At 41.4% G+C, this 64,795-nt stretch overlaps 1 protein-coding gene and 1 long non-coding RNA gene across 13 annotated transcripts; one reads left to right on the forward strand and one right to left on the reverse strand.

Moving 5' to 3' along the window:
- Positions 1-7,193: 7,193 nt before the first annotated feature.
- Positions 7,194-9,178, reverse strand: LOC119023117. The gene is made up of 3 exons (XR_005076166.1): positions 9,018-9,178; positions 8,745-8,786; positions 7,194-7,745 (listed from the first exon to the last, which is right to left on the reverse strand). It is a non-coding gene; the product is annotated as an uncharacterized LOC119023117 (long non-coding RNA).
- A 187-nt stretch (positions 9,179-9,365) lies between these two features.
- On the forward strand, positions 9,366-34,906 carry wu:fa11c10 (protein FAM110B). Of its 12 annotated transcripts, none has more exons than XM_037104989.1 (5): positions 9,366-9,661; positions 15,367-15,487; positions 30,088-30,206; positions 31,198-31,614; positions 31,952-34,906. In XM_037104989.1, the coding sequence occupies exon 5, from the start codon at positions 31,962-31,964 to the stop codon at positions 33,363-33,365; it is 1,404 nt and encodes a 467-aa protein (XP_036960884.1). In that variant the 5' UTR covers positions 9,366-9,661; positions 15,367-15,487; positions 30,088-30,206; positions 31,198-31,614; positions 31,952-31,961; the 3' UTR covers positions 33,366-34,906. The 12 variants fall into 12 exon arrangements, with proteins under 12 accessions (XP_036960884.1, XP_036960879.1, XP_036960883.1 ...); XM_037104984.1 differs by lacking the exon at positions 30,088-30,206 and adding an exon at positions 10,946-11,004 and having other exon boundaries at positions 9,366-9,657; XM_037104988.1 differs by lacking the exon at positions 30,088-30,206 and adding an exon at positions 22,275-22,345 and having other exon boundaries at positions 9,366-9,657.
- The last annotated feature ends 29,889 nt before the right edge of the window (positions 34,907-64,795 follow it).

Consider the following 64,795-nt stretch of genomic DNA (forward strand, 5'->3'; position numbering starts at 1 on the left):
GTAATTACCAACATTAACCTATGCAGGACTGGTACAAGCAGCGAACAAAGGAGAATGAGGGTCAGACCAATAATCCTGTCAACTGAAATGAATCATTTAAGAGAGACATGTCAGCAAAGTTAAAATAAAAACCTTACGCTTTCTCTCACCCATGTTACTAGCTATATTTTCTTCCATGTCAACATTTTTCTATTTTATCATCTTCTCTTTAGACCCGTTGACTTGCATGTGGCACCCTAATGGTGTCCGTCCTGTCCCTGAGGGAACCTGCTGCCTAAGTGTGGTAAATCACCATCTGTCTCAGCTCTGTGATCACCTGACCTGAAATTGTCAACCTTGACCTTTACCCTCCACCCCACTCGTGCCTGCTGGCCTGTTACCCTGCACACACACACACACACACACACACGCAAACCCTTACAACATATTGAACTGTTGAAAGCCCTTTTCTCATTTTATCTACCTGTGTGTCTTCTCTTTAGGCTTTGCTTTTCTTTATTTACATTTAACTTTTTGAGGTTAACTGAATCTTAAAGTTTCAAGATCCAGATACACTTAAGGTAAATAGAGTTTAAATAAGCAAAGCATTGCATTTAAGAAAACTTAATAGCAACATTGCTTTCCAGACTCATTGTACATTTGGCTGCAGCTGTTGCCTGACAGAATGACACAGAATGACAGTGGAAATATAGTTTGACCTTTTTTATTAATTTCTGAAAAAGAAAAAAAAAATGTAATTCAATTTTAAATTTTAAGAAAAGCTTGTGGACACATTATTATTTTTCAAGTGTAATGAATATTGTTCATTTGACAGATAAGCCTACAAATATGGTTTTATCCAAGTAGCTGCGTATTTCTCCTCAGTCCTCAGGGGAGCTGCATAATGGTGCATAAAATATTTCTACACTAAAAGTAGTCCAAAAATGAATTTAAAAAATAGCTGAATGGAAAATCATCTCAAAATGATGTTATCTGTACATACACAGATGCATTTCTTCTTCTTCAGTGACCTTTTGCCTTTAAATTCAGAATTTTGTAATTTTGTTGTCACTGAATCTTGGTGTCTCTTGAGCACATTGAGCAGCAACTGACGTGCTCTGAGCCTGTGGAGGTGAGGAGATGAGAAAGTACTGACAGCTGCTCATTCTGAACACAGACAGAACAGACATTCATGAAACATGACACATCGTTCAGCACAAATGAAACACCACAGATGAAGTAGCCCATGTATAAAGACTTTAGACAGAAAATTTTCTTCTTTTCAGTCTTTCGGTTTTAGCCAAGTTAGCAGGTGAGCTTGTTTAAAGGGGCACTATGCAGTTCTGGAAAACAAATTTACAGTTTTAATGAAGTGGTAATGCAAGCTTAGAAATATGTATTTGATGACTGTATTTCTTTAAACAAGCTGTCTTGAAAAGGGAATAATGTCCCCAGAACAGCATTTGAAGATACAGAAATACAGTAACTTGTATGTCTTGTAAAAATTAACAAAGTTAAACAGTATGAGACTGTTTTGTCATTTGAGGACGGTTTGTTAAAATGAATAAAATGTAATCATGAAGACTTTTCTGTTCTGGTTAAAATGTCTTCCCCGAAACTGCATAATGCATCTTAAGGTTTAGATATCCTTGATTATATGGACTTTATCAATTATTCTGCTGTAACATTCCTGTCACACATATTTCCAATTGAACTACAGACAGTGTAATACATTTTATTCTAAATATTGATATTAATATGTACTTACCCACTTATCCTGCCCCCCCTGCTGAAAATACATTCCCACATGCACTGTTGCTAGTTAATCCACCGGCTTTGCTGTCAGAATGACTTTCTATGAGGAAATAACCGTCCGACTGTACACATAGTAACTGGGTCACTGCTTTAAGAAAGACCAATGGTGCGTGTTTGGTTTTAGAAGTGGGATGACACAATGAAGTCAGAGGTTCTTCAAACCAAATAGATAAAAACCAGCAAAACCAAGTGCTGTTTCCTGCTTTTATATACATTTATAACAGCAGGTAACTTATTATGATACAAAAAAAGAATACGTATTGTGCTTTCCATTAAATGGTAGTGTTACGCAGGAATAGGAAATGCTTTATAGTGTACATTTCTGCATTCTTAACACATTAACGAATCATGTTTTGTTAGATACTTGGTAATAGATATTGTGGTCCATCTCTACAACATTGTTTTTTTTCGGCCTTATAACTGATTGATGTTCATTTGTTGGATATTATTGAATGAAGTGAAAACAGATCCTCTGTTGATCCCTGAAAGCATGCAGAGGTGTGGTTGTTCTTTCAGCCATGAGTAGTGCCCGCAGGACCCTCACCTCTGTCCCAACAATGTCCAGCACCAAGATTATATGTTACCTGAGAGGGGGGGAAAAGGGAAGCCTCTGGTAAAGCTTATTGCCAGGAGTGCATAATTGAGGGTGTCTCAGACGATGGTATTGACATTTATCTGGTGTCATCTGGATTTTGACAGCTTGACGGTAGGAGGACCCACTGTGACATGATACCACACATCCCCAGTAGGAATAACTCTGTTGAGAAAAGCACTTTTTCAATTAAGATTTCTAAATGTTTATGAGCAACACATTCCCATTGCCTGCATAGGAGTGTTACTAGTACTAGGACAGCTTTCTGTGGTATTTTTCCTGATAGAAAAAGGAATAAGAGGGTTTTTGTTTTTGTGATTTGGGTGACATAACCCTTTAAAGAGCTTGCATGTCTGAGAGAATCATGTTTAGGAGATGAAAAGGAACAGAGATGTGTTGGCTTTCTGTGTATAGTTGGCCTTAAATGTACACTGTATTGGGTAGTAGCAATATCGTCAGCTAAAACGTGTTTTGCACCACGTGAGCGTGTCCATGTCTGAGCAGTTGTTGCCACATGTGAGTAGAAATGTGTTGACTTTATGGTGAGCTCACGGAGGAGCTGAATGTAGTTATTAAGCAACTGCCTTTTTATATGCTTGTGTCAGTTTTTCCGTTTTTCTCACATTCCAGTGAGTGGAGGTAACACAGCTGTACACTACCATTAAAAAACCCAGAGGAACGCTGTGGTTGGCTCTGCTGAAAGTCTCGTCTGCTGCCCAGGCAATTGCTCCATCCGCAACTCACGTTTCAACTGGAGCGCCAAGGCAGAGGCAGACTGATCGTGCTGCTTCACTCTGCGCCCCATTGTGTGTATCTCACTGTTTGTACCCCTGTTGCTGTCATTTTTGGGGACATTTTGTCCATTTTGATATCACTGGTTTAGTTGGCCTCGCAGTGACTGAATTTTCTAGTATGAGTGTAAATATCCACATTGAAAAAAGCAAATCACAATGAGCATATGTGACTCCCATGTGAGAAGGTACAATTGCACCAAAGACATTTTCATTTGTCTGTTAAAGAGAAAAGTTCACATGGGACATTAATATAGTCTTACATGGTAAAGTTTCTGTTCACATGTGAAAATGTGTGAAGAAGCAAATTTCTTGCGATTTCATGTTTCATTGTCATGAAATTCAAATCTACATGTTAAAAAAGCCAAACACATTAATGAATGTCATTCATGTGTGGAAATGTAAATTTCACATGCTGTAAGTTTTACTGAAAAATCCAATCAGTGGGAAGATTTGCACAGGGCAGAATGTTGAGATATTTTCTACCCTTTGGTTTGATTGTGTTTTACAGACAAGGAATTTTTTTCATCTCTTAGTTCTTTTAGTATAAGAATAGAGAACACTTTTTTATTGTTGTTTCAGACAAAACATTGAAACACAGATCTCTGTTGACAAAGCTCTTTGACAAATACATATAAAATATAAATATCCACATGTGGAAATTCTAATCCATGTTGGGGTGAAGGTAATAGCGTATGAGCGTATGTAACTCCCATGTAAGAATGTACATTTCGCACATGGAAATGTTCAATTGTATCCGAAAGAAGCCATGTGAAATTGTTGAGTTTACATTTGACATTAATGTATTCTTACATGTTAAAATCTAAGCTCACATGTGAAAAAAACTAATTTCATGTGATTTCAAATGTCAACATGTGAAAATTTTAATCTGCAAATGAAAAAATGCCAGTCACATGTGAAAATGTTGAATTTCCATTTGATTTCATAAGCCATGTTTACTTTCCACATGTGGATATTCTAAGAAATAAAAACAAAAGCAATGTGTGACTTTCACATCTGAAAATGTAAATATCACATAAGGACATTTTCCATCATATGTGAAAAAAGACAGTCAACTGAGAAATTCTTGCAGTTCAAGTGAAATTGTGATTTGCACATGCAAAAGGGCAAATTTCACACATGATATTTTCATAAGGGTATTACTTTCTTGCTGTTATCCCTCCACTATTGGTTTAAGGTTGAGAAGAATTCATGAAACAATAGATAAACAAGAGATAAATCTTGATAATTACTCTTGTGAGTGCTTTATTTATGGCTTGTCAAATGAACAGCAGCAAAAGCAGAGTAACTTCCAAGGAAGAGTTGAAGTAATGTGATTGCAATGTTATTATTTCAGTAAGAAGTCAACAGAAGACAGCACTGTTATTTTGGTAGTCCTTCCTGAGCTCCATAAATAGTTATGAGAAGGAAATGGCAGTGTTGATGAGGAATGAGAGACAACTTACAGATGAATAAAGAGGAAGACTTTAGAGAGTAGAGCTGTCAGTTGTGATGGACTACCTGTATTCAGGCCAGACCTTTCTCCAGCAGCAGCAGCAGCAGCAGCAGCAGCCACGGCTTCTGAATAGCAGGAAACCAGCCATACAAACAGCTCTATGGTCTTATGCCTGATGGAGAGAGATGATAAAACATAAATCTACATATATGGTCAAAGCGAGAGGGAAACGATATGCTGCTGGAGAAGGAGCTGACTGGACCTTGTACTCCGTGCTTATTTCAGTTCACCATTCTTGGTGAATGTATAACTCGAGAGACAAGGAAAAGGAAAAGAGGGATTTTTTGATTCCTTTTCCATTTCACAAATTTCCGGAAAAAAAATGATTTTATTAATTTTCCAGAAACAGGCAGTGGAGAGAGACAGGCAGAAACGTGGCACTTGCAGATGTGTCATTCATTCATTGATGATGATCTGCTTTTTAAATAAGTAAAGTCTCGACGTATTTAGACTACAGAAGTGAAATACCATCATTGACTTGAGTAAAAACACACACACACACACACACACACACACACACACACACACACACACACACACACACACACACACACACACACAGTGCTGCTGCTCCTCGTTGTCGGATGCACTGATGGGCATCCAACAAGAAAGCCTAGGCGTATTTCCAGGTAGTTTTGCAAAGCTCTTCCAAGGAGCTGCCAGGACAAGTTATACCGTGTTGTATGCAGTAGCTTTGTCCTCCTTGCTCACACTTCTGAGAAGCAAGGAAGAACCTTGAGAGGGAAAAGCATGTTTACTCTATTACTTCCTTTTTTGCACACACTTACCATGGTTATTTCACTGTTAACAATTAAGAACAGTTAAGAATGAAATGCTTTATGAACTATTTCCCCAGCAATTGTTTATTGTATATTTGCAACCGATGATTACAATACTTTGTAACGGTTAATAAATACTGTGTAGTTCATCAGTAAACATTATTTAGATACCATTATAAAGTTGGAACTGATGTTTATAAACCTGTATAACTGCTAGATAAATGGTTCATAAAGTTCATAAAGCTAATTGTTTATTAACAGTGATGTTACCATTTCAGCAGACCTCTGAATGTTTGTGCATGGGTCTGTTTTGACACTGAGTGTGTCATTTCAACACCCTGTGTGACCTTTAACAACCAAAGCAGGGGCCCCTGAATAATTTCCTCCTCTCTGAAGTCCAGAGGTTCGACTGAAGGTCAGAGTCTGAGCCTTTGTGAGCTTCCTCCTTCTTTACTGTAAGTCATCAAAAAGGACAATCACCCAGCACAGGTGGAGCTGTAAACAACTGTCTGCCTGCTGTATTACTGGCTCTTTACTTATTGTGATGCTGTGGAAAGTGTGTTAGTTGGTGGGTGAACTATGTGTTGCATTACATAAGAAGCTGAACAACATGTTTATGAATGTAACTCTGAGCACTTCTGGTAAATACTCAAGACGCTGAATATTATTAATTGATAAGCAAAGTGCCCCCGGCTGTTTCAGTTTATGAATACTTTCACTTTGAGAGTTTATGTTTCTCTAAATGTGGGTGTGTAGGGGTGTTTTGGTGCCCAGGGCTGAGGTAGCAGATAAGAGCGATAAGGCAGTTATGTAACCCTGAAAAATGAGGACCTGCCAAGATGCAGTACTCAAGTATGAAGGAAGTGCACACCCACACAGTCAGCCACCAAAGCTTTTGTACTGTGACACGTACCAAGTCAAATAAGTTGTTGCCATGTCTGATTTAAATCCTTCACTCAACACTCCTTCTGCTGCTGCTGATCAGAGAGACGAAGATATCAATTCAGAGGCTTCATATTTAGCACCAAAGAAAGGCAGGTCTGATGGTGATGTAAAGCAGTGTGAATTTTCCCTATACAACGTACACTTGAACTGTTATATATTTATTTGAGGTGAGCCTTGTTTTAGGTGTTTCATTTTGCTTTTTCTCTGGACCCCATTGACTGCAGTACAAAGCTGAGCGTCTGGGCAGGAGCGGCTCTCTACTTCTCCAAACTGATCGGTGATTACTGTAGAGAACAGACCGACTGTAGACATGTACTTTATATGACCCCACTTCAAAAAACACAAACTATCCCTTTAAGTCACCTTTGTCTTTAGAATAGTTTTGCCCTTTTGGCAGGGCGATGACAAACATCAACAACGAAGAGGCTCACCATTGTTTTGACATGATCGTTCTGCACAACATGATTGGTAGATACCTTCATTCAAACTCAAGCTCAGAAAATCAACCTTCTTTCCAATAGTTTTTTAAATTTTTTTTCCCTATATTTGTTTTCGATATGAAAGGACTCATGACCAAAACAACAGCTGGAAAAACACATTAACTCACATTAAAAAAAGTGACTAAGAAAAAGGATCATTTGAAAGGTCTGATACATTGGTTAGGACTTATTTGTGTGCTAGATTTTGCAGTGAAGCCTGGTTTAATGTTCTCACCATCCTTACAAGTTTATTAGGCTCAGGAAAGGCAAGTTAATACTGTGTTTCTTTCTCTCCCATCCTTTATTTACTTCTAGGTCTATACATGCTTGTTTCCTCAAGATAAGTAGTAAGATGTGGGCATAGCACCTCAGGAAAAAAGGTTACAGGTCAGACATTTTCTTCTTCTTCTTACATAACATTAAACAAAATCCTGTTTCTGACAACAACACGTCTGTTAAATGCATAAAAAATAAACATCCACCACCACCACCAACACCCACAGCTATAATGTCATGTAATCACCTCACGTCAGGCTCTTGGCTGCTCTTTGATGTGAAACAACTCATTGCGTCACTCTCAGTCTTATCGACACTTATCCAGATGTATAGCTCCAGACGCTTTAGTTTTTGAGGAGAAGAAAACAAGGATTGTCCTCATGGGAACAGTGTGGTAAGTGTTGCACTCTCCTCTGCATGCACGTGGACGGAGGTGGGGGGACGGGCTCCTTTCTCCTTAGAACTGAGGTCATTCTGAATTAGTTAATTAAAGCAGTTTGTTGCCAAAACATTAGATCATTCCACAGTTTGTTTTGTCATTAGCATCCAAGTCCCCCAGCTGGCCTCCTCTCTCTGAGAAGGAGAACATGCAGAAGGGAGAGTATGTCTTCATGTTAGAGCAACTGCAGTAGAGCTGTAACCTCTCTAGATGTTTTTTCAGTATTTTGAGTGGCAGGAAACATGGTATTCCTGCATGTCGTACTCTGTTTGCACTTATTAGAGGGACTATAGTAATCCTGTAATAAGGGAGTTGATTCCTGATTGGTGGATTAAGCATATAACCCCTACAGGTGTTACGATGGGAATTATGTTAGATTAGAGTGGTAATGTAAAAGATTACTAAGGATGGACATGTTTCACAGTCTTTGGACACACTAGGTTCAGTTCATTGTCTAATTCAGAATACATAAATGTATTGTATGTCTATGTTCTCAAATTAAAGGGGCAATGACAACATGTCCAGAATTTTAGATTAAAACACTAAAAATATCCTCTTACTTTATCAAGAGTGTGAAGAAACAACAGTGTTAATGTTATGACAAAGATATCTGTGTACTTCGTTGCAGAGATCTCTACTGAAGTTAGCATGCTAACCAGCTAGCCCCAGCCCATTCCTATTTCGTAAAATAAGGCTGTACCTTTAGAGGTACATAGGTCATAGCTTTGAGGTCATAGTCCAGGCAGACTCTCGTCAGCCACAAGGGCCCTTAGCTGCACCACTAACTGAGCTGACGGAAACTAATTCATAGATATATTCAAGGTTAGTGATTTGATCATCATGTATGAACAGCCTCAACGATAGAATAGATTAATACCACAAATCCACAGTTTTCATCATGATAGTTACAGTTACAGTTTTTTAACTGTGAAATAAGCCATAAAAGGCCTATTTCTTTGGAATAAAAGCAGTAATTAGTATATGTCTATGTTTTACTGAAAAAAAAAACCCAGCAGGATTTTACATATATATTCCCTAGAGGGGTACAATATATTTAATAGGATTTTAATGTGTATGAGGTAGCATTAGTCGTATAGGGAATGATCAGTTCTTTATTCTACCCTTATTCTGACCTCTTATTGTGCAGACTCCATTGAGGTTTCTTCTTTTCAGGCCTGGGTACAATAGGCAAAAGAATTTCATAGATGATTATCATAACTGTTTTTCTGATCCAAAACACTGATTACTTCAATTTTTGGGTCCTAGTATTATATCTATAGAATTCGTATTACTAGTATTATATCTATAGTATTATACTAGTATTACTGTCAGATTATTTAGTGTTTTGGTAATATCAGTCTGTTAACAGATAAGATGCCAACAACAACAAAAAAGACTGAACTTACTAGTAAATGACTCAACGTTTCACATCTTTCCATCATTGTCTACTAAATGAAGGAAACAGCAGGCCATTTAACAATCCCAGTCATATCAGTATGAGTTGTAAGAGAAACGTCTGTTAGAACAAAAGTCTGTTCAACGTCCAAGCTTCTGTATGGTCGGTTTGTATTACGGTTCATGCCTTTATTCTCGCGAGAAGCAGTGGTTACCAAGGTACCGGGCACGCAGCGTCCTCCAAAAGTGTTAATGGCCCAGGCTGACCAATGAGGGAAAACCTCGAGCGTACCAAAGTGGGGTCCTTTTAGGGGTGTGCTACATGTCTCTTTTACATAAACTGTAATGTAAAAAGGAATTCAGCTCTTCACAATTACTGAATGGATGGTTAATCAACATATTAATATTACTTATATGTTATATGCATTTTAGCGTTTCACAAATGTAAATAACAAATCCCAGCTAAATTGTACAATGCGATGGACCTCATTCGTGGTATCAACCGCGCGAACATTGAAAGTAAGTGAGTGAAAGTGGACACCGTTGGCTCGCCGTTCATATTTCCCAACGTTTGGTTCTATGCGGAAATACCTGCATCCACACGTCTGCGAAAATTAAATAAAGCTCCTGCCGACAATAGCTGTTCACAACGTGAGTATGTATTTTTTTTTTATATACATGTATTCACGTGGGGCAGTAGTACGAGTGGCGCACCTGTCTAAGGACCGCTTTTCTTGTAACCCTAGCATAACGTTAGTTAATATGGATGACAAATCTAACTAACAATGAAAGCCAGACTTGGTGGCACTGGTTGAATATGTGTTGGGAAATAGTCGAGCAGGGGCACGAGAGTTCTTTTCTTTTTCCTCTTTTTTTGTCCTACGTTTTGTGGCGTGACCATTCAGACTACTGTTTGTGTAACTTAGGGTAGTTTCTGAAACATGCCACAACAGGACATGCAGTGTGTCTGTAGACCACCTCAGGTCCTCCGTAATCTGCTACTCCGATGATTTGACTGAAAGAGTAGTCAATATCGGGAAACCAGATGGACACTGTGATTCCCAGAATAATTTAGAAAGATGGAGGATTGAGGATATGAGTCTACTCTGGTTTAAAGGGCACACATTGCTTCACACTGTCTGGCTCTTGATGTATTTACATGCAGATATTCAGCAGGGCCAGAAGGGCAGTTCTTTTCTGTACTTCAGATGAGGAAGTTGTGGCCTGAAATGAACTTGTGATGAATCAGATTTCCCTTCCTGTAACAGCTGTGTGGCCTTTTCTTTGATTCAGCAGACTGAGTCATGAGTGAGCTAGGCAATTTCGAAATATATATGTCTCTATAATGAGTGATGCTCTATCTTTCTCCTATATACTAGTATCAGGCTTACTTATGGCAAATAATGTCACCTTGTAGTTAATCTTAATTGTATTTTAGTATTTCTGACTTCCTGGAAAATAATGAAAAATGTTCATGACTCATCCTGGACTTAAGGGCATATACACATGTTTCATCCAATAAATATTTGCTCAGTTTTCATGATGCTGCCATAATACATAAAGAGGGACTGGGCTTCACACGTATCTGTACAAAAACACAACTTTATAACTCGTACTATAACAACTTTATAACTTGTAGGTGAACAAATAACTTTATTATGTATGCAGCCTCTGAGATGCCAGTTACAGTACCAGGATGATTTAGGTGGCTCCTTGATTGACAGATTCAAATAGCTTTGTTACTAATGTGAGTGCGCACTGCAGCTAAATGTTGCTGTTGCTAGGTAGTCTGCTCAGTTAACGATGCAGCTTTATTACCTGTCGTATAAGCCCTTGTGTTCCAGCAGCCGAACCCCTCAAAACCACACTGTTACTGTACTCCCTGTTGTCCAACTGACCTCCGTCTCCTCTGAGGTTGTATTTTTGCATCTCCCAACAGCCCTCTTCAAGACTGGGAGCTGCCTCTCTGCAGACTTGGTGGTGGACCCCTAGCTCCAAGTATACAAATTTATCTTAATAATCCGACTGTGTAGCCAGTTGTGTTTGGCTCTATAATGCCTCTGTTAACTGAACCTCCTTCCGCGAAGTCACAGGGCCATCCTGTCACTTTAATATAAAACAATATCTGAGCAAAGGCAGATTATCTATAGTATGTTTGCTTAATAATTGGCTCTTGCTTGCTGAAGACCCGTAAAAGCTGTTCACCTTGGGCAACAGAAACAAACACACCAACTTGTAATTTCCTTTCTTAATCATTCCCAGGCCAGGAATGTGCATCCTGCAGTCTGGACTAATCAAAATACTGTCTGCTTTTCAGTGTGGAGTCTTTTTATGGGCCCCTCAGTGAGCAGGCATTCATCTTGGGAAAACAAGAAAACAGACTGGAACCTGACTCTGTTTCTTATATGTAAATGGAAAACACATACTTCTTTTCAAATGATAATAACAGTTCATGTAGCAGTGGTGCAGAACAGTCCACTGTTTGCATCTGTCTTTCAAAGAATTTGCAGAGACTTTTGCTTCCTTCATTTAGGCAAGGGGAAACATCAAATAGGATGGAGAGTATGGGTTGGTGATGTCAGGAAAGAAGATTATGGGGGTTTTAACTGAAACCAGAGGCCCACCACAACCCACTACAGCCCATACACAGAATTTACTTTCAGAGGTAGTCTCCCACTTATGTAACACACTTGAAAGGTATCGGCTGATTATACACAACTAAGCAGAGGCTTTTGTCTAATTCATGATCTTAGATTAGCTCGATCAGCAGCTATGCAATGCTGTTGGGCTAAATCATTTTCAACTCATGTTTAAAAACATAAGTGTGATCATACTCTGATTAATATTACAGTTAAACAGGAATTTAAGTGGTATGAACACTTCAAAAATGTCATCCTTTCGTTTGAATTGAGTAGACAGTCACTGATTAGCACTCAAGCAAGTAATGCATGTCTAAAGATGGGTGCTCTCTCAAACTGGAACATTTAATCACGACTGTTACGTCAGCCTGCTGTAGTGGCATGCATAATAGACCAGCTAACCACTGTTCTGTACTGTTCTCTGCTCTTCCAGAATCTTTATGACAGAAAACCTGTGATTAGCTGAAAAATATTATATTTTCCCTACCAAACCTACATGCCATCCATCACAAGCAAATAATAGTGTGGCTTAGGCTAGATTTTGCTTCACTAGCTGTGGTCTTTAGTATTAAAGCCAACATTGATGTTGCAGAACAACAGTGGAAAACGTTTTGTTTTTCTTTCTTGAGTGCAGACTGGCCATTCTTAGATTTAAAGGGATAGTTTGGGTTTTTTGAAGTGGGGTCATATAAAGTACATATCTATAGTCGATCTGTTCCCTACCGTAATCACCGATAAGTGCAGCCTAAGTGCAGCCTAAGTGGAGAAGCAGAGAGCCGCTCCATCCCAGACAACAATTCAAACCTGCGCTCACCAAGCCCTAGCAACCCACATGAAAGCAGACTGGGTCAAAGAACCCTAAGTGGCCCTAACAAGTCTATAATTGCGAGTTTATAGTTTCAGCGTTTGCTAACTAGCATTAGCGACGTAAACACTAGCTAGCTAGCATTAGCAACATTAGCTACAACACACTGGAAACCACTTGAAGGGGCAGATGATTTGACCAACAGAGATGCTGTCACATGAATGCAATGGTAGGGGGAAGATGGAATCCCATATTTAGAGGCTGAATGTGATCAGTGATACCTTTTGAGCATAAGAAGCATTGCCACAAATTAAAAAAAAGATACTCAATATCAAGTGAAGTAAGTCAACTGCTGAAGTCGGTTTTATTTGAGAAGTAATATCCATTAGTAGAATTGGATAATGAATTGGATAATGATATGAATGAATGATGCAGTGAAACATTATGATGGAAGATGACATTGTTGTTTGCAGGGGTAATATGTGTTTCTGAATTTGAGGTAGTGTGTCCCCTCAGTTTTGTCGTAGGGCAGCATTTTCATTAGCTTTCTGCTGTAATCTCTAGCCCTTTTTAGATAGAAAAGGTGGCACATTTTCTCCAAGGTAAGGGTGGCAATGTGCCGCCCTGTCTTTCTGAAATGGAGGCGTAATATTCCTCATCTTCCAAAAGCCGCCATTGAGGTAGGTGTAAACATATGACGTGCATGAAGCATGAAGTTGGGCAGTGAACAGTAACAAAGAATTTGTCTTCAAAATAAGAGCTTTACATTGCACCCCATTGGAGTTTAGAACTGGGTTCTTAACGGGGGGCTTTTAATTTGAAAGTAGCGATCGTTCGTAGCTTGCCACTACACAACAAGCGGACAACGAAGACAGCTACAGAGACCGAGGGAGATGCTAGCATCTCCTGGATTTCAGCGGCTTTCCAGTTGCTCATCTTGACGTCCGTGGTTGAAGTGATGGACTGACTGCTGTGATCAGCTGTTTCCTGGTTTTAAAACTCCCCGGCTGTGGGTCGCACAACAGTGCAGGTCATCGACACCTCCGCTCATCTCACGCAGTGGCTGGCACATTGACGCCTCGTTTTTAGATAGCAATGGAGGCAGAAATAAGTGTACCCTCTGAGGCGGCAAATTGGCGGACCAAAACAGATCGGTCGCTGGTCAGTGTCTGACTTTTTAAACCAAAGCCAAATGATGGAATTGCGGTTCCCCCTTTTTGGCACGGTTTCTGCTTCTGTATCTGCGTCTGATGTAATGTTATTTTCGTCTTCCATTGCGCTCTCCTCCGTCTCCGCCATGCTGCTTTGCCTCTGTTTACTCCCGATCGACTGGTACCATAAACGAATCCTTGTGAGTGACGTAAAAATGCCCCCACAAAGTAGTAGCGTTGCTGCAGTTACATTTGCCTTCATTCAATAAATGTGTTTTGAACTCAAAATTTTGATATCCAATGATCATTCCGATGTTGAGTTGTGCTTTACACGCCGTATTAAATCACAACCATTGTGTACGTTAACGCTAGTGTAGCAAGTGCTAATCAAGTAGCCTACACGTTGAAATTACGATATAAACAACATAGGGTAATATCCTACGGTAGACATTTTTATATTGCACCACGACATATATATATTGTTATATCACACAGCTTTAGTTGAAAGACACAAATGAACAGTGGCATGCAGGAAAGAAACACTGCTGTCATCAGCCATTTTTAGACAGGGCAGCAAGCCACCAATTTGCCCTTTTGGTGGCCCGGTCCGCAGTTTTAGACTGAAGGTGGAAAATTGGGGGTCTGTTTTGGTCCGGTGATTTGCCGCCTCGATTTGCCGGAACCTGCATAAGATGGGCCGAGGTGTTGATGACCTGTGCTGTTGTGTGACCCACAGCTGGGGAATTTTAAAACCAGGAAACAGCTGATCACAGCAGTCAGTCCATCACTTCATCCGTGGATGTCAAGATGAATAACTGAACAGCCGCTGAGATCCAGGAGATGCTAGCGTCTCCTCAGTCTCTGTAGCTGTTTGGTTGTGTCTGCTTGTTGTTGTAGCGGCAAGCTACAAACGGTCGCAACTTTCAAATTAAAAGCCCCCCGCTAAGAACCGGTTCTAAACTCCAATGGGGTGCAATGTAAAGCTCTTATTTTGAAGACAAATTCGTTGTCACTGTTCACTGCCTAACTTCGAGCTTCATGTCACATCACCTGTTTACACTTACCTCCAAGGCGGCTTTTGGAAGAGGAGGAATATTACGCCTCCGTTTTAGAAAGACAGGGCGGCACATTGCCACCCTTACCTTGGGGCAAACATGCTGCCTTTTCTATCTAAAAAGGGCTACTGATGTCTGAGCAGATGTATGAGCGTCATGGCTTCACCAAACTGAGCTGATTTGATAAGAAATTGATAAATAAACTTCTTTTAATTTCCTTTCCCACACATCACCAACAACAACATCTCTTGCATCACAGCAACTCTGAGGGGACATACCCCTTGATCTATTCTCTGGTGTTGTGTAGTTATATTGATTTAAATATTTGAATGGCTCATGTAGTCTTTAGTGTATTTGTAGCTAGCAATTATTGTTAACGAAGCCGTTAAATATGCTGACTGTTAGCTCTCTCAATAGTATTGTACATTGTCAGGGATGTTGTGTATGCCATTTCTGTATTCAAATTGTAGACACAAGCACAAGGGATTCATAGCGAATGACAAGTACCAAAGAAGCCTGTCCCTCGTATTTTGAAGAAAAGAAATATTTGCAGCAGTACCAGTGCAGTTTATATCATGCAATGTAAGCAGACACATGAGTGCCATCAATAATTATTTTATTTTGAATGCAAGATGGACTGAAAGGTTAAGGATCACAATGTCATGTCTCTCTATTAAAGAATGACATTTGCATGTTTCCTTGCTTCTCAGTCAGGTTAAGCCCTCCCTGGCCCAAATATCCTAGACAGTAGGAGTCATGTGGCTGGAGTTCCCTTCAGTCATTGGTCCTTGGGTGCTCCCAATTTGGGCGAATCTCCCCCTGAGGAATGAGGTCAGTGTGACTCCTTGTGCTGGCAATCTCTGTCTCTGTTTGTCCTAAACTCTGGAGGTCAGCAGCTCTGGACTCACATGGAGATCTCTCGCATGCAAACAGCTCGTATCATGTGACCAAGTGAAGCTATGAGCCGGAGACAAACTGACAACGATGAGAGTCAATCTGGAAAGGAGGATGCATGATGTTGCATGATGTTAATGTCCTGATAAAACCCTTTATAATTTTTTCTACAATGCAATCAGCAGCTGACTGGATTGCCAGTCAGCCTTCATTTTACTGGGAGATTTTGTGGCCAGTGGCAGATAGCTTTAGCTATCTTCTTAGGTTTAGAGGAATCCAGTTAACACTAATGGTGTCATTATTATATAGCTGTTACATTGTGCAGTCAACATTTACTGCATAATTTAATGATAAACTAAAGCATACAACTCATCTTACTGTTGTTTCCAAATTTCACAAAATCTCACTGTAAAGCAGGTCCTTGCAACACAGTGATGTGGCCAACTAGATGTCTATGCTGATTGGATGAATTAAATCACATGGCTCTTGCTTAAATTTACTTCAGTGTGGATATTGCAATGTGCCCTTGCCCAAATGTCACATTGGAGGACATTCAAAGTCAACTCAAGCCAATTCAATCATAGTTTTAATGATAATGCTTTTTTGCTGCTTGATATAAAGGAATACTTACACATTCTCATTTTTTGTGACAAGTTACAAGATAACTGTGTCTGATACTCAAATGAAAGGGAACCTGGACACTGACTTTGTTGCTAATGACTGACACACAGCCTCTGCATGCACACCATGATCAGCATGAGAATAATTGTAATGTCTGTTTTACTGTGGCAAACTGGTGGTCAAACATAACCCTTGTCTCAGGAGACTGTGTCAGAAGGAGTAATCCAGTGGATATGTGTTTTCCCAGTCATAGATTCTCCATAGTTGCCATTCTTGGCTGAGCTTTTTTGTGGGATCTGCGGTCAAACCCAGATCAGACTTGTGACTTGTGTCTCTGTTTCTGTGGTTGTGAACTGAATTGGAACTGAACTGATTTGGTGTTGTGGAGAAAACAAACAGGCTATGGTGGATTGAACTCTGGGATGAGTCCTTCACACACTCACTGACTTACACTTACACTGACTGTAATTATTTGTTAGACATGGCTCTAATTGGCTCACCTCTTGTATTAAAAGTGTCAACCCTCTACAGAGAAATTTAGAAGGATCGATTCTTTCCAAACAGCTTTTCAACTCAACTGGTGAACATTCCTGTATTTTTTCATATGGCAATGTTGCAGAAAGGACAAATTTTGCATTTTCAGTTATTCTGTCATGCAGTCCTACTTTACCTTGGATGACATATTGTAAAATACGGAACATGAGTTATAGCCAGCAACATGGCAGATGAGGAGCTAATGCCAAAACAGTACCTGTTAATTCAAAATTGTGTGTTGATGGTGCAAATAGTGAAATTCATCAGCTCTTGCACTGACCTACTTAAAGAGAATTTGTTGTCTTGTGTTTGCCAGGTGAAGGAGCACAAGTAGTGTGGCAGTTTACTGCTATTTATACTTGAACAGCCAAAATGCAGATTGAGTCATCAATGATAATTGGGTCACAGGCTGGGAACCAGACAGTTAAGACTGAATAAGCATATGACAAACACAATATCTGGTTTGGGGAGTTTGTGTGTGTCTTTAATATGTGTGTGCTCATCACTTTGTGTTCACACACAGTCTGGGTGTGTGTTGGGAAAAAGGCATTTGCTTGTGTGTGTGTGTGTGTGTGTGTGTGTGTGTGTGTGTGTGTGTGTGTGTGTGTGTGTGTGTGTGTGTGTGTGTGTGAATACATGCGGCTGTGTTTGCTTGTATATTTTTGGATGATATGCCATGTCTGTCATCTGCCCCACCCTTCCACGACAAACGGCAGCAGGTGACAACCATTCTTTCCTCATCCCCTCTTTTTTTTTCCCTTTCTCAGAAGGCCATGCTTCTTCACTGCATGTGAGGGACTCTGCCCTTTGCCTGTCAACAGCACCACTGGCTGTTTTGAGATCAGCTCTTGTTAACCATTATTTGCCCTTCCCCCTCCACACTGGGCCCACTGACCTACTAAGCAGAAAGCTCAAATGAACAGCTTTTAACATGTCTGTGTGTTATAGATCTCTGATGCCTTGTCACGCTGGGATAATTTTTACAAGACTATCTTTGTCTATCCATGAACTGTCTGTAGTTACACGTGACAGCATCACACGTCCAAGTGAACTGGGAGAAAAGGGTCAAGACTTATCCATGTTATTGTAACAGAAAAGTTTATATTTGGGTACAGCAAATCTTATACTGTAGGGAAGTCTGTTTATTTCCATTTTAAATGGTGCCACATTTGTAAGGAACATGCATTTGTGGTAGTCAGAGCTGGGTATGTGGGTTGTGCCCATGACAGATGAGCCAGATCTTCTCTACCAAACAGCTTATTCTGATATTGACTCTTGTTTGGTGCACATACACAGCCACAACAGCCTGGCACCTCCTTCTCATGCTTGTCACCAGCCTGGTCACACGAAGAGAGAGGTTTCTCAGAGACTACCTGCAGAATTTGGGTTGGAGAGGATAGAATGGCCTGCCAGAGGGTCCTGTACTCAACCCCTTTGAACACTTGTGGAATCAGCTTGGGTGTGTTGTTAGTGCCAGACTGACCAACACAACCATGTTGGCTGACTTGTGATGGATGCTGGTTAAAGAATGGGATGCCATCCTGCAGCAGGGTGTGACCAGGCTGGTGACCAGAATGAGGAGGAGGTGCCAGGCTGTTGTGGCTGTGTATGGTTGTTCCACATCCTACTGAGGCTCCTATTTGTTTTAGTGAATTGTTAAATTTCCAGTATGTCTTGTTTCTTCAGACTTTAACCATCAAATCCACCAAACAACACCAAGCAAGAGACAATGGTTTGGCAGAGAAAATGTTGCAAATGTTTCATGCAACCCACGTACTCAGCTCTGCTACTCATCCTACAAATGCATGTTGCTTCAGATGTGGCACCATTTAAACAGGAAATAAACAGGCTTTTCCAATGGTATAAGATTTATTGCCAAGAAGCATTATTACAACAAAGAAATTTCCTTACATTTTGTGCTATGTTTATTTTCTGACATTAGGTAGACCAAACAATTAATTGAGGAAATAACTGGCAGATTAACAAAAAAGTAGAATGGCACTCAGTAGAGTGCATACCTCTGTCAAGGACCACCAAATCAACGTTAATCCAGTATCACATAAATAGCCCTGTATCACTCTAAATTTTATAGGAACCATACCCTCTTAACCATAATTTAAGATTAGCTGATCTAGGATCTGCATCAGATCATACTTGCTTGTTCATAAATACTTATACTAATACATTTTATGGAAGTCGTAATTTGCTGCCTTGTCTGTTGTCTGTGTTCTAGTGCAAACTGTAGAATCTGTCTGGTGAAGTTTCTGCTAGAAGGCAAATTTCTGATGTCTCATTATTATATAATCTAAGCCTAATCCAGGAAGAGGCCATATATCATACAGGTAGTGTCCTGTATTCTATCTGGAGCACCTTTTTTATGAGAATTTCAAGGTAAGCTGTCCCTCAAAAGACTGAAGACAGTACCAAGTTCATTTAGAGGACACAAAGCGACTTAAATGTCACTGCTCTCTTTCAAACTTGAACACACTTTATTTGCACTGAATACAGAGTTTTCTCTGTTGCAAGGTACCATGGTTTGTTTATCTGCTCTGTTTGATTTTTTAAAAAAGTAGGGGGGTCAGGGGCTTTGTAAGAAGTCACATGTTGCCCTTAAGAACTCTGTGTTTAAACAAGCCCAAAATATTTGCTTTGTCTGTTTGCAGCACGTTTGAGTATGTGAAAGTCAACACACACTGAATGTCAGTGTTACCAGAGCTGATAAGAAGTCCTCTAGAAATTTGAATGTTAACTGCCATCCATTATCATTTGTCAAATAATCCTATTTACATGTCCAAAGAGATAAGTCAATGGGTACTTGTCACATTTAGCCATGTCATTGCAAAAGTGCATTCTGAGAAGTTTATGTTTATACAAGAGTCACCGAATTGTTTCTGACTGATATCAGTGTGATTTCCTCAAGAAATTGATTCTAGTTAGGCATCTTCACCCCATGAGGATGCATGGTTGACGGAGACAGGCCTGCTCAGACATGTCAGTGTGTAATGTGAGCAGTAATGTGAGATGTAAGCCTGGTGAGTCCCTTCATTTGCGGAATGTGTGTGTGCGTGTCTGTATGCAGCAAGTGACAGTGCTTATGATTTTGGTATGATGGAAAGGAGCAAGAGCTGCAGGAGTTTTACACCCCTTCTATCTGTGGTCACTTTAAAAAGATATCCCCTGTTGATCAATTTGAAAAGAGAGTAAACATCTAGTGTAGTGAGTCGTGGCTCGTCCTGAATAGTGACTCATCATTGTCTGAGTAAGCGAGCATGTGTGCACGTATGTGTGGCATTGATTACAGAGTATTTGGCCAAATGAGAAGGCACCACACACTCACTAATACTCTTTATCCAATTGCCTCCTCTGTGTCTCTGACGGGTGTGTGTTCTCATGGAGGTGCATTACTACTGCTAGAGGGCCGGGTGGGATTTTTGAGTATTATGGTGAAAATACTTATCCCCCCCAGCACATAGATGGTGTGGCTTTAAGAAGGAGTGAAAAGGACTGACAGGAGAAGACGAAAAAAAGTTGAAGATAGAAATGATACAAAAGGGCAAAGAGAGCACATGAGTACAGGATGGAGGTGAAGTAGTCCAGTCAGCTTGATTTAAGATGTTAAAAAAGAGGAGGAGTAAAAGATATATGAGAAGAAGAAGAGAAAGCAGAGATTTTTTTCTTTTCCTTTTTACTTTATCGATGGTGATACGTTGTGGCTTCTTTCTTGTGACAAATGTACTTATTATAAGCTTTGGACAAAAGCATCTGCTAAATGCCCTCAATGTAAATGTTAATGTAGATCATAAATGTGATATCTGCCAGGCCCAGTCCTCAAATGAGTGATCGAAGGGAGGGGAGCTAGGGAGGGAAAGGCGTGTGACTGGTGGTGAAAACGGGAGGTAGAGGAGGTGTTAAATTAGATGACCCGGCTGAAATATTTATTGTCCTATCCCATGGACCCCCGCTGTTTGTTTCTGTCTTGTTCCTTGAGGGCAGCCGATTGCTTTTCGTCTACAGTGAGGAGTCTGAGTGGAAGTCCGCTCCCCGCTGCTGCCTCCGGAGAATCACTGACCACTGCATGTGTGTGTTTGATTTTAGATTGTGGCTATGAGTGCCTTTGTATACATGTATTTTAGTGTGTGTGTGTACCACAGGGAAGTTGGTCTGGGGCACCCCGCCCTGCTGACTACTTTAAATAAGCACTGCTGTGTATGTTTGGCCTGTAAGGAGCAAGGGGGCAGCTTGTTCACGGTGTGCAGGATGTGAAATAAACTACTCGTGGGAGTGAATACATTAATGCATTTTACTGATTTATATTTTATATTAATTTGAAAGATTGCAGGAATATTCCTGAGATGATAGAGTAGTTAAAGCTTCATCTGAAACACAGTGTTGCAGGCCCTAATGACAGGATATCCTATAGCCACACCTCCTTCTTAATGATATTCCTTTTTTATTTCAGTGCCAGCAGTTTGTCACCCCCTCCCTCACTTTCTCACTTACTAGAATACATTGTTTATTATCCCAGAAGAATCTGTTGGAAAGGAAAGACTGGTGTTATCTAGAAAAACTTGGAGAGAGCTTTATATAGTGCTATTTACCTCTGATTTTATTCAGAAAATTAAGTTTTATTTTGTTGCTTCCAGGAATGTGGAAGAGGTTAAAACCCTGAGCATACTTGAAGTCGGTCAGCCTACAGTGACATAAATGATCCGTGGCATTCATCTAGTTTTTTTTTTATTGATTGAATGGCTGGGAAAATTTGTATCTGGTTGTTATTAACAACAATTTACAACAATTTGAGAATGTTTTACACTGGGGCAGACAGCAAACTACTATAGGTCAAAGCGGCCAAAGCAACTTTACAGTCAGCAACAGCTAGGCGATGAAGAGGGAGAGACAACGCTAGAAACGGGCACACGCTGCCACTCATGACCAGTCCATCAAGTACATTAGGCAAACATCTAGTAGTTTGAACTTACCTTTTCAACTGGACATGTCACATTTTACAAAATAGTAGACAGGAGAGATTCTATAAAATTTAACAAAGGCTGTCTGTGACAAATTCCTAATTATTTGAAACCTCATGTAACTTCTGCTAATGTTATACATTGTTATCCTTTTGTTTCCATCACAGAAATGTATGCGTTTGTTTGAATTTAGAGCAGAGCCCTTAGTGCTCACTTGAGATGCATGTCAAAACATGTGTTTATGCCAGGTGTGAATAAAGGGACTTAGAGCTGTCCGCGTATGATCAGATCACCAAAGGCACAGCCACTGTTGATGGAACAAGGAATTGTTTAGATATTTTGCTCGATTTATGACTTCTATTGTATAATCAATAATTATCTTCATGATGATCACTGGTGATATTACTTCCCGTGCCATTCCATCCACAGGTTAAAAAAATAAATCATTGTTTCCATTTCCTGTATTAAGGGAGCCACTGTCATAGGTAGTGGAAATGACTCTTCAAAGGAAAGACAGGTCATTGAGAAAGTGTCAGGAAGATCATGTGACTATGAGAAAAAGCTCTTGCTTCCTGCTCTCCTGACTGTCTTCCTGCTTCTAGACAGAGGAGGAGGAGTCTTCCTCAGCAGTGGGAGGAGAAGGGGGAAAGCGTATGAGCCTAAAGACGCTCAGGTTAGTGTTCATTAGGCTTGCATACACACAGGAACTCACAGCACGCGTACTGGCACATTGTCACTAGTGCCAGCCGGAGAGCCTTCCTGCTTCTTTTCAGTGTAACTCGCCACTCTGGAGCTTTAAAGTTGTCTGGTTTTCCTGTTCTCATAAACATCATGTGAGTAAACAATCTTTTGTCCTGTTTGAGCAGATCAGAGTGCCTGTAGTGTGTAGACATTGGGTTGTGTCTTTGTGTGTGTGGGGGGGGGGGGGTCTATGGCAATTGACAGTGATGTCTTAATGATTTTCTCAATATGTCTGATGACTTAAGCCTTTGATATCTGATATGATGTAAATGTATTCACTCATTTGTTGTCAAATACATCTTAAACATAGAATGAATCCGCAACAAGTCTTAATTGTGTTTTGGTGTAAAACCATACAGAGCAGCTGAAGGCTCTATTATAATAGAGGTAGCTATTGTCTCTTTTCGTATCCCTGCCACGCTTCCTTGTCCTTGAGACGGAATGCCAAATCTAAAAATACTGGTCTTGATTATAACATTTGGCAGCTCTGCCCCCGAACTATTTTCATTCTGTCAGCCCCCTCAGCTGTAACGGGGAGAAGCTGAGCGGTATGCTGGCAAGAAGTTTGATGTTGACGTTTTATTTCAAGCAGAAAAGGAAAGTGCTTCAGAGCTTCAACATGCCAGAGGTGCTTCGGTTTATCTCACACCGTGTTGATAAAGCTCAGAGATCTGACAAACTTTCATGAGCCCATCTGTCTCTTTTGTCTCTCACATGCATGGCTGTACTTTTTAAAAAATGTTTTACTCAGCTGCTTTAAAGCTTTCATGTAGAGAAGCAATATATCACATCAGGCTGTTGGCTGAAGCAAAATAGACTTTTTCATGACTGCTCTTGACTTTTAGCATCTGTCTGTAAGTGGAGAGCTAACTGGGGATTGTTGGATTGTAAACTTGGGAGAATCCCGTGTTTGTTTGTGACTGTGTTTGTACATGTGCGTGTGTGCGTGTGTGCTTGCGTGCGTGACTAAAACACTCCTTGTAACCCAGCCAACAGCGAGGCCTAGCCATTGAGGCGACTCCACAGTGACCACTCTCCTTCCCACACCACTGTGTGTGTGTATGTGTGTGTGTGTGTGTGTTTTTGTAGCTGACTGAGAACAGCAGTATGTGATTGCGTCCTTGCCCGCGTGTCTCTGGAATGTGTTGGTCACTACTTTGAAGGAGACAATATTTGCTCTCTCCTTGTTTCTTTGCCTTGAGGCTCGACCACTGCTACATAGTGTCAGGTATTGTGTGTCGTTTTGGATATAGTACACGATTGTGTTAGTGTGTGTTCGTATGCAGTGTGTGGGTACATATGACCCCAGGTGTGTGTGCCTGTGTTACCTAATGCAAGATCAGATCAGTCTATGTGAGGCAAGAAAAGATGCCTCCAGCCACACACTCTTAGAATTACCCTCCTCTCCCTAAATATCTGCAGATCAGTTTAAGGGGGTACCATTGCATAATCAGCAGAAATTATTTGCTGGATCCGAGTTATTTCCTCCTCTAGAGGCTACGCGATGCTAGTATCTCTATGGGTATTGTAAATTTGAGAAGTTGTGATCCTGCACGCTAGTTATCCAGTGCAGGAAGGAAAATAATGCCTGACATCTAATTAAATCTATATCTGAAATAGAACCCACCTTAAGTTGACCTGAACTTGACTTAGAAAAATGGCTTAGAGTGGCCTCGTTGGGACTGACCAAAAATGATTGTACATTGCCTGAGGAAAGTAAAATGTCAGGTTCGGGCTAATAAAGATAGCAACTCACTTGCTCAGGTAAGTGGTAATAAAAAATCAAAGTATAGGTTCACATGATAATGGAAATTCAGTCATTATCTTCTCTTTCTCACACAGATGGAAAGTCAGGTAAAGTTTTGTAGTCTGCAAAACACTTTGGATCTCCTAAACAACTGAAGTAGATAGGGACTTCTTTTGAAAGAGAAAAAAAATGGCTCCATACAGCCTGTCAAGCTTAATTTGAATCTCCGAAAGCCCAAATTGATTTGAAACGTTGATTTGACAGCTTTTGAGTTTTTGCACCCACTTCACACAGTGTGTGTGCTAAGGCTTTTAGCTTTGCAGCTACAATTACGTTTTTGGCTTAAAAAAGAGTGTAACATAACATATTTTCAAATCAATTTGGGTCCCATGTCAGTTTTTTAGAAAAATAATGCAATGCTGTTTTTCTGTGAAGTCCCAAAAATGTTTTGTGAACCCTAGAACTTCACCTGACTTTCCACCTGCATGATAGATAATGACTAAATGTACATTTCTTGAACTCATGCTTTAAACACATTATTTTTTCCAGTGGTAATGATGGAGGTAGCTAAGTCATTAATTATCCTGGAAACAGGAAATCTTTGGATGTCTTTAAAAGACAAAGATGAATTGCAACTATCTATTGTTCAGTTTTAGTTAAACATGATTATACATGACAATGAACTTTGATCTTAACTCCAAATATAATGATTTGTGTAAAGATTTGTGTAATACTATTTCCAGTGACATTTTGTGAGATGCTAATTTTGGAGTGGAGTGGTTGAAAATGTGACACCTTTTTATAATGCAGTGTTCTTATTTATGTTGCAGCGCATATTTAATTTTTTTTTTCTATGTAGCTAATGTGGGCAGATGTAACAATATGTTTGTCTTAGCTGCTGCATTTAGTTTTCCTGAGGGAGGACTTAGCCACCTGCTCTCCACTGATTACCTACTCAGTTAAAACTCTCTTCTCTGATACACACACACACACACACACACACACACTGTTATAACTGTCTTCTTATGGTTCAATGGCTGTTTTTGCAGCCCACTTCTTATAATGGTTGCATAACCCTGTAATCCAGACACTTTCGTCATGTTGGACCAGTTCTGCACCCAGCCCAGAGCTGTTTTCAGCAGGAAATGAGCAGCATGGTCAGAGCTGATAGCTGACCAACACTCTGTGATGGAGCAAGGATATTGATGGTTGACTCCTGTGAGGTCTGCTGCTCTCCTCTCTGTCTTCATTAGCTGTCTTTAGAGCATCAAAAATGAGCCCTGAAGAGGAGTGGTTGATTGAGTTAAACTGGGTATCTGAGTAGGGTGATGGTCCAGGGTTTGTGTTGTATGCTCATTACATGATAAGTGTATCATCAGGATGTAGCCTGGTTTTGAGGGCTGCACGATATGAGGGAAATCTATGATGTGCGATAACGCTGTTAAATATTGCGATGACGATAAATGTTGCGATAAATAAACAAATATTGAAGGGTGTATATCAGCTTGATATTAAGCTTTTAGCCAAACTTACCAAATTTCTTGTCTGAAATGGAACATGTAGGCCTATTTATAATTCTATAACCCTCTGTAGGCCCCTAGGCCTATTTAACATTATTAAGAATAAAAATATATATTTTAACTGCACTTTATGACTAGTGCAGTAATTAAATATTTAAGGGCTGTCAGTATAAATGTGTTATAATTCTGGCAATCAATTTGAAAACCTTGACCTTAAAAGAAAAATTTAGATTAATGCAATTTAATCACATTACACTTTTTTACCCTAATCACCTCCCATAACTTGATACACTTGTTGTTGACCTTCCTGAGTCCTCTGACACACAAACTAGGAGAATGACGAGTGAGCAGACATCCCCTGCTCTGCTGAACGGATCATTTCATAATAAAAAGTTTATAAACAGACATTTTGATTAAACCAGTTGTTGCACCGTGGCAGTGATTAACGCTCTTTACAACGAGGCATGTGATCATGTTGCTAACGTCAATGATGCTAGCCGTGTTTTCCCAGTGTGACAGATCCGACAGTTACTGCACCTTTAGTGTACCTTTACATCAGAAAACACATGGAATATATCACCATTCAACGTTACGTTGTTGAAGACTCCTGTGAATGATAAGTACTTGATTACTTGGAAACACCGTAACACTGGCCAACTGCCTGGTAGCGAGATGCACCGTCTCTCTTAACTGAACCCGGGTGAACCTCCCCCTGCTGCGGGCCTCCGTTAAACACTAAGCAGAGTCTCCCATGAATGTTCTCTCCATGTTGTCTCGCTTCGTCCTGCCGCTCCTGGTGCCGCAGTGCAGCACACATGGTGCGTGTAAATAAAATGATTTTTCTTATTCATCGCGTTTCAGGAAGTCTTTTGCGATGTGTTTATCACACATGTTCGTATCGTGTTGACGATGAAAATTTGCTTTATTATGCAGCCCTACTGGTCTTCATAGATAAAAAGGAGATACTCCGTAGAGTTAATAAAGCCTTGAGTCTTCTAGGAGCAGCCATAATAAGAGTTTGTGAGATTATGGAAATGTTAATAAAAGGTCCTTTAGTACTAACTCTTGTTTTTCTTGTCTTGTCTCAGAGTCCCTGACAACACACTTTTCCAGGTTTTTAATGATGAATTAGCCGATGTTATAGCACACACACACACACACACTAAACTGGGCATCAGCATGGTCCAAATGATATTTGTTCAACATCACTGTCACTGAGAGCATGTTAGCATGTTGACTGTTTGGCTGATAACCAACAGTTTTAACCAGACTATCAGTCCTTGAGAAAGACAACCAAACCCTGCCACGGTGCACTCCTCTTTATTTGACATTGACCTCTGACATCTGTCTCTCTGGAAACTAGTTAGTACCTTTATATGTTTACGTTTTTTCTGTGAAAGAAGACATGATGTGCTCTGGAAAATGCTTGCAAGTGGACCTTGAGTTGGGATTGTCTTCATGGCAAAGAGGCAAGTCCACGTGGCCAGAAATAGGCCTGTAAAGCAGGGACGGCCTGCTGGTCACTCACACACTCGCGCTGAGGGTGCTTTGTTTGTTCTTCTTTCTTTCTCACACATTTCCTGTTGTGGAATGCGTCATTGCTTCCTGCTCATCCCCCCAGTTATCGACGAAACTGAGAAATCACTGTTGACTAACTCGTCGAAACTCCCACCTCCTCTCTCTCCCTCTGTGTCTGGGCTTGGGGTGAAGGTGACTCTTCCAAAGAATGGGATGGGATTTAAATATTATTTGTGAACATCTCACTGCACATTCCCCCTGAGCAAAATCCTGAATCCCATTTAAATTGGGGGAAATTGTTTGTTCAATTAGACCTCCGAGTTAGATTTCATTGAAAACACTGTCATCGTGAAGATGTCTTCTTCAGTGTCTATGTCTCAAATTGGACAAGAGGAGGTTTCTGGTTCCATCTCTTTAGGTGGGGTCTCTGTTGTTTTCTGTACAGTCTGGGGTCAATGTCCGCTGCAATCAAGGCCACTGCCAATATGACAAGCTAGCTGGTGTCACAGAACGCACACACATAAACACACCTTGTTCCTGTCCCTCAGTGTTTGGACCCTCAGTTTGCTGTATTTTCCTGTTTTTTGTCACAGCTTCTGAAGAAAAGCTCAAAAACTTAGGACTCCTCTCCTCATTTCTCTCTTACCAAAACCAATCACCTCACATGCTCTCACTTTTTGCTACTATTCAGCCATTCAGTAACTTAGTGCTAAAAAATGTTGGCAAGGCAAATTGCTCCCAGTCATGGGCTCTCCCTGTAATTAGTCTTAAGCATGCTGGTTGTAAGTGGCCATAGTCAGCTATGGTAAAACATTTCGTCATCTCTTCCTTTCAGCTGGAGCTTCCTCTGCCACCCTTTCAAACAACGCTAGTCCCAGAGATCAGAATAATACCGTGCAGTGTTTTTATTTATTTTTTGTCTCTTACTGAATTGTTACACAACATAAACCAGGCACAGTATTTTTCTCACACCTAGCAGGCATCATAAGCCATATCATTACCCGCTAATATGGCGGTTGGAAAGGCAGAGGAGCAGAGCAGGAGGACTCACAACAACACAGCAGTTAGCATAGTTGTATGATAATCGAACCGAGATCCATCGTGAAATCTCATTCCGTGGTCTGTCACTGTGGTCACGGCCTGCGGTTGGCTTGTCGCTTTTGGAGACATCAGCTGTTTTTTCAACTGCAGAACAGAACACGAGTGGAAGTCAAAGACGTAAAGTTAGAAAAATAAGACAGACATGGGATGTTTTGTTTTCCTATTGTAGCTGGAGCTGTTCACACCTTGTCTGGTGCCATACAGAGGTGTAACGCTGCTGCTTGCACACACATTAGCCCCATAGCAGAGAGACCTATTAGCTGGTCGTCCCTGTACAGTGAGGACATGAATGATAATAGCTGCTGTTTTTAGAGTGGGGACAATACAGGTTGAAAATATTTGCAGGTAGATGGCTCTTCTAATGGCAAGCTTTAAAAACAGAAGGTAACTGGGTTAGCCGTAACATACTTCCAAATCTGACCTCTATGCTGTTTGAATTAATTCAACAGAACTGATTTGAGACTTTTCAGTCCTTAATTCATTGACACTACTTATTGTTAGTGCTTCAAACTATTTCTCCAACTCCTTCCACAGTATCTGTGGCTAAACTGTTGGCCAACAAAGTAAGAGACTGCATCATGGGATTATAATTATCTGCTGAGATTTATGTCATGTTTATGTAGGTGTGATGGGGATCCGTGCACACATCTCTTGAATGAAAACCTTGTGTTTTCCATTGTTGAACTGGAATGACATCCCATGATGTATCAATAAAAAATTACATTTACATTTAGGGCATTTACCAGATGCTTTTGCCCAACACGACATACAATAAGTACATTTGAAGAGACAAGAAAGAAACCATGACATATCACTGTCATTAAAAGAAAAAGAAATAGTTATCATGATTAAAGTGTATGACAGAGGCTGGGATGGAGACTTTATGTTACATTGTGTTGTGGTAAAGACAGAGAGGAAGTATTTGTGTCATTCCCTTGTACTTGAATGACAGTCTTTCTTCAGCATGAGTTTCTATAAATGGACTTTCTATTATTACCTTTTGCACTGAAGCCAGTATTTTCAGTGAGTGAGTGTTGAAGCAGTGTGTTAACTGGTGTTTTGAGGTACTAATGGAGGCTTTGTTTGTGACTGCTGATTAGTTCCATTTTTTAAGGAAATTTGTCACAAAAATGTAACAACAATTTGACATATTTTCTTAGAAATCAAGATTTAAAGACAAGCTTTAACAGATTAATTCAATCAGTGCGTTTTGCCTGTACTCATATATTCTCAAGGCTGTGAAGAGGCTGTGTAAGTATCATTCTCTCCTGTTTCCACCAGGGTCTACTGTGTGTTTACTGAACTGTGGTTCTACAGCAAATTGTTTACAGACACTTTATACATAAATAAGTTGAAATCCACTGATTTTACACATGAAGCTCTGTTTACTGGTACTTGTGTCTAGTGGGTTTCTGTCATCCTTTAACTGACTAAACAAGCCCTCTTTGCCTTTAAGAAGTCACATTTTCCTCTCAACTAAGTCCTTCTTTCTGTTTTCCATTCAGTGTTTCCATAATAGTATTTTTGCCCCATCCCTTAAATGTGGTCCATAGAGGTTTGCCTCAAGCCTTTTGGCCACTTAATATTTGTGAATCATTATTTTCTGTGATGCAAATGTGTTTGTAATTTAAGCTTGACTATTTTAAACTCTTCTCTAGGTTGTCACATGGATAAGATGGACGCAAATTGTGTGACTATGTGTGCAAATCTTCAGGTTCTCAAGCTGTGTGTGTGTGCCAAGCTAAGCTGTCATGGTCGTTTTTGCTCTTTCTCCCTGCTGCTGTTTAGGGATGAGAGCAAACGAGAAAGGGGAGATGTGGGGGAAACAAGGTCACATGTTGAGGGAGACGGGCAGGAAGCTGGCTATAAAAAGACTAATTAAAAATGTGTGGATAGATATGTTGGAGGTGAGGAGGAAGGAGAGCGCATGAGCTGGGTGTGATGTAATGTTGAGTGTAATGTTGTAAATGAGAAGAAGCAGGGAAGGGTTGTTATTCTGGAAAAAGGGAGCTTGGAGAAAGATTGGAAAAATAGATGAACAGTGTGTGTGTGTGTGTGTGTGTGTGTGTGTGTGTGTGTGCTTTGAACTCCTAAAACTGAGAGGAATAATTTCAGTAATTGCGGAAAAAATCTTTCACTGTCTGTCTTTGTTTCTTTGTCTCCAAACTAGTGTTGGATGTTTTCAGGCACATTTTACTTCACATGAAGCCCATTGCGCTAAATCACCAGCTAAATGGTTAAAAAAACTATTTAAAGCACATTTAGACTTGCAGTAAGATAATCCTCTTTTGTTTACTGTGTTTCTGTAGTCCACACACTTTGTCTCTACTACTGTGCTGATGAAGACAAAGAGCCGAACACGAAGAACAGTTGTGTGGGCTTTCAGTGTTTTTCACAATGTTTTCATAGCACCCCGCTGAGCTTGATGCAAGTCAATGTAAAAATTGCAGCTGTTTTGCCCGTTGTCCTCCCCTCTCTCTTTCTCTCCCCCCTTTCTCTCTTTCAAAGAATTTTCATTTGAATGAAAACCCTGCCTCAGTGTTTTGTTGTGCTCGGAGGGGGGAGGGGTCCAATTGGTCAGAATCCTTTTGGAGGTGAACCAATGCGAGCATGCCTCCCGCCTACCGCCCCGCCCCCCTGTGCCCCACTGAGGCTCCAGGCCTGACGTGTGATTGGCCGGCAGGGAGGAGCCAGACGGGGTATTAAAGCCTGTCCCGTCTGCTCCACTTCAGTGTTTAAGAGAGTCCCTGTCTGTCAGCTGGAAGTGTGTGTGTATGTGTGTGAGTGTGTGTGTGTGTATCAGTGCGTGTGGATGCTTTTGTTAATGAAAGACGAACAGAAAACGGAGAGCTCTACCATTATCTGACATGGACTTCGATCTCTTTTAACCCTCTCCAGGACTGTGTGATGCTCCAGCTGAGTTGGCGAGCAGCTCTCTGTGTCAGATCACAGCTGGACGGGCTTGACAGACGAGCTGTTCAGGGATCGTGAAGGGGATCATAAAGACTGTTGTGCTCCCGGGACTGATCTACCAGGCCTGAATTTTGAAGAGAGGGCCCCCGTCGGCTGGACTGTGGCTGACCGCTGACCCCGATCTGCTGCCTAACCCCCTTCTGGTTCACCGCTGAGCTAATAGAGGTGGTCTGGTCGGGCCTGATGTGGAATTTGACCCCAACTGACCCTGTCCTGCAAGTAGCCTTTCAGTGAGCCACGACTGGGGAAAAAGGAAGGATAAAAGAATAAAAGAGTAAGAGGGGTGACGGAGAAGAAAGAAGGAAGAAAAGGAGAGAAGTGAGAGCAGCAGCACAGCGACCGGTAAGGAAGTTAAATGGGGGCTCTGGGAGCGAGGGTGCGAGGGAGGGAGGGAGGAGGGATGAGGGGGAGGAGGATAGTTGGAAGAAAATGGACCACAAAAGAGCTATTTTCTTAAGCTTAGGGAGGACATGTGGGAGCTACAAAGGGACACACTCTCACCCACCTCTTTATTCTCATGTCTCCAAAACTGTGGTTGCTAATATAACCTCTTGTTAAACGAAAGTGAGAAGTTAATCATTCTTTTGCTCATTCACACTTGCGTGTCTTTCCTTTGTATATAAGTCTGTTTCAAAAACCTTTTAAGTGAGAGACTGTCTTTCTTTCTCTCTCTCTACAGCACTTTCAGGATGCCAGTGGAAACCCTGCGGCCATCAGACGGCCGTCTGGCCGGGGTTCCCTTCACCTCTGCCATGCCCTTCCGGATACTTCACAAGGGTCCAGACTATTTCCGTCGTCAGGCTGAGCCTGGGGCCCGTAAACTGAGTGCTGTAGAACGCCTGGAAGCAGACAAGGCCAAGTATGTGAAGAGCCAGCATGTGGCCCTCACCCGCCAGGCCCCCATCAAACCGCCAGTCATCCGCAAGCCCCTTGTTCCACCAGGGAAGATGCTCCAGTGTCAGATCAGTATCCCTCCAGCCCGCAAAGTTCCCCGCTGCCCAGCTGATGTGGAGAATGGAGGAGGAAAGGAGGGACCTGGAAGGAGAAGAGGACCTGCTCTTAACTTGGATATTCTGAATAATCTTATCAATGATGTATGTGATGGACCAATGCCATGTTCCCAGTCCTCTTCCTCAACCTCCCCCTCCTCATCATCTCCTTCATCAGGAGCTAAGAGCATCGGCAGTAGCCTGTCAGCAGAACAGGAGAGGAGCAACCGACTCCTCAGCAACCTCAAACCATTGAATCACAGCATTATCAACTCCTCCTCCACCTCCTCCTGCACCTCCTCTCCACTCAACAACAACAACCTCCGGACCCCTGAAGCAGAACCCACTCACCGCCCCCCTCCTATTCCGGCACGGGCACCTCGTATTGGGGTTCCAGTACCCTATAGCTCCCCTAACTCTGTGACAGTGCGCAGGGTGGACGTTCGGCCTCAGGCTGAGATCAGGAAGCCTCAGAGGGCCCAGCTACAGCCCCAGCTCAGGCCCAGACAGACTGCCCAGGGCCAAGTCGCACACCCCCAGGTCCCACCTCCTCCCCCACCTACTCAGAACCAACCCCACCCGCAGCCTAATAACTCCTCCCAAACCCTGCCCCCTCCTCCAGCTTACCCGCCGCCCAGTCCCATGCTGGCCCGTGCGGGCATGATCCCACCCGCCTCCCCCGCTTTCACCCGTATATCAAATGCCAGTTCCAAGGGGTCCTCCCGTAAGCACCCTTCTTTGCACCGCTCCAAGTCGGACCTGAGCGACCGTTTCTCACGTGCAACGGCGGACATGGAGCGCTTCTTCAACTACTGTGGGCTGGACCCGAAGGAGGTGGAGGGCATGGGTGGAGTGGAGTGTTTCACAAGAGCCAACTCTGACATTGTGTCCGTCTCTAAGCTCCGCAGTGTCAGTACACCTAGCTCGGAGGCTGAGCGGGCGAGGGAGGATGGAGGAGATGAGGACAATGAGGATGGGCCAGGTGCAGCCAACGAGCGAGTCCCCTATGGCATATCCGTCATCGAGAGGAACGCTCGAGTCATCAAGTGGCTATACGGCATCCGTCAGGCTCGAGATGCTAACAGTGCTGTTTCTAACGTATAGACTAATGGGGACTTGAAAGACAAATCAGGGAAGCAGAATGTTTTGTGTGTACTCTCATGTCTGAAGAAGAGAAGCCCATCTGTTTGTCTTCTGCTGCCTTACATCACATTTAAGGATAATCCAGTAGTTGTTTTTACTGTTTCCTCTGAAGACTCAAACTTGTTTTTGAAATTGCACATCAGTGATTTTTATCTGGGCTGCAAGTCAGGACTGCTTCCCTGCGAAAGTAAATGGATGATACATTTCCCTTTTCCTTGCAATGAAAGCAATAATAGACTGGTATAAATGATGATGGTGAGGATGAAGGCTCTTTGCGACAATGGTTCCTCATGTAAGGGTACTGTGTGTGTATGCGTGTGTGCGTGCGTGTGTGTGCGTGCGTGTGCACCAGAGACCTCTGCAGCACAAAGCCAGAGGTTTGCTACAAACTGCTGGAGACTCTGATGCTACACAGCGACTGAATAAGCCAGGAAAAGAACCATACTGATACTGTGAAACTACACAAAAAAGCTTCCATAAACTCACTTGTATTTTCAAAACAAAAAAAACTTTTTGGCTGTAAGACTGTTATTATACAAATTTCTGTCAGCATGCGAGTGAAAAGTTTGTATCCATTTACTTTAGGGTTTGTCATCTCAACACACACGACTGTCACACAGAAAATCACTTCACAGCACACACGTATATTCAGGTCAATTACAGTAAATATGGTAGCAGCTGCAGTTAGTGCTGTCTGTGTATCTGACTGTAACATTGTCTCAATTGTGTGTTTGCATCTGAAACATGGTCTCATGTCTTGGATTATGTTGCACAGGTGCAGCGAGAGAAATCTGTTTACTATTTACGTATGTCTGGGCACAGATGAGAAAGCAAGTCTTATGATAAGGGGTGATCTCATAAGAGGATGGTTAAAGCAAGTGTAGCACGAAAAAATGATTTAGAGAGAAAAACAAAGGATGGGTAACAGGAAGGATGAAGAGTATACTCACTGATGGTATACTGCGGTTTTGAAAGTGTCTCAGGAAGATGCACTTGGCATACTAATGGAAATGGACCAATATTTATTTGGAAAATGTAACTTAATGTATTTTTTAATATTGGACAACTTTGTGTACATAATTGAATCCTTGCTCTTAAGTGCAATCTGACTATATCAACTACAATTACAGTAAATGTAGGATCACATTTGAACACATGCAAACACAGGCACCAGTCACATGCTGAGTGTGGATGTTAATGGGGCTGCTACTGCTATGTGGGGAGTGCTAAACTTAGTGTTCTGTGCCCTCTGCATCTACTCCCTTTCAACTTTTCAGGGTAGTCAATCTGAGCACCAATTTGTACCAGTAACTATCACAGGTAGTTGAAGAGCAGCGTGCAGTGGCAGTCAGATCAGAGGGCTGGAGAACGTGACCACAGTGATGGTGAACCAAGTGTGCTGAATCCGGCACTGGATGCCCAAAGAGTCTTCAAGTGAGAGATCCAAAATGCTTTACCATGGTGTATTCTAAACAATTAATAAAATAAATTCTAAAACTTTTCTTTTTCACTGTTTTATTACTTTCTGGTCTTTCTTGTTGACTGTAAAGGAAACAGACCAGCCTGGTTCCAGCATCTGGCTGAGAGCAGCCACTTCTCTGATGTCTTCAGTATTTTGGGAGTTTATGAAATTCTGATGCCAGATCCTCAGTTTATAATCTGAAATCTGGTGCAGGTCCAGTTTAGCTGTGGCAGGTGTTTCACCCATCAAATCAAATTGATCAATAATTGACACACAGAACTTTGGATGGTTTGTGTTTACTTTGTGTTGTGAAGGTTGACTGCTACCTCCATGCTCATATAAAGTTTTGTCATCTACAAAACACACAAATAGTTTCACAGCATAACATGTCCAAAACACATTAAATAGATGGGGGTGGGTTTTAAAATGTAAAGACCCCAGATTGGTTTGAAAAGACATGGTGAATCCACTTTAAATGGGATGCATTAAAACAGTTTTAGCAAAGCAGCTGCTGTGAAAATTCAGGCTTTAAAAAGGGTGTAATGGTCTTTTCCGCTTAGTTTGGGATTTGGGGGGATTTGGATTTGCCCCGTATGAGCTGCATGGAGTCATTTAATGTTATTTTACTGATATTGTTTTGTTACATTTTAAAACAAGTCTCCATCTACTTTGCTGTTAAAGTGAAACTCTCGCCAAAAAGCAAACAAGGCTTTATTTGTGATTGAATATGAGTCAAACCTTCGTGTAAAATCATAATTACGATGAAAGAGGCACTTTTAAGATTTACTGTAGTTTCATTTTTGGGCAAGCTAATTTTCAATGGAGTGCAGGGGCACTTTAACTCTAGCATCAAAACTGCTATTTTTAAAACACTAAGAAGGCTTGACACAACATGAAACTTTGCTTCTAGTATCACCAGGATCTCGACACATGAACTTGAGCATTGATAACATTGTTTGTGTAAACAGAGTTTACTAAAAAGAAGGTTTTTGGACAACTCACCTTAGCAGTAGCAACTCCGGGGCACCTCCGTCATGGCAGACAAAAAGTGTTGATCCCCAAGTGCGACCTGACCCTGGTTTAAGCAGAATGGTGCAGCATCATTTTAGTGTGTTGCTGTAGAAATGTTGTATGGACTACCAAACATCATCTGACTGTCAGTATGAGGGTGATTAGATAAAGACTTAATTTAAATTTTTGAGTGATCTTTTACTTTAATGGCTTTGAATATAAATCTGGCCCCTCCACTACAGACCAAGCCACAACATTTTCCCAAAACTTTTTCTTCATTTTCTTTTCATTTTTTAAACTTACAGGGCCATATTTTATGCTCAAAAGCTTGTCAGTGGTATAAGAGGTCTTCAGTGAATATCATGTAGGCTACTTCCATAACGCCAGGGCACTTGTGATAGAATGATTTAAAAAACGAACAAACAAACAAAAAAAACAACTATTAGTCCTAGTCAACATCAATGCAACAGAGTGTGGTCTTTGGTCAAGCTCCTGAAAGTTAATTACATCTTTTGTAAGACTACACACCCGCAACCAAGTGAAGATAGCCCTATAGAGATCGTAACGGTTATAGCTGTTCTCAGAGGCTGAGTGCTTCTGAGGATATCTAAACTGACTTTGATGTGTATAATTGATGGAGTGTCCCTTCAATCAAACTTCAACTCAAGAGTACTAAACCACCCTGGGGGTTTCGAAAGTCTGTGATCAGACTCACAAACACCACCGCGGTCTCCTACTCGTGCTGGTTTTCCCTGCACCAACTTGCTACCAGGATCAAATGCCACTTCTGATGAGCACATCTGACATTTGGCAGTTTCCATCTCAGTTACGAAATTACCAAGCGTTCAGACAGCTGGACAGTGGCTCGTGCCTCCTCCAGGCCTGTGACCACCCAGCAGCGGCCTCGCTTGTCAGAAATCACAGTCCCTCCACATCATGACATCATCGTATGGATGATCTCCAGAACATGGCCCTGACTTACTGCTCTTATGATTTGCTGGTTTTAAGGATGTGGGTGGTTGGAACGTTGGAGAAGTGTGGTGAAATGGAGCATGCTGTTGTTGTGAATGATAAATATTGCTGCCTGGAGCCCGGGGCCGGGCAGCATGACAGCCGCTTGATGTCCCAGGCAGCTCTGATTAACAGCCAACAACACTGAGTGGAGAGAGAAGCAGAGATATAAAAAAAAAACCCCAACGGATCAGAGCAGTTTTAAAGGCTGTGAATTGGAAGAGGACAAGAGAGGAGGTTGGTGGAAGAAGGTAGAAACTGGAAGAAGAGGAGCAAGATGCTCGGGGAAATGAGATGGATGTGTGTGAGCTCAGCAGCTCTGCACTCTGGCAGGTTCATTTGCACTGAAATTAAATCAGAACTTTGTTTTTCTGCTGAAGTCAGATCACGCTGGTATTACTGGTGACTGGTTTAAATCTGTTAACAAAAATGTATATTACTTTATGTCACACTTAATTTGAAAAAACATATTGTTATGTCAAGTCTAATTTTACTCAACAAAAAAAAGACACTCCTCCTTGAACCGGCACCTTATCGTGGTGGAGGAGTTTGAGCACCTGAATGATCCTAGGAGCTATGTTGTCCGGGGCTTAATGCCCCTGGTTGGGTCTCCCAAGGCAAACAGGTCCTAGGTGACAGGTCAGACTAAGATCGGTTCAAAAGCCCCTAATGACGGAGATAAAATCGAGGACGCGTACGTCGCCCGGATTGGCGTTACCGGGGACCCACCCTGGAGCCAGGCCTGGGGTTGGGGCTCGCAGGCGAGCACCTGGTGGCCGGGTCTTAGCCCACGGGACCCGGCTGGGCGTGAGATTGACAGGCGGATCGGTGTGGCGGCCGCAGTAATGCGGTCGTTATACCGGTCTGTCGTGGTGAAGAGAGAGCTGAGTCGAAAGGCGAAGCTCTCGATTTACCGGTCAATCTACGTTCCTACCCTCACCTATGGTCATGAACTTTGGGTCATGACCGAAAGAATAAGATCCCGGATACAAGCGGCTGAAATGAGTTTCCTCTGCAGGGTGGCAGGGCGCTCCCTTAGAGATAGGGTGAGGAGCTCTGTCACCCGGGAGGAGCTCGGAGTAGAGCCGCTGCTCCTCCACATCGAGAGGAGCCAGTTGAGGTGGCTCGGGCATCTGTTTCGGATGCCCCCGGGACGCCTTCCTCGGGAGGTGTTCCTGGCATGTCCCGCTGGGAGGAGACCCTGGGGAAGACCCAGGACACGCTGGAGCGTCTATGTCGCCCAGCTGGCCTGGGAACACCTTGGAATCCTCCCAGAAGAGCTGGAGGAAGTGTCCGGGTTGAGGGAAGTCTGGGTGTCCCTGCTCAGACAGCTGCCCTCGCGACCCGATACTGGATAAGCTGAAGAAGATGGATGGATGGATGGATGGATGGAAAAAAAGACAGTTTAGTTGTCAATAGATTTTTGTTAGCGTTTGTTACAGCTACATTTGCTCGAATTTTTTCCAATACTAGCCAGTCTGTTTTCACTTTTGTGTTTAAACCAAAGTTCTTGACATGTATTGAATAGATAAGGTTTTTTTTTTTTTTGGTTTTTTTTGTTTTTTTTTACATGGAATCGTTTTGATGAAATTAACAAAATTGTACATACATTCAAACAATATTTCAAAGAGATTTGCACCATTTTATGAATTAATAATCCTGAGTCATACATTTGTATCAATCAATGACAGCAATATCAATATGTCCTTGGCTGAGAAAAAAAGAGTAGATATATTCAGAGGTCACAAAGGGAAAGAGTGAATTTCCATAGCAGGATGGAACCAGTGCCGTTGCTCTGCTTTGTTATGTGTCTTAACAACTAGGCCACCAGACACCCAGAGAAAATGATAATATTTTACCAGACTGGAATCTCTGCAGGGCTGGGATTAAAAAGTGAACTTGTCTAAGTAGGATACATAACAATTAAAAATGCATTTCAAATCTGTATTTGTACACTGCTGAGTGAAAGGGACTGGAACCCTGGAGTAACAGAGCAGAAGTCATAGGCTTTGATGCAGATATGAAAACTGACTGTAGCTGCCAGCTTTTGTTCCAAGCAGCTAGAGTTTTTGTTTTGACCGACTCGCAACATGATAGACACACATCACATGCTTCTTCCAGAACTTACATAACTAACTAGTCAGCCTGGGATGACAATTCCCCTGTTTTCATCCTGTAACAGTATCATTACATAACCAAGAGTGGACAACCTCTGACCTGCTCCCCGTGGTGATGTGAAGAGTCAAAAAGGCTAAACGCTTAAGCTTTGGGAAAAGAACACATGTCCTGGGACGATAAGATGTCTCTGCCCGCTGCGGTCTCCCTGTGGACAGATGAGGACAACTTGCCAAGAAGCATCTCTGTGTCATCCTCGCACTCTCTCCCTCTCTGTCTCTCCCCAGAGAGGCTGACCATATGTCCATATTTACTGAGAGATCAGCTGGGCTTTGGCTTCCTGTCAGTTTACACACACACACACACACACACACACACACACACACACACACACACACACACACACACACACACACACACACACACACACACACACACACACACACACACACACACACACATTCAAAACACTGGAGCTGAAAACACACTCCAAACATGCACTCACAGGCATGCAAAATAAACACACTGCTACACATGATTTAATCCCAAAGAGATTGGAAACATCCTCTGCATGTAAGTACCATAAAAATCATCATCAAACACACACACACACACACGCATACATACACACACGCACACACACTCCGAGCAGAGGACTTACTGCTTGGAAAAAGACCCAGACACGCAACAGTGCACACACAGGCAAATAAAAAAAAATTGTGTGTGGCCGGGGTGCTCAGTTAGGAACTGTATATTGCCTGATCCCAGTGGTACCACTAATGTATAGCAAAGCTTGATATAGGCCCTCTCAACAGCCTCAGTGCAGGGAGTGATAAGCTGATTAAGGCGCGGGGCAGATGGGATCTTTGTGATTTTGACTATATTTTTGTGTGTGGGTGGGTGTCTTTCTCTGGGACCTACCTTACACCCCGTGGGAAAACAAAACTGGGTTGCCTGTGTTAGCTTAGTGTGTTATTGCAGAACACTGCATTGCTTCCCTTATCTCTCCACATCCATCTTTCCATTTTCCTCTCTCTGCCTTTATCTGTTCATCTAAATCATATCAGCCTTTGGATTGTACCCGCTGCCTGAACACACAGCACACTCTGTTGTTTTTTTTTTACGTTCCTCTTTGCATTCGGACACGGTGCAGCTTTCATCCAGACAGGATGAAACAGCAAATACCCTCCATCTCATTCCAGGCGTTTCAGCTTGTTGTTGCTATTAAAGTTGTGTTGTGAAATGCCAAAATTCATCTGCAGCAATTAAAATAAACAGTGATTGATTTCCTACAAAGGCTTCTGGGCTGCAGTGGTGGTAGCATGTGGAGATGAAGATTTTGTTGTCTTTGTTTTCAATCTTTCCTTTTTCAAGGCAAAACCAACATGTCTCTGTTGATTTAAGTAAAAATTACACCAAAATGATATTTCCATCCCGGTTTCCAAACAAAGCTTTTGCTGACACTTGAGTTGCTGCTGTGGATAAAACCAACATGTTAGAAAGACAATATGTTGGCAGAGTACAGTGAGCACCAGTCACAAACTGACAATGCACTGAAACCAATCCAACCTAACCCAATTTTATTTCGACCAATTTGCAGCTTTTTTTTTTTTTTTTAACATTTTCTTTTTTAAACATTCACTGCATTTTTTTTGTTGTATCTAACAGCAAACAAGCAATCTTGAATCCATTTTGTAACCACAGAGCTGATTGCAGCATTCCACCAGTGAGCTTGATGAAACATAGGGTTAGTTGAGGCAGAGCACCGGCAGATTCACACTTGTACTGCCGTGGCTGATTGGCATCAGGTGTTTCATTCTTGCGTTACATCTCCTGCTCAATTGCCAGCTGACTATTCACACCAGAATCATTTTCATGGAAGTGCACAGTTTAGCCATTATAACCAGACCCTTCATTATTCAAGGTTCAAGGATGCGCAAACCACACTTGTATGGAAACCCTGAAGTGTTTTCTGAGTCTGATCTAAAATGTTTTCTCTCCAGTGATTATTACTTGAGAACTGGTGGGACAACAAAATTTTGCCAGTATTTCCTTCTCCATCTGTGAAAACTGAAAAAAAAAGTATATATATATATATATATATATATATATATATATATATATATATATTTTAAAAAGAGGAAAATTATTTCCCTATTTTTCTTTCAATTGCATGTTTGATTTTTTTCTAATACAAAATAATTTCCCTCGGTTTTTCTTCACAAGCATTGCTTATATTAACATATAATTAATTTCTCTTCCAACTCTGGAGTGTGTGTCTGACTGAACTCTGCTCCTGTGTAAAATACACTTGATTCATTATACACCAGTGTGCTTTCTTAAAGTGGGCAGGGGAAAACATTTACAGCCAGTGACACTGTGATTTAAACTGTTATAACTGTGAGTAATGACAACAATTCTGTCATAAGTTTCGGTGGAACACAAGTAAAATGTTAATTTACAATGATAATATAATAATTTGGATAGGAAATTAGGATAAAGGTTGTAAACTGACTGTTGGGTACATTCTATAGTGGAAATCCCTCTATGAGTAAGCAGTAAAGGACACCTGTGTTGTGCAAGAGGGGATTCCTTGGTACACTGACTGTCTGCCAGCACATGCACGATGATAAGTCCTGTTTTTCCCCAGCAGAAGAAACACTGTGGGAGGACGAGCACTAAGGCATGTCCATGCTGTGTGAGTAAGTGCGTTAAGACGTGTGAGAGTATGTTTTAATGAGATAGACTGTGGATGATTCACAACTCAACAAACAGACACACGCGCACACACACCCACACCCACACCCACACTATTTTGCCAAACGTATTCGCTCACCTTGACTCACATATGAATTTAAGTGACATCCCATTCTTAATCCATAGGATTTAATATGATGTCAGTCCACCCTTTGCAGTTAGTTTTAGGACTGTGTTTATGGGAATTTTTGACCATTCTTCCAGAAGCACATTCTGAATGTGTCAGTGTTGGATGGGAAGGCTCTCAGTCTCCGCTTTGATTCATCCCAAAGGTGTTCAGTCAGGTTGAGGTCAGGCCAGTCAAGTTCATCCACACCAAACTCTTTCATTCTTTCATCCATGTCTTTATGGACCTTGCTTTGCACAGTCATGTTGGAACAGGAAGGGGCCATCCCCAAACTGTTCCCACTAAATTGGGATCATGGAATTGTCCAACATCTCTTGGTATGCTGAAGCATTCAGAGTTCCTTTCACTGGAACTAAGGGGTCAAGCCCAGCTGAAAAACAACCCCATACCATAATCCTCCCTCCACCAAACTTTACACTTTGCACAATGCAGTCAGACAAGTTGCGCTCTCCTGGCAACCGCCAAAGCCAGACTCGTCCATCAGATTACCAGATGGAGAAGCGTGATTCGTCACTCAGAGAACGCGACTCCACTGCTCTAGAGTCCAGTGGCGACATGCTTTACACCACTGCATCCAAGGCTTTGCATTGCACTTGCTGATGTATGGCTTGGATGCAGCTGCTTAGCCATGGAAACCCATTCAATGAACTTCTCTGCGCACTGTTCTTGAGCTAATCTGAAGGCCACATGAAGGCTGGTGGTCTGTAGCGATTGACTCTACAGAAAGTTGGCGACCTCTGCGCACTATGAGCCTCAGCATCCACTGACCCTGCTATGACGCTTTGCATTGCACTTGCTGATGTATGGCTCGGATGCAGCTGCTTGACCATGGAAACCCATTCAATGAACCTCTCTGCGCACTGTTCTTGAGCTAATCTTAAGGCCACATGAAGTTTGGTGGTCTGGAGTGATTTACTCTGCAGAAAGTTGGCGACCTCTGTGCACTATGAGCTTCAGCATCCACTGACCCTGCTCCGTCATTTTACATGGCCTACCGCTTTGTGGCTGAGTTGCTGTCATTCCCAATCGCTTCCACTTTGTTATAATACCACTGACAGTTGACTGTGGAATATTTAGGAGCAAGGAAATTTCATGACTGGACTTGTTGCACAAGTGGCATCCTATCTCAGTACCACGCCGGAATTCACTGAGCTCCTGAGAGCGACCCATTCTCTCACAAATGTTTGTAGAAAAAGTCGGCATGCCTAGGTGCTTGCTTTTATACACCTGTGGCCATGGAAGTGATTGGAACACCTGATTTTATTTGGATGGGTGAGTGAATCCTTTTGTCAATATAGTGTATGTAAAACAGGAGTGCAGAGCTGCATTTGATCTATAACACAGTTTTTTTGTTGATTAAAGTGGTGTGTGATTCCTGAAGACACACTCACACACCGCATATGATTTGTGCAAACCTCACCAATGAATATGATTAATGATTCATCAGATTTTTTTGTTTCATTCCTTAGGCTTGGAAATATGCTAGTTAGTGTATCTACACAACAGAACTGGTGTCAAAGAGGAATGTTTTCTCTTCAGCTTTCTAGGTTCCTTCTGTGTGGATAATTTCAAAGTGTATTGAAATCTTTCCTGTTTGCTCCTCCAGCATGCACACATTATTAATTAATAGTGACCCACAGCCTCACACTCATAAACAACACTTGAGTGCGACGACTTTCGTAAGCCAGTAAGTTTGAACTGAAACACATCCTTATGCAGCAGGACGCATTTCTGTTTTTTCTTTGGGTTGCACTCAGAGACAAGGGTTTGAAATGAGTTATGTGGAACTGAAGCCTCAGCAGTACAGGAGTCATTTACACTGGGGACATGTCACCACTTTCACCTTTACTGTTTAAAAGCACCATTTGTAAAAAAAAAAAAAAAAGAAAAAAAAAAAGAAAAAGATGATGTTATTTAAATATCTTCTATGGTAAATAATGTCATACTATTGAAAGTGCCCTTTGGACTTGCTGTTATGCACTGTTTTTCATTTTTCATTTCTATTACAGTGACTAAAATTGCATATGTTGAGTACCATTTAAAAAGTCTCTATATATTTTCTACAAACGGGGTGAATAGAGCAAATTTAGCATAACCCATAATTAGAACAGCAACACTTAAGACTGAACGTGGGAATAAGACTGAATGCTCATTTACTAGATGTGCTGCCCACACTCTTCAACATGGCATTGATGTTATTCAGCAAAACATCCAGTACAGGACAGCTCAGAGTTAAGAGTTTCTGAAAACTACAAACGTGGGGACCGAGGAGGAGGCTGTGATGGTGTTCCTGCAAAGAAAGACACAAAAGCAGAGGCGGCGTTGTATGACATCACTTGCAGAATTTCGAATGACTGCCATCGCATCAACTACTAGCCACACTTCCCCCATGATGTCTGATGGTGCTGTCATCCACATGTGTGAGCTTTCAGGAAAATGTCTACAAATTCATACACAATGAACACAGAACACAGGGTTCCATCTGTATTAGGGTAAAAAATTGTAACATATTTCTCTGTCTGTAAACCTTACTGATTTATCCTGAGGTTCTTCTGACTCAGTAATGCCAGGTTTCGGGACTGAGGCAAGGATTTTCCGAATGGAGGTGGAGTGACCTGCGGGTTTGAAGGCCTCACATTCAGACAAGCAATCTGGAAACAAATCTGCTGGACCTTTTACACAACAGCCCCACACCATGTGTTTGGATGCTCTGCAATCCTTCGCTCATGCAAATTCTCTCTGTCAGTAGCCAGCGGATGTGAAAGAGGACAGAGGGTGGGAAAAAAGGACTCAGAATAACTGTGCTCTCTAGACAGAAATCAAAATTCAACAAGAGAGCAAAGCCAAATAGAAGCTAGGAAAATTTGTTTTTACATAAACTGTACGTCATCGCAAAGCTTAAAAGCAATGTGAAGGTTTTTTTTTTTCATGTTTGGAAAGGAATTCACACGGCATTTCTGCAGCCAAAACAAAATCTCTGGCCAGCAGCTCCACAGCAGCAATCAGCGGAAACATGGAGTTTATACTCCTGTGAAGGCTGCCAAATGCACAGAAAATGTGACTGGCAAGTGTGTGAGAGAGAAAGAGGAAGAGAGCTGGCTTCCAGAGGCCTCATGTTTACCTAACCTCTGACAGGATGAAAAATCCCCGTCTCTAAATCGCCAACATCCCAACTACAATGTAGGAAGTTTCCCACCCTGCTGTTATTTCCAACTGCTGCCACTTCTTATCACATGCTGATAAGTAGTAGAATGACTTATACAGTAATGTGTGAATCCCATTCATAACTTCTGACTGGATTGTAAGGGAATATATGCAATGTGACATGACATGTAAAGAACTAGTCACATTGTTTGTTTACTGTAACCCCCGACATTAAAGCTCCACACCACATAACTTAAGCAGGATTTAATACTTTTTTTCACAATGTTATTTCAGAGTGTGTACATCGTATTCTTCAAAAATGCATTTTCGACACATTAATATAATAACACTTTCACTAACATTCATTTGGAGACCTAATTTACGCGATGGATGACAGAATAAAGAAAATAACTAACTAGCAGTTAGTATCACAATTGCATCATGTACACACTTATTTTCATTTTTGTACCTTTCACAATGAAAGCCAAACACAGTGTACACTGCATAACTCAACTCAAATGTCTGTATAAATATAATTCTAGCTGCTAGACTACAACCTAATCTGCACACTAAGGTTAGAATGTTTCTGCAAAACCTGTGGCAAATTTACATTTGCATAGGTTGAACACATATGAGCAGAATGAACTGTTTGTGTGTGTGTAATGTTAGCTAACTGCTAGCTATATTGCTAGCTATATTGCTGCGTTTCTAAAAACCTGTTCCAACATGCATGTTACAGCAGTGCAGTGTTATCTTCCTGTAGACACGCTCTGACACAAGAGGTGCTACATTTTGTTTTGTAGTACATATTGACTGGACAGTTGATCTGTTAATCAGCTCTCAGAGTTCTCCTGCATAAAACTTACTGGCTCACTGTTGACTAACCTGATCTGTCCCTTTTTAGTACAAACTTCTCTGTTCATGTGTCCACAGGCAGCCTTTTGTCGTGGACAAAGAGTAATCAGAGGTAAAATACCATGACACGATCATTCCTCTTCCTCTTGTGTGACTGTCTCTACCAGGAACACAAGCGTTTAGTCATAATGTCCAAAACACAGACACAAAGGCCCAGTCAAAGCACACAAGCTGAATGTATTGTCAAGTCGGACAATGACCCAGCTTTTTCCTCTCTGCACCTTCCTCTCCGGCCTAACAAAAGCCATGTTTCATTAGCAATTTCTCATATTTTATATCTGATCAACTAATTTTGACATGTGTACACTAAGCAAGTCTTCCATACGTGTGTGTCCGATAACATAGCAAGAGTTTCTGCCCTTGGTTGCATATTTGCAGTATCTCTGCATTGTGAGAGATTCCTGACAGCATGAAAAGTTCAAAGGGCAAAGAAGTCCCTACTCCGCAGATTAAAATCTTGTCCTTTAAATAGATATCTACAGCTTTAACAATGTGACATCAAATTGACTTCTGAAATGAAAGTGAAACTAAGTTGTGATCTTGCAGTTGTCAACCATTTGTAAAACCTTCCCCTGTAAAGTAGCAATGTTGCCTTTGCTACCATACTCTAGTAAAAGAGATTTTTAATATCAGTGAAGTCGTTTCCATGTTAAAGGTGCAATATGTGAGAATTGCCTACCTGTCGGACATAAACTCCTAACAAATAGGAGGCAGCATATCACCAGAATAACCAATAACTGCTGTTAACTGCAGCTGCCATTAGTTAGTTAGAGAAGCTAGCTGTGTAGCTAGCACTCCTACTGGAAGACTATGCCATGCTTCGGTGCTCGGAGCAATGGGGGAGTGTTGGTATTGTTTACTATCAGACCATCACCTCATGAGGTAAAAATTGGCTGGGGGTTGGCATGCTAACTGCAGAAATGATCTCTGTACCACAACAGATGTCTTGGATACACAATCAGAATTCTTATTTATTCACATTCTGTTGCTTAACACTTGATTTTAATTAAAACTCTAACCTATTGCACCTTTAGAGTCAAACTGAAATTAGAAAACATTTTATGCAGAGATGGTCCTTTGTGCCAGTTTTCACTTGTGAAGCTGTAATTTAGTCCTAAAATCTGGAAATCAGTTGGCATTTCTTCACATTCAGTTCCCTCGTGTCAAAGTAAATGAGTTGCTTTAATTGGTTTTCATTTAAATGCCTTAAATGAGGTCCAGACTGAAGATATGTTTCATTCTGCGACATCATTATACGTCCCACAATGTAGTTAAAAGATGCTTCTGTGTGTTAAAAGCGGGAATTGCTAACACTTCTCTTAATGAGACTACAGAGGTTGTCAGGGACATTAAACATCATCACAGCGAACTCAGAAACTCATCTACTCACCAGTCTGTCTTTACAGGCCAATTTTAATTACAAAATATTCTTACTCTAACTTTATAAATTGTAAACTTGTGTATTTTGTAGTTATGTAGTAATCATGCAGAAAGATGCTTAGTGGTGGTGTACTTTGCTGAGAGCCTAACATTAGATTTTAACATTACATTAGCTTTTTAAATCCAATTAAAATCCCACAGGTTTTTTGTTGAGGCGTACACGGTGATGCTTACTTCTGGATTGGCCTGCAAAAATATGCCATCCCTACATCAATCTATGCAGTTGGTGCTATTTCTGTGTGGGCAGACAGTAAGAATAGTTCATTGTATCACCGCATTTCAGCTGTTGTTTGTCCAATCTGTAAGTCAAGCCTTCAAATATGATTTCTATCACAGGGCTATATGGCTGTGAGCTCTTTTACTATAATCACAACTGAACTGACGCTGAATCAATTAATACATTCTCCATTCCAGGTGTTGGATGAATAAAACGTAATGTCTGACATCAAGCTAGTAGGTAAAATTACCTGTCAATTCATACAATTTATGAACAAGTCAAGTCAATTTGATCGATGTAGTCCAAAATCAAAGATCACATTGCCTCAGTGGGCTTTACAGTCTGTAGAGTTAAACCACAGTATTCAGTTCTTAGACCCTTGATTCGAGTAATGAAAAAAGTAGGAAAAAATGGAGGAAACCTCGGGAGAAGCCACAGAGGAGGGATCCTTCTCCCTCACAGGATGGACAAACATTCAGTGGATGTTGCGTGTACAGAGCAGATAAACAAAATCCCAGAGTGTACAGATTACAAAATGACAAAATATCTGATGCCAGTAGATTATAATGAATTTGTGTGACTGAGCAGGCCAAGGAGTTGTCAAGTGATGCCTGAGCCACCTCCTCCCTCCTGAAAGACAGTGTGCAGATTTTGATCAGAAAGTACTGATATAAGAAGGTTCTTCAACATAAGTGAGCAATGATCCATGAGGGGCCAGGACAGATAGAGGTTCCTGGGGGCTGACGGTTCAGCAGAGAGGAGCTTGTGTGAAAACAAAGGTGGAAGGAGAGGAAGGAGAGGAAGCTTTGAAGCGAAAAGGCAGAGGAGAGCAGTCAGTTATGAGTCAGGCACAGAAAATAGTGTATGATCCAACACACATCCCAGTTTCAAAATTGTACCAGACACCCCTATCTGGCTTGCATACCGTGTGGAATGATGGCACTTATGTGGTCCTCTCCTGTTTGCCAGATCTGAGCCACAAGCAGGCCGGTGCATAGCAACATATCAGCCCAGAGCAAACCCAATAAAACAGAACTGGCCTTAATATGAGCCAGATACAGCTAGGGGTGTATACCGTGGACCAGCACTTTTGGTACCGGCTCTTAATTGGGTCAGTACCAGGGTACCGTTAAGATTCTGGACAAACAGTACTGTTATTGGTACTTTTAAAAAAAACAAAACAAAACAAAACTTTTTTTTCCCTGTTTTTTTACCGGTTTTTGACATGGATGGTTTTTAAACGTCTACCCAACTGTAATGACTATAAACTTATCAACAAACTCTGTGACTTGACATTGCAGAAATGAAACCGGGTGCTGCTGCTTCAGCGCTGCAGTCTTTGGTGTTAGCTGGGCTGCTAGCCGGGCTGCTTTACTCGCTTTGTTATAGCAATCAAACACACCGCACTCTTTAGCTTCACTGGATACTGTTCGCTGCGTTATGGCTCTGACCGTCCGTAGTCTGCCAGCCAAGGTGCACTACGGTAGACAGCTGGCGTCTCGAGGCCAAAGAGTTCCCATGACAATCACATAATCACTCGTGACCGCAGTTATAGGTATGTGTCATAAAAACAACAACAGGAAGTATTCCCGACTGAATGATTAGTAGAAGAGCTTGTGTTTGTCTATTTTTGAGATTTGTCTGCTGGTGTCAACACAGAGTGTTTTATTTTGAAAAGTAACCAGATATTATATTGTTATTTTGGTACTTTACTTCCTGTCTGCTCGGTGCTAAATTCAGCCGCATTGCTGCATCGTGCTCCAGCATCCGCCAGATATAAAAGTCCTCCTTATCCGTTGCGGAGTATTTGTAATTTCATAGCTTCTGTTCTGTTGAAGCTTTATTATTACCTTGTGGTAATAAAAAGAAGGTTGAATCATTTGACATCTTGTAAAGTCTTTATTTTTTTAACACAAAATTACATGTTGTAGTATCGATAAGAGTGTTGATAAGTGTCGGTACAGATAAGGAGTATCGGTATTGGTATCGGTATCAATAAAATCCTAACAATATACATCCCTAGATACAGCACACAAGAATAGAATGAATTGAGGACCAGACTTGGGCCTGGTTAATTTGGTTCACTCTTGGCTGACTTCTGGCCATGCACTGACCCGCTTGTGGCTCAGATATGGCAAACAGGAGCAGACCGCCCAATTGCCATCATCCCATGTGGTATAACCATTTTATTTTGCAGGCATCATCCATGCAGAGCTCCATCTCTATCCCTGTGGTCAAGGATTCAGGGCCCTCTATGTCATCCATGTCCATTAAGATCTTAAGATCAACATTTACCGATAGGCAGGATGTTGACCATGGGGGTTGTGATACATGTCACTACTGTCAGGTGTCTGTATGTGTGTGCATACTGTTACATGGGGATTGTTTTCTTGTAGTATGCACTGTGTGTTTTTATCTTCCTCAAAACTATAGGATGAGTCCAGAGCAAATTACAGAATATTTCTTATCCATCTTGTCTTACGTTAGCAAGGTATGTAACTAGCTTCCAGCTGAAAAGTGGAAGGTAGTTAACCTGGCAAGTTCCAATCTTCTTTTAATTCTGATTTTTTGTCCTTGCACTAAATGTAAGGACACCTGAATAAGCCTCTTCATCTGTACATGACTAGTTGTGAATGTATGTTGTTAAGTTAATCCCCAGAGACAGTGTAAGAATCCATTTAAAATTTTAGCTCTGATCAGTTACGCCTCTGCTTGTTGTCTTTATCAGCTGGTTTTGGGAAATTTGTACAGCAATGTTCTCCACCTGTTCCTCAGTCAGCTCCTCATGTGCCACAAGAGTCATTATGACAATTGGTCATAGGGCCTCATGTGTATTGAGGGTGTGTGTGTGTGTGTGTGTGTGTGTGTGTGTGTGTGTGTGTGTGTGTGTGTGTGTGTGTGTGTGTGTGTTTGTATGCACGCCAGTTGTCTTTAGAGTGGACCGTTGGACCACAGCTGGTACTCAGCAATATGGCAAAACGGTCATGAGCAGCTGTCATTTGGACTTAGCTGAACTGTGGGAAAGTATTTAACAGCGGCAACAGCCAGCCAAGCACAGTGTGTTGCCCTCTATCATGGCACAACGTGGTGGCCCATACCAGAATATTAGCTGTCATTCATGTGCCTCTCAATCAGGGATGCCAACATTTTTTCCATTGGAGTGTCAAAACTGAAACTTAATGGCCGTCTTAATGTTGTATTGTTGAGGTACAATATGGTATACGGAAGCCCTGAGGGGCAAGAAAGCAGTCTGACCAAAATTGTTTACACTGCGGTATGTGTTGATTAAAGGTGCATTTAGTAGTTTTGGGGAAGACATTTTAATCACAAGAGCAAGATCTTCATTTTCAAGACTACACAAACTCAGTAAACAAACTCTTCATTTTCATGACTGAATAAACAGAATAAACAAACTGACCCCAAAGGACAACATAGTTTTATACTGTCATAATTTGTTTATATTTGGCGGACCCTGCCACCTTTCTAGCTTCAAATAGTGTTCTGGGGACCTTATTTTCCTCTGAGAACAGCTTATTCATTCAGTTAAGGGTTAAGAGTTTGCATTATTACCTCACTGATATTGAAAATTTAAAAGTGCTGAGTTTGAATTGCTTCTCCATACTAGATAGTGTCCCTTTAAGAACGGGAACAGAAAATGATTTGCCAGGAGAGCCTTTGCAAGTTCCCCGGTATTTTTTTCCTTCACTGTCATAGCTAGCTTTTGTTTCTGGAACACCAGGATCCCAAGCCCTTAATGGGCCCAACTTTGGACAGCCCTGCAAAATGGTTGAATAGTAAATAGTTTCCTGTGTGCTTTTATTACAGAGGTTTAGTCATATTTTCAATCTAAGAACCATTATAAAACAATTTGAATTTGAATTTCATCTACAGTATTTATATTTCAACCTGGGTTTGGACTGTTTCACCATAAATGTCTCACCACTTTCTGCATGCTGATGCCCTTTTTATTCTTTGGGCTTCCGCCTATAAACAGAGTCTGATTCATCAGATTAGAAAACCAAACAACAGATGTACATTAAAATTGTCACACACCGTATGAGTAAAAAAACATCCTTGAAGTAGTCAAAAAATTTCAGGTAGATCTGTCAAATCGTTTCCCTTGTGAATAGAGCAGCAGCACAGTGAGTGTGAATAAAAACCTGATGGCTTCTTCTGTACTTTAAGCGATGCCATTCCAGTAGAGCATTTCCCATCGGAAAAAGAAAAGGCCTGACGCTTCTATAATTCTGGTTAAATTCAAGTCAGGCACTTATTCCCCAAATGAGACAAAATGACTGAAAAGCTCCATGGGAGAGAACCTCTATTTTACAAATTGACCAGAATTTGTAATGAATTAAGCCTAAATCTCTTCCTCTGACTTAAAACAGCCCGGAACAAAGAGAGACACGAACAGCTGGAGCAGCTCACGTATCCTCACAGAGACACACTCGGGGTGTTCAGACCATGTAAATAATACACACAATAGCAATGCTCTCATAAACAATGACAGCTTTTTATTCATTTTCTTTCAGTTCTGCTTTCATCCTCTCTGTCTTTTCTTCCTCGTCCCTGAGCTGTGGAGCTTTCAGGAAGTAAAAACCCTGCTCTAATTACAAATGCACGATGTAGCCCACTTTTGGCTCCGACTAATGTCCATAACGACAGCCTCCATAAGGCTGCACAGCTTCTACTCAGCTGCACAATGAGGCTGCATGTTCTCCTTTGTTTCAGTCGAGCGCGCAGTGTTTCAGAGAAAAAACACAACAAATTTGCCTTTTCTATTCCATGCTAATGTCATGTGTCATCTTGAAGGCACGTGCGCCAACATCAAACCCACATGCGCCACACACTCATACCCTCATCTGCTGTAGTAAAGTAAATGAAACACTCCTGGGAGAGTGCGTATGCTGAAAATCACTGTGATGATGGCAGCGCTTTTGAAGCGGCAGCAGTGACATCTCACACACACAGAATGAAAGATGTTCTGGTGAATCAAACAGTGTTTGGGCTGCAGCATCCTATCACATACAGACTGTGTAAATGTTGTGTCACATTGAATCTGTGCATGATGAGATAGTGCCACAACATAGACTTGGTTCACTTCCAGTTGCCTTCAGGAATCTGCTTTGTCAAATGACTATTTTTCAGGATCATAAACTGGTTTAGAGGGTTGCCATGGCAGCTTGTCAAACTGATTTTAGTCTATTTTAATACACACACACAGCCCACTTTCATCTTCCTGGCAGGTTACACTGTTTAACTGAGCAAGGAGACAGTAACTAAATCATAATAGTGGAATGAATGACGGTGAAATTAGTGGAGCAATTTTAATGTGAAATAACCTGGTGATCCAGCAGGAAACCTCCTGATATGTAGGTTACTCGTCAACCCACTTTGCCGCTCATCTTACAGAGGAAGAGTCCGCCTGTGAGCCTGGATTAATATTTCACTATTGTTGTACAAGAGATTTGCGTGTGTGAATGTGCTTGTGTGTCTGTCATATACGTGTGCATGTGTGCATTTAGGTGTGCATGTGCAAAGGCTTATCTGTGTGTGTGTGTGTGTGTGTGTGTGTGTGTGTGTGTGTGTGTGTGTGTGTGTGTGTGTGTGTGTGTGTGTGTGTGTGTGTGTGCAGATTCATCAGTGCAGCATAGTTGCGTCTACTGTACTGCATGTCTGCCTGATTGCTTCTGTGGATGCCTTCATGTGCCTGTGTGCTTGTGTGTGCTCAAGTGTATCTGCATGTGCTCTTGGGGTATTTCACTCAGCCATTATCACTTAGTTAGGTCAAAGACCACTTTACTGTTCTTGATGTTCTTGTTTATCTGACAACAGTGAAATTCACTTGTTACAAAACAAAAAGATATTTAAAAAAAACAACAACAAAGAAATGAGTGGAAAAGTGATTGTTCAGGTAGTGCTTGAGTTAAGCAGTCTGATGGCTGTGGGGATAAATGATCTGCAGTAGCGGTCCCTCTTACACAGTGGGTGTAAGAGTCTGCTGCTGAAAGAGGTGCTTAAGGCTTCCACAGACTGGTGCAGGGGGTGAGAGGTGTTCAGAATGAGAATCAGTATCAGAAATCCTTTAATGTCCTGCAGACGGGGAAATTTGTTTGTCTCAGCAGCAACAGAATATTACAAGAACAAACACCGGTGGCAAAAATAAACAATATGGTTAAAAAGGGAAGAAACAGAATAGACATATATACATATTTACATGAAATAGTGCAAAATTAACAAGCACATTTTTATACAGATTTTAAATACATTTACATATAATAAATATGGATGTTAAGGAAATTGACCAGATAGTGCAACAACAGAATAAGTTTTGTACAGACTTATTGCACAATGCAGAGTACAGGGTGAGGTCTATAGGGAGCAGTGCTGGTTAGAAGGACCTGCGATACCTCTCCTTTAAACACTTAGGGTGTATCAGTCTGTTGCTGGAGGAGCTGCCCAGTGCTGTGAGAGTGACCTGCAGGGAGTAGGACTCCAGCGATGACAGCTTGTCCATCATCCTGCTCTCTCCCACCACCTGCACTGAGTCAAGAGGGCATCCCAGGATAGAGCTGGCTTTCTTGATAAGTTTATCCAGTCTCTTCCTACCTGCTGCTGAGATGCTGCTATTCCACCAGATTACTCCAAAGAAAATGGCTGATGCCACCACAGAGTCATACAAAAAGAGGTCATAGGTCCATTCGTTCCCCTCAGACACACAGCCAACAATGGCTGTATCATGGAAAAACTTTAGGAGGTGACAGTTTACAGTGTTGTGCTTGAAGTCCAATGTGTAGAGGGTGAAAAGGAAGGGAGAGGTCACCGTACCCTGAGGGGCCCCCGTACTGCATAGTACCACATCTGAGACACAGTCCTTGAGTCTCACATACTGTGGTCTGTTGGTGAGGAATTATGTAGTCCATGCAGCCAGGTGTTGGTCAACTCCCGCCCTGCCAGTTTCCCCCTCAGAAGTGCCAGCTGTATTGTATTAAAAGCACTGGAGAAGTAAAAAAACATGACCTTCACAGTGCATCCAGTGTTCTCCAGGTTTGTAGGTGCAGTACTGTGTCATCCACCCCAGTTCCAGAATGGTAAGCAAACTGAAGGCGTTCCAGCATCGTGCTCACATGGGGACGGATGTGCCTGAGGATAATTCTCTTCATGGTCCTAATCAGTCATCAGTCTTTATCAATTCGTCATCTGAAAGTGTTTAGACCCCTTCACAATAAATTGTATCATTAATACAATTTATAACATGCACCTCTCGCAAGCAGCACTATGGATGCAATATTAAATGCTGTATATGAAAAAACTGTCATATCTGCAGAGCAATTTAAAAAATGTTGATGCCTCATCCTGCACTCAGGGGCATATAAAAAATTTAGCTAGTTTTCCAGTTAGCAATCCCCTCCCTCATCTTCACCACATGAACTTGTAGCAGTAATCGACAGACATGGCAACAAACAGGAAGATCCTGGAGGAGCATACAGGACTGTCTCTTCATGGAGTTCTCTGTCCCGTATGAATAGAGCAGGCAGGGAATGTGTTTTACAGTGTCTACATTTTAAAACGCTGCTGTCCACGAAGGCTATTTAAAGAAGTTCTTCATCGTGAAATGCCGGCCATTCTATCTGCCAAGGGATTTCACCATAGTGATTGTAGCTACAAATGCTAAAGCTAATGCTAACAAGGCACTAGGAGGGTTACATGATGCCATCAGTGAGCTCCTGACTAAACACTACAGACAGCTTTGTAGTGGTGGCAGGAGATTTTAAACACACCGGTTTCAAGCTGTTTTCCCCAAGTTCAATCAACTTGTGGACTTTTGAACCTGAGGAGAGAGCATGCTGGACCTGGTTTACACAAACTCATACAAACTGCGACACAGGAAACACCAGGCGGATGTGGCAGGGAGTCCAAGCGCTGAAGTCCAGGCAGGGCCAACAGCGATGATGCTTCTCTTCCAGACAGGCTCAACAACTTCTTTGCACGCTTTTAAGCACTAAACCTGACAACCAGAGGGAGGGCTGGTCCTTCTCTAACATCTATCAGGTCTAGGGTAGAGGCCTGTCCCAACTGCTCCACAAAGGATGGAATAACCACCATTTTGCACTCAGAATCATATACATTGATTTAAGCTCAGCATTTAAGACCATCATCCCACAGAGGCTGATGGAGAAACTCCTCCTGCTCGGCCTGAGCACCACCACATGTCTCTTGATTCGGGACTTTCTGACAGAGAGACTTAAGTCTGAGTCATAATTTTAGATCTAATTTATTATTTTTATATACTGTGTGTGTTAATCATCTTCGTGTTATGGGATCCCAGAAAAATGCTCCACTACTTTTGTTGCTACAGCTAAATGACAATAGAGCTTTGATTGATTGATTGATAGATTGACTGATAAAAAGTATTTTCTGATGTCCTCCCACTGCTCTGCCTCATCTCTGCACTTATTACTTGTTGCTAAAGTAACTGCTAACTAAGTACTAAGGGGATTTATGGAGTTTCCTGGTGGACTGATACCGGTAGCGTCATTGCTAAAGTAACCAGTATCTGTTGTTAACGTAGCTACCAATAGCTTGTTAGCTTGTAGTCATTTAGTTAAGTTAGTGGCCGTATTTGCTGACTAAGCTTGGGCGCCAGGAGTCAAACCTGGGAAGAAAATAACCTCAGTAACCTCAGTAGTGTCCTTTCCTTGAAGCCTGTTTTTGCAGGAAACATGTAACTATGCCAGAGCAAAATGCAGATATTAATAAGACATGGCATTTAAAAGATCAATGATATAAATACATCTGTTGAATTGATTGTCCTGTTAGCCAAGAGGCTTGGTAATTGAGAAGTAGCAAGCAGCTTGTCGGGAGCTTTTATCCCCCCAGAAAACTGACTAATATTCTAATTCAAAAGGAACTAAGCTACAACTGACTAGCTCATGTGTTTCTACAGTCAGCTATCTAGGTACAACCCAATCACAGAGTAAAAGTTGCAACTTTAGATTTCTATAGGTTCAGTTTTCAGTTTTATGTTGTGACAACCATGTGCTTTTGTTCTCGTTAGGTTTAGGCACATTAAAAGAAAAAATGTTTAGGTAAAGGAAAAACATGTTTTGGCTAACTTGCTCCTGTCACCACACACAAAAATAAAAACTGTCTCAACATCTTGTCAAAAGTATGAGATTTTATTGTTATAAACATGGCTGAAAAATGACCCCAACATGTAAATATAAGTTTTTTAAAATATTTTTTAAAATATCTGATTTTGTTATCACTACGTGGCTGAAAAAAAATCCTGTTGTAGTATTGAATGGTTTCACAATTATAAATGTTGAAACACTTGTATGCACATGGTTTACAACGGTCCCTTGCTTGGTCTTGGTCATGTTCCCCAGCTGTCATGCTACCACCATCCCCTCCACCTTTAGACATGGAAGTCAACTTATATACTTGTAATATGAGACATATACTGTCGAAATATTTTACACATGACACATGCAAATTTGAATGTATCCATGGTTTACAAGAAGATGAAATGCCAACATCGTATCATGGTGACTGGGCTAGTCACTACAAGCTTCTAGGAACACAGAATTTCACAAAGATGCATGGGTGTGTGTTGCTCTGTCACTTTCAGACCTGAACAGGCTTCTTCAAAGTTCTGAATAAAGGCTCTAAATACTTAGTTATACTATAGTTATTTTTGATACATTTGCAAAGCATTCTGTTAAACCTGCTGACTATGTCTGTGGATTATTGTGTGTAGAATTTTCCAAAATGTCGATATCATCCATTTTAAATTAAATCTACAACAACAAGGAGTGCAAAACATCAGACTACTTCCCACAGCTGCTGTATGTGGTTTACTGATAACATATTTGTGGCTTCTCCTTTACTTTCTCCACAATAGCCTGTGGTCTTCTCGGTGTCTCCTTTATTCATTATCTGGTATTCATATCACTGTAACTCCAACTTGTGCAACTTTCCACGGGCCATGGAGAATTATGAGACAGAGAGTAGGTGTGTTTATGAGCACAGCAACATATGATTACTGATATTATGCTGCCACAAGAAGCATCCATCTGAAAATCCATCTGAAAAATAAACCAATGTAGCTCCTACTGTATATTATAAATGGAAAGAGAATAGACTATTGTGTGCAGCACTTGAGAATATTTATTATTGAGTCATAAAAACTGATATGGCTAAGTGAATAGTGCACATTGCTTTTCCCTTAAGAGGTGCCAGTTGGTAATTGAGCGATTTCTCCTCCTCCGGCTCTATAATGGGCTTGTCATGCTGTGCTGCTCAATGCATCTTCAAAAGGAACCAACTCTCTGTGGCTCAGAGGCGAGGGCTGTAAACTAGGTCGCCAGAATGAGCCAAGCAATTTTGCAAGACAGGAAAGAAAGTTTGTGTGTATGCGTGGGTGGGGTGGGGGGGCTAAAATAGTGCATTATTAAGGTGCAATGGCTTGGGCTTGGGCAAATGCTTCTGGTTTGATTTATTGGGGTCTGGGGAAACAGTTCTAAATGTTGCTTGTATGCTTTACCATTTCCATAAAGGTGTACTTTTATTCAAGAGACACATTTCGATTGTTTTTTTGAAGTGTTATGTAAAACTGTGGAAAAGCTGGAGGTAAGATGAGGGTGAAATCACCAGGAGTACAGCGAGAAAGGAGGGCAGAATGTTCCTCTGCCAGCATAATCAACAAATTCAGACAAGTCTTATCAGGGTTGACAGTCAGATAAGGACGTGTTTTAACATCTAAGCATTCGAATGCACTTCTGGCTCCTGGGTGTAAGAGGTCGAAGATGATGATGATGGTGTCCCTTCACCTCCATCCCTTTGCTGACATCATCCTGGCCATAAAAGGTGTCATACCATTAAAAGTCCCCTCTCTTTTCCTTTTTGCCATAATGTTTGTAGTAGAAGTGTGTGTGTGTGTGTGTGTGTGTGTGTGTGTGTGTGTGTGTGTGTGTGTGTGTGTGTGTGTGTGTGTGTGTGTGTGTGTGTGTGTGTGTGTGTGTGTGAGACTGGAGGCTTCTTGCACGTGAGATTAATAGCCTAGTTGAGTGCCAGACCTTGGAAGCTTTCACGTTTGACGAGGTGAGATCCCATGAGCCTTTTTCAACATCTCACTTTCAACATCTCACAGCTGTGTGTTTGTGTGTGTGTGTGTGTGTGTGTGTGTGTGTGTGTGTGTGTGTGTGTGTGTGTGTGTGTGTGTGTGTGTGTGTGTGTGGGTGTGTGGACATACAGCAAGCAATTAAATCTATCCTTGCATGTCTGCGTGTAAGACAGATAGAAATAAACAAGACAAAAACAGAGGGTAAGTATGGGTGCATCTGCGGAAGTGTGTCACAGTGATATCATCTTAAAGCATATGCATGTGACTGGTAAAACGCGGCACCCTGGGGCCCATAATTCAACTGCATTACTCCAATAACTCAGACCTGCATGTCTAACTCATGAAATATGTAAACAGGAACTCTAAGCAGTTTTGCGGATGTTTGCTGGCAAGCATGCAAAGGTGTGTTGATGGCATGCATGTGTAGAAAGAGTATAGCTGAATTATAGAGAGGCTCCGGTTGTCTGAGATGAGACAGCAGCCATCAGTGAAGCTGATGAGCGGGGTTTAGGTCGACCCTGAACACACTGTTTACATTCTTTGACCTGACTGTACAGGCAGCCAGACTGACGCTGTGGCACAGCGATAGAACACACATGCCATCCACCCAGCAGATTCGGCTTGCTTTCCAAGGTTAGCCTTGATGAGTGAACAGTTTTGTCTCTGCAGCCCAGATGAACCCAAAAAGGAAAAAAGAGAAATATCTCTTGTGACAATAAAAATGCAAACTGGTCATTCTGATTTGCCTCATTAACCACGTAAATGAATCAGGTTTTTATGTGGAATTTACTGGTGGAAGGAGAAGTCTGTACCCCATTTTAACGTGGTTTCCACATTGCCGTCTGTGGTTGTGGCATCAAAAAGACCAGAAAAAGGCAGATTCTCGTGGTTGCTCATGCCAGAATTCTTTTGTGCGAAGCAGATGCCTCAAACAGGACTGGTTGGTAAAATGGCCTGGAAGTGAGCAGAGATTTCAGCTCATGTTTCAGCTGTTTAGCTGATGCATGAAAGTGGTGGAAAATTGAGGCACTGCATCTAAAGGAAGGTGGAGGAGAATGTGCTTCACTGGAAGTCACAGGGAGGATGAGAGTAAGCTTTAGTCTTAAGTCAGTGAAATAGTTTTACATCCTGTGTTATCTCTGTGCTCTTTCTTATTCTGACTTCACATTAAATAAGTGCATTAGTAGAGCATGCTTTCACGATAACTTATTTAATAAGACTAAGTGTGTGCAGCCACACAGTGAGTTCTGTGAGGTTGTACTTACCAACACGTTCTCTCTTTCAACTAGTCAAATAGAGCAGCTCTGTGGCTTCGAGCTTCAAATTGTAACAATACTTACCCCTCTAGTCTACCTAAAGTGCTCTGCTGTCAAGTTAGCAATACAAAATATGTAATTCTCAAATTCAGGCTTGCTGACAAACAGTTCATTATTATGACTTTTGGAACTGTGTCAGTTTGGTTGAATTTAGGAAAAGATTCTTTGGGCTTAAATAACTAAGTTCAGTCTTGTACCTTAAGTAACAGATTTTATGTAACTGTTCTCAATTGTGTCAGTACATCATTCTCGTAACGCTACATTTACATACATTTACTTACTTACATAATATAACTTAAAGTGTGGTCATTTGATGTGGGGTTGTTTGAGGTACTTATCCGTACGCCAGCCTTTCCCTCCAAAGACTGGGGTTCGTATGTCATTTGTGACAGAGAATCACAAATGATTTGAAGTGATAGCTGGGGTCTTCTGAGGTGTGGTTCGCTGAGGTACTTATCCCATGTCAGTGTATCACCTGCAGTAGATGACCGTCAGTCCTCCCCCTGTGTGGAGAAGCAGCACGAAGCACCGACAGGGAAGCAGGGCATCTTACTGCTAAATGGTGTGTCTTTTAGGCACCGGAAAGAAGGCACACCTAAAAATAATGAATAAATAATTGTTTAAGTCTATACTATTACATGTTTCTTCAGACAGCTCTTTCCTTTGAGACTAAATGCTCCCAATACTATGCAGAAGCGCAGCTGTACCTGCTGTGCACTGTTTTACACTGTAGATTAGCTGTTTGGGTCAGATTTTCAGTGGCTGTCTGACAGCAATGTAAAGTGCCAAAATGTTCATAATATAGCCTAGACTTAAACATACTGTATACATATGTGCCTTCTTTTAGGTGGCTAAAATACATATTGCTTTTGGTGCTGTGTAGCAGTACAGTGCTCTGCTTTCCTGTAAGTGCTACATGCTGGTACCTCATGCAACTGCACATGAAAATTCCCCAGCTATCACTTCAAAAGCACATCATGCTTGATTCTCGGTCACAAACTAGATACAAAGCCCAGTCTTTGGAGTGAAAGGCTTGTGTATGACCCATCCAACCACCCTAACTCAGACTTTCCTTGCTCTTTATAGTAGTGCACTAGAGGAGCGCTTCAAGAATTGACACTAGCAGGGTAATTACACTGTCAACCATTGAAGTGTTGGGCCGGTGACCAGGCCACTGTATTCAACATGTTGGGAGTGAGAAATCAGTTCACATTGAAAATACTTGCATGGTGATGTAAAGCATGTATTATGTCTAACAATTTTACCATCTCAGCCAAGCATGTAAGCATGCTAAATTAAGATGCTATTCATTTATAAGCCAAAATATTGGACACTGATTGACAAACGTTAGCTAAATGACATGTTGCTAATGTTACTGTATTGTGAGCCTCACAATAGCCTAACGTTGGATGGTATAGTGCATGAATATGCACATCACTGCTCATTGTGTTGATCACATAGCGACAGGGAAGTTTCACTCGCTTCTCAAAAAGGGCAAAAACTTTCCTCTTCTACATGTGTAGGCTTATAGAATAATACGTTATTCACTTCCTTTGACACTCGCCTCTGTTATAATGCTGTGGAAACCGAAACACAGAAATCTACATCTATCTGCTTTGAACTGCTTTAAGACATTTTTCACTGTACTTGCAGAAGAGAGTTTTGCCTTGTTGCTCTGTGGGAGAGATGAGACCCAGTTTTATCTACTTGCACTCTCACTTCAAATACTTTTATGCAAATTATGATCTAATGATTTTAATTAAAGAATTTTCCAGCAGCTAGTTCAAAATGATTTGCTCCATACTACGAAGAAAACTATTTTATGTTAAAGCTGACCTTAGTAAGGCTGTAGAAACCAGAAAGAGCAAGCACATTTTGGAAAGTATCTAACTGAAGAAGCCTGCCTCCTTTGCTGGGAGATGTTAGTGGCTAATTTGCTACATTCAGCATGATTTTTTATTTCACTCTATTACATGCACAAATAATAAACTCTGTTAAATGTCACAATCATATAACACAAGCAAAAAAAGCTGTGTGCTTTGTGCTAACTGGTTTAGCTGCCAAACAACAGGCTTGCATGTAAGACAACAACATTATCCTGAATTTCAGCTGTCTAAAAGTTGCTCAAGTGAGCTCTACTGAGAGTGGCGCCCGCCATAGTCTAATTTGCCCCCCATAGTCTAAATATGGAATGTGAAAAAATATTTCCACCTTTCCAATGCATACCGACGTTTCAGTCAGTCTCTTGTTTGAATTACTTTTATTGACTTCAGTACGGCTAATTCAGGGCTTTTGAACCTGGAGCTGTGCGCTTCATGCCCTCGGAGGCTCCTCCACTCACGCACACGCACACACGGTGACAGATGGTAGGTCTGTGTGCCACTCCGAAGCAGCAGTGAATTAAATGTCGCCTATGACTGACTGTTACAGCGAGTTGAAGAGTATCATAAACATCTAGTTCGTTATTGTATATTCACAAAAAAATCTGATTTCATGTAAAACCGTTGACATAAGTAAATCTAGAGTTAGAGAAAGGAAATATTTAACCATTGTCTTCCGCCGCAGTCCTTGATGTTAACTAGCATGTTGGATATTTAGCTTGATAATTAGCAAGAGGATTAAAATGGTCACTTAGATCAGAGTCCTGCATGGGTCTTATTTTGCAAACCCACACTGGCCCATACCCGCCATACTAACCCTAACCCTAACCCTAACCCGAATCTGACCCGTTTTCCGACAGTAGCACAAATTACATTCCGCACCTGAGTCGACCTGCTATAAGTTGATACCGACGCCCAACCCGCACCTGAATGAAATATAAATGCCTATCATGAAACAAATAACAAAAATAGTATTTCTGTACATTTCAGACAAATTTTCATTCCAAGCCCATGCAGGGGAGTTCATGAAGAAAAATGAAATCCCCGAAGCAGCCTATGACATAAGTATCAACCCCCCACACAAACAAACTTACACGAACCGCAGCTGGCACATCGTTAAAGTCAGTTAAAAATGAAACGCAACTACTGTCTCTTCTGTAGCTGGGACAGAATATAGGCACTTATGTTGATTTTTACAACCAACAATGTAGCAATTTGTGTGTCTAGCTCTGATATTGATTCTTAAATAGCACTGCAGGGATTGAGACTAGCATGACATCACTTAAAGACACACCTTCAAGCAGGCATCCCAGTTATGCCCCGCCAAGTAAAACCGAGTGGGCCTAGGCCAGCCGATATATTGGAAAAGGGCATAAATTCATAAATCCAAGTCATTTTGACTTGTGGAATGAGAACATGGCAAATAGGACAAATACATCCATTAAGAAATCATCATTATTTTTATTAAACCAGGCAAATGCTGCCATTTCTCCAATTTACATCAGCATCTGTTATGGATTGGGGGGGGGGGGGGGGGTGGCTGTATGTGAGTGCCTGTTTTGACCGGTTGAGCTCACAGAGGCCTCTGCCTGATGACCTACAATTTCCCTCATTACACAGAAGAGAAATGGGGGTACTCAGAGAGGGAAAGGTGATTAGAGTAATGATTATCGTAAACCTTCTCATATTGTCTAATGGGTACAGGAGAGAAGGGGGGTGAGAGGATACAGGGGTTAAAGAGAGGATAAGAAGAGGGGGTGCTGAAAGAGAAAGGGGGTGATAATAGAGGCTCGATATGAATAATGACTACAGTAGTTGAAGAACAAAGAACATTTAGAGTAAACATGCAATCAATTACATCTGGGAATAGAGTGAAAATTTTATATCGGGAGTGGACTTTAAGGAGAAGTAAGCATGGAAAGAAAGAGATAAGCATTTTGTTGATTCAGGAAGAGAAAGAGATGAAGCAGATTATGATAAACTGTTGTTGGTATTCCAGGCTTACAGCTGGTTGATTGTTCATCTGTCTGTTTTCCCCACAGACTATTGGACACACGACCAATCCTCTTACATGTACCCCGACCTGCGGCCATCTAATCCATGGCCTCTTATTTCCTGTCAGCTCCACACAGTTACAGGGCATTGTAGAGGTTTACCCAACATGCAGGCTCTATTGATTGGAAATACCGTCATAGGAAACATTTGATGTAACATAAACAACATGTATTGGATTCCGTTTTGCTGAAATCCCACAGATCTTGCCCCACAGATTTTTTATCAGGTTTTAGGATCTGGAGCCAAAACATAAACAAAATATACAAAAATGAAATAGAAAATTACAGCTACAGAAACATAAGAGGCAGAGGGAAAGTTAAATTCAGACAGCGAACAGTTTAATCATATTTAATGTCCCTTTCCCTCAGTGTCAATCATTTAACCCATTGTTATCAACCATCCGTTCATGACATATAAATGCTTTTTAATTCTAACATGGGTTTTGTTTGTGTATTTGTGTTGTAGAATAAATCAGGAAAGTCAATTAAGTCTCTGTTAAAACATACTTTATTTTAAGCATTTAACTAAAAGCCCATTGACTTTGAGACAAGGGAATGGAAAGCTGTCCAGGTTGCAGGACTCATTCCTGTGACACTCGATGTTCCTAATATGTTACATATTGTTAATGTTACATCCTAGTATGTTCACCAGCTAGTTGCTAACTTCGTCTGTCGGCTGTTTGTTACACACAGTTGTTTTATTAGTACTTTTTCACTGAAAACAGCTAGGCTGTGACTGAAAACAGCACAAATGATAGCAAACCAAAACACTGGAGCCCAATCCCAATACACCACTTGTCCCTACCACTTGGCCCTA

Source organism: Acanthopagrus latus, chromosome 7, assembly GCF_904848185.1.
Source record: "Acanthopagrus latus isolate v.2019 chromosome 7, fAcaLat1.1, whole genome shotgun sequence".
In the NCBI taxonomy this organism is placed as follows: Eukaryota; Metazoa; Chordata; class Actinopteri; order Spariformes; family Sparidae; genus Acanthopagrus; species Acanthopagrus latus.

Coding starts and splice junctions, on each gene's coding strand:
- wu:fa11c10 (XM_037104989.1), top strand. CDS start 31,962: ATGCCAGTGGAAACCCTGCGGCCATCAGACGGCCGTCTGGCCGGGGTT.